General features: G+C 32.4%; 6 protein-coding genes across 7 annotated transcripts in view; 3 read left to right on the top strand and 3 right to left on the bottom strand.

Annotated features, from left to right (window-relative positions):
- Positions 1–742: 742 nt before the first annotated feature.
- Positions 743–14,636, bottom strand: LOC141345387 (calpain-5-like). The gene is made up of 3 exons (XM_073850241.1): positions 14,516–14,636; positions 7,684–7,856; positions 743–988 (listed from the first exon to the last, which is right to left on the bottom strand). The coding sequence occupies exons 2-3, from the start codon at positions 7,846–7,848 to the stop codon at positions 743–745; spliced, it is 411 nt and encodes a 136-aa protein (XP_073706342.1). The 5' UTR covers positions 7,849–7,856; positions 14,516–14,636.
- A 2,134-nt stretch (positions 14,637–16,770) lies between these two features.
- On the top strand, positions 16,771–20,958 carry LOC141346119 (uncharacterized). The gene is made up of 2 exons (XM_073851031.1): positions 16,771–17,004; positions 18,603–20,958. The coding sequence occupies exons 1-2, from the start codon at positions 16,893–16,895 to the stop codon at positions 19,526–19,528; spliced, it is 1,038 nt and encodes a 345-aa protein (XP_073707132.1). The 5' UTR covers positions 16,771–16,892; the 3' UTR covers positions 19,529–20,958.
- Positions 20,959–21,752: 794 nt separating this feature from the next.
- Positions 21,753–30,229, bottom strand: LOC141345153 (DCN1-like protein 5). 2 transcript variants are annotated; one of them, XM_073850024.1, is made up of 11 exons: positions 30,098–30,229; positions 29,310–29,372; positions 27,232–27,266; positions 27,017–27,119; positions 26,841–26,932; positions 25,556–25,626; positions 25,376–25,467; positions 25,183–25,291; positions 24,526–24,630; positions 22,275–22,377; positions 21,753–22,201 (listed from the first exon to the last, which is right to left on the bottom strand). In XM_073850024.1, exons 3-11 carry the CDS (start codon positions 27,248–27,250, stop codon positions 22,146–22,148), a joined length of 750 nt encoding a protein of 249 aa, XP_073706125.1. In that variant the 5' UTR covers positions 27,251–27,266; positions 29,310–29,372; positions 30,098–30,229; the 3' UTR covers positions 21,753–22,145. The 2 variants fall into 2 exon arrangements, with proteins under 2 accessions (XP_073706125.1, XP_073706126.1); XM_073850025.1 differs by having other exon boundaries at positions 21,754–22,201; positions 27,224–27,266; positions 30,098–30,228.
- Positions 30,230–30,247: 18 nt separating this feature from the next.
- LOC141345151 (eukaryotic translation initiation factor 2A) lies at positions 30,248–45,033 on the bottom strand. Its single transcript, XM_073850023.1, has 14 exons — positions 44,995–45,033; positions 39,500–39,569; positions 39,332–39,403; positions 39,134–39,252; positions 36,817–36,916; positions 36,638–36,720; positions 36,259–36,332; positions 35,832–35,976; positions 35,637–35,753; positions 33,174–33,748; positions 32,986–33,099; positions 32,797–32,910; positions 30,838–30,903; positions 30,248–30,565 (listed from the first exon to the last, which is right to left on the bottom strand). Exons 1-14 carry the CDS (start codon positions 45,020–45,022, stop codon positions 30,500–30,502), a joined length of 1,743 nt encoding a protein of 580 aa, XP_073706124.1. The 5' UTR covers positions 45,023–45,033; the 3' UTR covers positions 30,248–30,499.
- A 1,076-nt stretch (positions 45,034–46,109) lies between these two features.
- LOC141345862 (stress-associated endoplasmic reticulum protein 1-like) lies at positions 46,110–47,768 on the top strand. Its single transcript, XM_073850783.1, has 3 exons — positions 46,110–46,329; positions 46,604–46,679; positions 47,229–47,768. Exons 1-3 carry the CDS (start codon positions 46,246–46,248, stop codon positions 47,267–47,269), a joined length of 201 nt encoding a protein of 66 aa, XP_073706884.1. The 5' UTR covers positions 46,110–46,245; the 3' UTR covers positions 47,270–47,768.
- A 2,568-nt stretch (positions 47,769–50,336) lies between these two features.
- LOC141345776 (DISP complex protein LRCH3-like) overlaps positions 50,337–72,089 on the top strand; it is a 30,997-nt gene continuing 9,244 nt past the window's right edge. Inside the window, exons 1-12 of the mRNA XM_073850673.1 lie at positions 50,337–50,617; positions 65,109–65,253; positions 66,787–66,913; positions 66,993–67,098; positions 67,182–67,318; positions 67,454–67,563; positions 68,958–69,051; positions 69,283–69,409; positions 69,501–69,646; positions 69,748–69,824; positions 71,712–71,757; positions 71,842–71,982. Coding sequence (XP_073706774.1) covers positions 50,362–50,617; positions 65,109–65,253; positions 66,787–66,913; positions 66,993–67,098; positions 67,182–67,318; positions 67,454–67,563; positions 68,958–69,051; positions 69,283–69,409; positions 69,501–69,646; positions 69,748–69,824; positions 71,712–71,757; positions 71,842–71,982 — 1,512 coding nt within the window. The 5' untranslated portion in view covers positions 50,337–50,361. The remainder of the gene's footprint in view (positions 50,618–65,108; positions 65,254–66,786; positions 66,914–66,992; positions 67,099–67,181; positions 67,319–67,453; positions 67,564–68,957; positions 69,052–69,282; positions 69,410–69,500; positions 69,647–69,747; positions 69,825–71,711; positions 71,758–71,841; positions 71,983–72,089) is intronic.

A 72,089-nucleotide genomic window follows, 5' to 3' on the forward strand; every position in this document is an offset into this window, starting at 1 on the left:
TATAATAACCATTTTCTATTTGAATACATTTTAAAATGTAATTTATTCCTGTGAGTCAAATCTGAATTTTTCAGTCTTTATTGTCTCATGATCCTTCAGAAATCATTCTAAATGGTGATTTGCCACTCTAAAATATTTTCTTCCTTAATATTTTTGCTGATTTTGTTATTCCTGTGAGTCTTATTTTATTCACCTCTAAATTGTTTTATTATAATGATAATTTTATATATATTTTTTATTATTATTATTATTATTATTATTATTATTATTATATATTAGTTATATTATAATATATCAAAATAAGAATATTTCTAACAAATGTAAATACCCAAAAGAATATGAAATACACAGAAATATAAAAAATGTATATGTATATGTATATATATATATATATATATATATATATATATATATATATATATATATATATATATAACTATTACATATTTTATTACTATTTATATTAACTCTTTTCTATTTGAAAATATTTTTAAATGTAATTTATTCCCGAGTCAAATCTGAATCTTTCAGTCTTCAGTGTCACATGATCCTTCAGAAATCATTCTAATATGCTGATTTTAAAAAAAATATATATATATTTTTTGAAACACCAAACATTTGTCCAGTAGTGTGTATATAAAGCACCTAGCATTGCATATAAAATAAATTCATATCTACTATTGATCAGTTCATGCATTTCCTAAAAACTGAACCCACGACCTTTGGCGTTGCCGGCGACGTGCTACTGGTTTTTCAGCATCTTATTCCAAATTTTAAGATGCCAAGTCAAGCTACATGAGTTATAAGGAGTGGTAAGAAGGTAGAATTTGTGGTTACCATGATGGCATGAGCTCACCTTCTGCCATAGAGCTTCTCTGGAGGCCAGACTGGAACAGGCCGCCACAAACCAGCAGTTTCCCAGCTGCCCCTGGTTCAGGTCATGAGCGCTGATCCCATTCACAAACAAGTGTGGGTCTTCACACAGATCCTGTTACAACAGACAGACAGACAAAGAGATTCTCATGATTCACAGATGCATTCAACAGAGTCCAGTTACAGAAGGACCGCAGGGCGGTGTGTTTCTGTCACCTGTTATTAATCCGGACATGTTTTCTTGTTCTTGCTTAACCCGTTTAGTGTGTCATTGAGGATTTTAAATGTTCATTAATGTTCTAACTAATTTTTAAGATTACTATAAGGGTTAGTTTTTTCCTAAATTCAACAAACATGTTTTATCTGATTTTTCTGGTTAAAAGTCAACATCAAATTAAAGATATTCATACAGAGACTTGAAGTGATGAGCATCTGCACGTTTCATGCGGCCTAAATGACATCAGCAGAAAATGAAAGTTATTTCAGAGAGTGAGTTCACATTTTGATGGCCGATAACAACTATATTTGCTTTGCAACAGCATGCATTGATGAATCATGCACAATCAGGAATGTGAATCAATAATAGGGTTAGGATTAAAAGGTTGGGATTTAATTAAATACAATGCATTTATGCACATATGGGAATGCAACGTGCGCCATCATTTCATCTGTTTTTAAGAAGAAATGATTATAAAGTTTAAGAGCTTCCTGTGGTTTTCTGAAAAATAAGATTGATGTTAATGTTTGAAAATGAAAAGCTTAAGATATAATATTTGATGTTGTTGTTGTTGTTATAATAAACAAACAAAATTAATTATTGTGTTTTATATGTTAATATTAGTTATATTTTAATATTAGTAAAATTATTATTGTTTTTATTATTATTATTATTATTATTATTATTATTATTATATTTACAAGGAAATTGTTTCATTACAATGGTTTTTAAATAAAATTTTATTTGAATAAAAAAGTCAATATTAAATATTTATATTATAATATATTAAAATATTATTATTACTATTATATTAAATATTTATTATTATTATTATTATTATTATTATTGAAGTTAATAATAGTACCGCAATTATAATTATATTAGGATTTAATATTGGTTATAATATAATATTAGTATACATGCTGTATTATTATAATTTTATTTACCTCTAAATGAAGAAATTATTTTATTATAAAGGTAATTTTATATTTTGCAAAATATTTATTATTGTTATTATTATCATTATCATTATCATTATTATTATTATTATTACTACTACTAATTTTTTTGTTCTTAATAAGTATAATAACAAAACAATAAAAACAAAGCACTATTAATTATATGATTTAAAATTGGTTATAATATTATAGTAAACATACTATATAATTATTATTTTATTTACAGCAAAATGGTTATTATAATTTCAATTTTATATTTTCAAATTGATTATTATTATTATTAATCAATCATCATTATTCTTATTATTTATATTGCTGTTAATAATAATAATAACAACAACAACAACAACAAAAATAATAAAGCAATATTAATTATATTATGATTTAATATTGGTTACATTATAATATTAGTATTATTTTATTTACAGCCAAATTGTTTTATTACAATAGTAATTTTATATTTTGCTAAATATTATTGTTGCTATTATTATTATTAATCATCGTCATCATCACAAAAAAAGTTACATTATTTTATAGCCATATTGATATTACATAATGTATAATTAATATTATATATTAAATAATGAAAAAAAATTAAGGCCAATTTTGGCATTCATACATAGCAAACATTTTTCTTAAGGCTTTAAAAAAAATAAAATAATAATAATAAAAATGTAAAGAGAAAATAAATCAATTTTATTCTATTTTTTTTACCACAAATCCTTCAACCCTAAATGAAACACAACACTACACATGCTTTCTCCATCCCCACCTTTACTCAACACAACATCTAGTATTATTTCAGAAATAAAACAACAGCTGCAGTGAGGAAGAGCTGCTTCATGTGACAATCATGAGTGAATGTCTGATTTGCCACCGGCCCGACTTAACAAAACAGACTTCTGCTTCAGCAAACAGCATAAACGCTGCCGGTTTCTTGTGGGCGGAAGATTGCATTGCACTTGTTCAACTACATTGTGTTCACATGCCTGAACAGAACACCTTCATTCATGATGGACGGCGAAACAGGGAGTGTCCCGAATACATGAAGCAATGCTCCCTAAATACAAACACAATGCTCTTTGTGACCATTCTAGTGGTGTTTACTACTGAGCATACTTAGTATTAAGCTTAGGGGTGTAACGTTTGTGTTTCTGACATGAGTCTGTTGAAGAGATGTGCGCTGGTACTTTACCAAGTGACCAAATGCACTCTTTTTACCTGAAAAAAAAACTGATAATCTAGATAAAATCACTGTGCAAACACTAGATTAAGCAAGCTTTAAGCTTGTCTAACAATGACAGCCCACTCAAGGATTACTTAAAATCTCATGCATATTTAACTAGTTAATGGATTGCCAAAAGATTTTTTTCCCAGAGCCTTTAATGCAGTGGATTCAAGAGGTTTTGGACTTGTTTTGTGTAATGAGCTCTAGCTAAATGCTGCTGGAAAGACTCTGAAAACAACACATTTCATACTGTACAAATTAGATTAAATTGACATTTAGATGGATTTTTTATTTATTATTTATTGGTTATAATATATCACAATTATCATTATTGTTATTATTATCATCATCATCATATAACATTATTATGATTATATTGTTCATAAAAATAAATATTGTTGTATAAAATGTATAAAATATTATTGTTGTTAATTAATAATAATTATTATTAATAATAATTAAGATTATTTATTATTGTTATTATGTTATTTATTGTTATGATAATAATAATAATAATAAAGAACGATAAACATTACATTTTTTATATATTTTAATTATATATTTCAGTTCAATTTTAATATTAGTGAAATAATAATAATAATAATTATTATTATTATTATTATTATTATTATTATTATATTTTATTATTATTACTACTACTATTTATTAGTTATATTATAATACTACATTATTATTATATGTTATTATTATTATTATTATTATTTGTTTATAATAATAATAATAATAATAATAATAATAATAATAATATAATAACAGTTTTATTTAATTTATATTTTAATTGTGTCTTTAACTTTAATATTAAAATTATTATCATTATTATTATTAAAATTATTATTATTATTATTATTATTATATTTTATTATTAGTACTACTATTATTTATTATTTATATTATAATATACTACAATTATTATTATAATTTATTATTATTATTATTATTATTATTACTTATTAGCTACATTACATTTATTATTTTTATTTTTATTATTTGTTGTTGATAATAATAATAATAATAATAATAAATAATATGCTTTTATTATTTATTATTTATAATACGTTACAATTATTATTATTATTATTATTAGATTATTTATAGTTGTTAATAAAAATAAAACGAACAACATTTTTATTTTTATTTTATATTTTAATATTAGTGAGATTATCATTATTCTATTTTAGTATTATTTATTACTATAATTTATTAGTTATATTACGCTATTATTATTATTATTATTATTATTATTATTATATTGCTATTAATAATAATCCAATATTAATTATAGCTCATAATTTTTCATTTAAACGACCTTGTGCTCTAAAGGCTTGTGCTTAAATTGTGCTTATTAATTTCTGAAGATGTGCCATACATTGTGGTCTGTAAGATATTTTATTTAGCAAGGATGTATTAAATTGATCAAAAGTGACAATAAAAGGCATTTATAACGTTACAAAAGATTTCTATTTCAAATAAATGCTGTACATTTGAACTTTCTATTCATCAAAAAAAAACTTTCAAACAAAACTTTTTCATGGTTTCTGCAAAAATTAAGCAACAAAACTTTTTTTAACATTGATAACCATAAGAAATGTTTCTTTAAGAGCAAATCAACATCTTCGAATGATTTCTGAAGGACCATGTGACTCTGAAGACTGCAGTTGTAATGCTGAAAATTCAGCTTTGATCACAGAAATAAATTTAGATTTAAAATATATTCAAAAAGTAAACAGTTATTTTAAATTGTAATAATATTTCACATTATCACCGATTATACTGTATATTTGATCAAATAACTGCAGCCTTAGTGAGCATAAAAACAGTTATATTGTGAAATATTACTGCAATTTATTTATTTTATTTATTTTAAATACAGTTTAAAATGTAATTTATTCCCGTGATGCAAAGCTGAATTTTCAGAATCATTACTCCAGTCTTCAGAAATCATTTTAAAATCATTCTGATTTATCATCAATGTTGGAAAGAGTTGTGCTGCTTAATATTTTAATATAGTCATTTTAATATAGGATTCTTTCATGAATAAAACTTTAAAATAAACAGAATTTATTTAAAATAGAAATCTTTTGTACTGCTGTGTGCATCCTGGCTCAGGTTTATTTATATGCTACAAAAACATATTTATTTATCAAACACAAGACTCCAGTTATGACAGCTTCAGGAAACCATTCCTGTACACAAACCTTTACTCCTGCACATTTCTAAACAATAACCATTATAATCTTTGGCCAAGCATAATATCAAGCATGTGACTGTTTGAAGAGGTTATTGTTTTAACTATAAACACATTTATCAGGCATCAGCTTAAACACAGAGGTAACACGTGGTGTCCAGTTACACAAGATCTACGGCCAGAAGAGCCACACCTTTCATACACACAGATCAGATATGATTAATGACCATATGCAGGCTGTTTGGTGATGGCTTCAACCTTAGAAACCATAAAATCAAACGATTAAAGTGCATTATTGGTTACGAAAGGGCACTAATTATCAAGTCTTTGCATGAATCAGTGATGTTTGGTAACTACTGCTTTTGCTCATACTTTAAGTTCATATTTTAAATTAAGTTTAAGTATTAAATAATCAGATTCATGAAATGGATGATAAAATAATTTATGTTGTATTATTACTTATTTAATAATTCATCAGGAAAAATAATATGCAATAAAAAGTTTCATACTTTAATCCTGAACTTTGAGTGAAAAATTATTAAATTTATTAAATAAACCTGATTCTAAAACAATTTGTTTAATAATAAAATAGGGAAAATATACAAATATCAAGTTTCATACTTCAATTTTGAATTTTATGTGTTAAATTATCAGATTTATTAAATAAACCTGATTCTAAAACAATTTATTTAATAATAAAATATACAAAAAAAATAAAGTTTCATACGTTAATCTTGAAGTTTAAGTGTTAAATTATCAGATTTATTAAATAAACCTGATTCTAAAACAATTTATTTAATAATAAAATATACAAAAAAATAAAGTTTCATACTTTAATCTTGAAGTTTAAGTGTTAAATTATCAGATTTATTAAATAAACCTGATTCTAAAACAATTTATTTAATAATAAAATATACAAAAAAATTAAGTTTCATACTTTAATCTTGAAGTTTAAGTGTTAAATTATCAGATTTATTAAATAAACCTGACTCCAAAACAATTTGTTTAATAATAATATACAAAAAATAAAGTTTCATACTTTAATCTTGAATTATAAGTGTTAAATTATCAGATTTATTATATAAACCTGACTCCAAAACAATTTGTTTAATAATAAAATAGTAAGAAAAATATACAAATATCAAGTTTCATACTTCAATCTTAAATTAAGTGTTAAATTATCACATTTTTAAATAAACCTGACTCTAAAACAATTTATTTAATAATAAAATATACAAATATCAAGTTTCATACTTCAATCTTAAATGTTATATTTTAAATTATTCGATTATATAAACCTGATTCTAAAACAATTTGTTTAATAAAAAAATAGGGAAAATATATACAGTACATATCAAGTTTCATACCTCAATCTTGAAATTTAAATGTTAAATGATCAGATTCATTATATAAACCAGATTATAAAATAATTAGTTTAATAATAAAACAGGGAAAATATACAAATATCAAGTTTCTTACTTCAATCCTAGATTAAGTATTAAAAAAAATCTGATTTATGAGATAAATCTGATTATAAAAAAATTTGATGTAATAATAAAATAGAGAAAACAGACCAAAATAAATCTTCAAGCTGCAATCCTGAACTTCAGATGCTGAATTATTAGATTTATGAAATAAATCAAATTATAATTGTATAAAATGGAAAAAGTCTACTATTTAAAAATAAGTATAATAAAGCAAGTTTCACACTTTAATCTGGAACTTTAAGTATTAAATTATCAGATTTTTTTTTTAACAAATCTAATTAAATATTTAGATTTATGTAATACAATAGGGAAAATAGACCAATATTATGTTTCATACTTTCTGAACTTTAAGTGCTAAATGGTCAAGCTTATGAAATAATAAATTGTATAAACCAATTTATGTTTCAATGCGGAAGTAAGCCGTTTTCTGTGAATGTGCAAGACTTGCGGTTCATTATCCGCAATAAGGAAATAATGAGAAGAATAACAAAGTGCAGTAAACGGTAAAACAATTTGCACTAGTGTGTTCATAATTAAAATGACACATTAAAATAATACAGTAAGACACAGCAGTTGATCTTACGGGAAAAGTAAGGTGGATAAAATAATTAGGTATATTTAATAATACAGTATGAAAAACACAAATGCAACAACGGAGTCACGTCATTTGCATGAGCAGAGTTTGCATCTACAAATCTGTGATTTTTTCTTACCTTTGGTCTCTTCCAGGTGACTCTTCCAATGCGGTTTCCGTGATAGAAGAGCGACTTGTCCACAGCGGGGAAGACGGGGTCTTCAAACAGAGTCTTGTTCTGCTGGCACTGTTTCCTCAGGGCTGAAAACTGCTGCCCTTCAAACGGCTTCACTGACGAGAACATCCTGCAGTCTGGAAAGACACAAAGAGAAGATCGTAATGCAGAACCCTTCTGTGGGTTATTGACCTCGCTGATGGGATCGGTTTACTGCAACATCCCTCGCACTCGCCTGATCTGTTCCAGTGAGATTTCAGAGGAAAACGGATGTGATTCAGAACAAGAACTGAGTAATAGCTGTCATTTAAATAATAGAGCAAAAAGGATAATGTTTCAGATGTGTTTCTCTGGTTTGAATAACATCCAACACAGTTTGAAATTAAAGGAATAGCTCACCCAAAAATGAAAATGTCCTCACCCTATAGCCATCTGAGATTTAGATGAGTTTGTTTCTCCATTAGATTAAGAGAAATGCAGGATTACATCACTTGCTCACAAATGGAGCTTCTGAAGTGAATGGGTGCCGTCAGAATGAGAGTCCAAACAGCTGATGAAAACATCACAATAATCCACACCGCTCCAGTCCATCAGTTAACATTTTGTGAAGACAAAAGCTGTTTGTTTGTAAGAAACAAATCCATCAAGACATTTTTTCAAACCATCGCTTTTGACCAGTTCATAATCCATAACGTTTCCTTCAGTGAAAAATTCAATCTCCTGCTGTCCTCTTACATCAAAATCTCATGTTGTTTTGTTGATTTTGATGTTTATAGAGTTTTTTTGGCTTGTAAATGGTGCTTGATCTGTGCATATTTCTCTCCTGATTCAGACCAGATGACTTTTTCACTGGACAAATCAATATTACGCAAAAAGGACTTGGAAAACATTGAATTATTAATTTATTTATTACAAACACACAGCTTTTGTCTTCACCAGATGTTAATTGATAGACTGGAGTGGTGTGGATTTCTTGTGGATTATTGTGATGCTTTTATCAGCTCTTTGGACTCTCATCCTGACGGCACCCATTCACTGCAGAGGAACAAAGAAACAAATCCATCATTAAGACGTTTTTAACTTTAAACCATCGCTTTTGACTAGAATATGAGTTCAAAATCCATTAAAATGAAAAACTCCATCTCCTGTTGTCCTTACCTCTCTAAAATCCGCCCACTTATTTCTTTAGAACGGTTTTTGGCTTGTGAATGGAGATTGATCTGTGCATATTTCTGTCATGATTCAGGTAAGATTACTTTTTTCACTAAAGAAAGCAATATTATGGATAAAGGACTCTGAAAACATTGAACAATGAATTTATCACTTACAAACACGCAGCTTTTGGCTTCACAAGATGTTAACTGATGGACTGGAGTGGTATGGATTACTTGGATTATTTTGATGCTTTTATTAACTCTTTGGACTGACAGCACCCATTCACTCCATTACGATGGCACCCATTCACCACAGAAGATCTATTGGTGCGAAAGTGATGGAATGCTACATTTCTCCAAATCTGACGAAGAAACAAACTCATGTATATCTTGTATGACCTAAGCGTGAGTGCATTTTAAGCAAATTTAGATTTTTAGGTGAACTATTCCTTTAAGAACACAAAAATAAAAACCTAAAATCCAGAAGCTCTGACGTTCTGCCTAACTTCTAGTTTTGTGTAAAATAAAATAATAAAGTGTTTATAGCAAGGCACTACAGGTTTTTTTTCCACTAGTCTAAAAAAAACACGTCATTTGAAATAGTTCAAATGTAGAATCACTTGCTCACCAAGAGATCCTCTGAAGTGAATGGGTGCCGTCAGAATGAGAGTCCAAACAGCTGATAAAAACATCACAATAATCCACAAGTAATCCACACTGCTCCAGTCCATCAGTTAACATGATGGATTTGTTTCTTACAAACAAGCAACATTTGTCTTCATTAGACGTTAATTGATGGACTGGAGTGGTGTGGATTATTGTGATGTTTTATCAGCTGTTTAGACTCTCATTCTGACGGCACCTATTCAAATCTTTTAAAACAAACAGAAAAATGAAAACCTAAAATCCAGAAGCTTTTCACAATAATCCACAATTGCTGATTCAGACCAGATGACTTCGGAAAACACTGAATTATGGATTTATTTCTTAGAAACAAACTGCTTTTGGCTGCTCAAGATGCTAACTGACAGACTGGAGTGGTGTGGACTACTGGATTATTGTGATGTTTTTATCAGCTCAATTTAGGCTCTCATTCTGATGGCACCCATCCACCACAAAGGATCCAACGGTGAGCAAGTGATGTAATGCTACATTTCTCCAAATTTTATAAAGAAACAAACTCATCTACATCTTGGATGGCCTGAGGGTGAGTACATTTTCAGCTAATTTTCATTTTAAATTTTTGGGTGAATAGAACACATTATGAAAGAAAAATAGGCCAAAAACGACCAATCTCTGAAAAGCAATGCTTTTTCCTGTTGTGTCTTGCCTTGTAATACAGGTTTGAAACGACATGGTGGGGCTATTTCTTATGTACATTCATGCAAAACACATCTGAAAGCCACACAAGCAGTGAGACATGAGTCAGTATCACGCCGTCAAACCAGAACATCCAAAAAGAGGAAAAAAATGCAGAAATCGTCTCTAAGCATCTGCTAAACACCGACCAGCCCCTCCTTTAGTTTACTGTGCGCTTCTGCTTTTTGCTCTGGTGTTTATCACTCTTGACGGAGCACCGTGGGTCGTCCTGCAGAATTTATAAATGGAAGACGAACCACGTTCACATCTGCATGAGCCATAAAAGCATTACACGCGACTGTGAGGGAGAAAAGATCGATAAGGAGCTCAAATGAATCTGCTTAAGACACCATACACCCATCCAGACCGGAATTACTGAACCACACCAGCACAGAAGACCCTGCTTTCTGAAGACTAACACAATAAACCCTTTCACAACACATGGATCTTCATTCTGGACAATCAGGATCATGAGAATGAGTCAGCGATGGCATAGTGTTTTTACAGAGGGTGCGTCTTTAATTGGTGACATTTTGAAAGGACTCAGAAAGTCTCTGGACATTTAAAATGTGTAATTGTCAGTGCAAAAAAATAAAAAATAAAAACATGCGTCATCTGTGTACGAATCACTTAATAGTTTGAGATGAACACTTACTGGACTGACGCAACTAAGGTTTACTTTTTTTCACATGAGTATCAAATGTGATGTAGAATCCATCAGGCTGTATTGAACTGCATTACACATTGAAAATATTATAGTTATAAATATTACATAACTGATAATTGTGTCATTTTAGGCAAGCAATAATATAGTGTTAGAAAGAGTTACATTAAATCGTTAAATAAATAAGATAAAATAAAAATTATATATGTATATATACAAATACATATAGCACATTTTAAACACATTTAGATGTTTGGGTGAACTATTCCATTTAGAATACAGTGCAAATCTTTTTTAAACAAACAACACAAATGCAAATATAAATAAAATATGAATATATAATAATATATATAATAAAATATATCGTATATATATTTCTAAATCATATACACACACACACACACACACACACATATATCATATTTTTTCTTATATAAATAAATATCAGAATCCCTACCAAATTGCTTTTTTTTGCTCAGTTTAAGCCTTTAAATAAAATTGGGCTGTTTTTCCTTCTTGGGTTTAAGCTCTGGTCTAACTATATAATACTATACATGTTATAAAAGCCTTAAATATTTAAAATGATACATGCAATTTCTCACTTTTCTTCTTTTCTGCTCTATGTCTTTTTAACCAGTCAGTAAAACACCAGGGGCCCGTTTCAATAAGAAGGGTTCAACTCTGAATTGACTTCCCCTAGTTAGGAAACGCTGAGTTTTTGGTTTCAGAACAGCTGAACTGAGTTAGTTCAATCCACTCTGAGTAGGCTGACTCTGTCAAAAAGTGAAACCAATAAGCCTAAGACTGAAGGAAAAGTAAATCCACTTCTGTACAGTAGAACTGTAGGAAAAGGAAGTTCACCACTCTTTAGCAATGAGAAAAATGGAACACAAATGTTAGTTAATCTAAAGTAAGTTTTTCTTATTATTATGGTTGAATTGGACCAACAAAGGTCAGCAGCAAAGACATTGGTATAAAATTGGATTAAATACACAAAGGAAACAAAAAATAATGCGTAACTTTACTAATTACTTGATAAACGTAATCTAATTAGGTAACTTGTGTGACTTGTAATGCATTACCCCAACACTGTATATAATAAAATAATTCTATGTATAAAAGGATATGCTGTTTTTGTCACTTTGACAGTGTCTGCATGATGAAAATATGTGCAATATATGAATGCATCTAAAAAATGCTTTTCTTATTTAGTACTAATAACCTTTTTCCAATCACAAAATTCTAAAGATTCTTAAATCAAAATGCATTTTGTCCATAAGAAAAATTACATTAAGGCCCATTTGATTTCCATTTGCATTTAGGTTATTTTTCATGTTTTAAGTAAAATGCACTTCATTTACATTCCAAATACTTACTAAAAAAAACGATGAGGTATTTAAACAGTGCTTACGCTTTAAAAAAAAAGGGAGGAGACTAAAAGAAACTCTCGAAAGTTACCTTTCTTTCAGAAACAGGTTTGACTTACCCTGCTTTCTAGGGTTTGGCAAACCTCCCATTTTGAAACGGAAAACCTAGAGTCTCCCTCATTTATACTTTTCACTTAACATTTTTTCTAAAACAGGCCCCAGGTGATAAAATGACAACTAAATCAACATGAAGTGATTTTAATGGACGTATGAAGCCAAGCTGACGTGGTTCAATTAAGCATCCAAACCCAATCCCGTTGAAACTTCATGCTTTTGTGAATGACTGAACAAAACAGTTATGCGACCATAAACAAGTTTGGTTGTGTGCAGATAAACACGCCTTTTTGTTAGAAGGACAATACGTTTTGGTTAAAAAAAATGTTTGGAATGTAAAATGTTCATTACAGAAAACTGAAAACAATGTACACTGTATCAAATGGACTAAATAAAGGTTTTCACAGTTTTTGCAAATGTTTGTGATAACAGGATAAGAATTTGAAAAACTATTTTATAGAGATTGCACTCACAAGATTTCATTCAAGTGCTTTCCAGGGTTAAACAACAGCAACCACAACTTAAACAATTTTTCATATTCAAATATGGGACCCTGGACCACAAAACCAGTCATAAGTAGCACTATATATCTTTAGCAATAGACAAAAAACACATTGTATGGGTCAAAATGACAGATTTTTCTTTTATGCCAAAAATCATTTGGATATTAAATAAAAATCACGTTCCATGAAGACATTTTATAAATCTCCTTACCGTAAATATAGCAAAACTTAATTTTTGATTTGTAATATGCATTGCTAAGAACTTTATTTGGACAACTTTAACAGTGATTTTCTCAATATTTTATTGCATCCTCAGATTCCAGATTTTTTAAAAAGTTGTATCTCAGCCAAATATTGTCTTATTCTAACAAACCATACATCAATGGAAATCTTATTTATTCAGCATTTTTTTTAAACATTGACCATTATGACTGGTTTTGTTGTCCAGGGTCACGTTTTTGTTAAAATATGTTTGGAATGTAAAATGTTTAGTGCAGAAAACTGAAAACATTTACAATGTATCAAGGACACTTAATCAAGGTTCTCACAGTTTTTCCAACCGTTTGTGAAAAGTGGATGAGAATTTTGAAAACTATTTTATAGACAAATCTTGTGCATTCACAAGATTTCACTCAAGTGCTTTCCAGGCTTAGAAACCACAACTTAAACAATTCTTCATATTCAAATATGTGATCCTGGACCACAAAATCAGTCATAAGTGGCACAGGTATATTTGTAGCAATAGCCAAAAAATACATGGGTTAAAATAACAGATTTTTCTTTTATGCCAAAAATCATTTGGATATTAAGTAAAGATCACGCTGCTTGAAAATATTTTATAAATTTTCTACCAGAAATATATCAAAACTTAATTTTTGATTGATAATATGCATTGCTAAGAACTTCATTTGGACAACTTTAAAGGTGATTTTCTCAATATTTAGATTTTGTTGCACCCTCAAATTCCATTTTTTTAATAATTGCATCCTAGCCAAATATTGTTCTACCCTAACAAACAACACATCAATAGAAATCGTATTTATTCAGCTTTCAGATGATGTAATAAATAAAAATAATTCTAAAAATGGACCATTTTGACTGGTTTTGTGGTCCAGGGTCACACATGTTTTCGTTCAAAAAAATGTTTGGAATGTAAAATGTTTAGTGCAGAACACTGAAAACATTTACATTGTATCAAGGTTACTTAATCAAGGTTCCCATAGTTTTTTTTTCAAATGTTTGTGATAACTGGATAAGAATTTTAAAACTATTTTATAGAGATTGCACTCACAAGATTTCACTCAAGTGCTTTCCAGGCTTGGAAACCACAACTTAAACAATTGCTCAAATCTCAATTTGTCAAGAAAATAGAATTCTATCAAATGTATGAATGTATCAAGTTAATCACAGACTGTTACAATGTAACTCCTCCCTTTTGAACATTCCACACAGGCAAACAAACGCAAATCATGTCACAACAAAAACAATAAACACATTCAAAACAGGTGAAAACATCGCGAATGGATGTGTTTTGGTGTCCTTTTTAAATTAAGCCACATAAACACTCCAAAAAACGTCCAAACATTTAAAAAACACCCAATAAATGTTGCAAGAACCCTAACTGCCGTCGTTTACCTGCAAAACTCTTCCTGCTTGAGGATATTCAAATGAGGTATGAACAGATGCTTGGCTCAGTATTATGATTTACAGCTCCATATGCACACAAGCACGTCCACAGGTTTCTCCTCAATCCACCAGAGACGTTATCCAGCGGACTGTGTTTGTGTCTATTTCCTCGTGTGTTTAATGTTCAGTGTGTTCTGAGAGGGAGGGGCCTTCGCTGCTCGCACTCGTGTGTGTTTCTGCAAGTTGACTGCAACTCATCCGAATAACATTTATCAGAAGGGAAACACAAGGGCTATCGAGACACAGAATCTAACTTTTCTAAGAAACAGGATGGCCTTTTACTCGCTGTTTAGAGTTAGATCCAGTTTTCTATAGCCAACTAGCAAAAGCAAGACAAGGCAAAAATTACAGAAAAACAGGTAATTTGACAAACCATGGTGATGTTTAAGTTTCCTGCTGCCACCGTGTGGCAAAACACTGTTTTAATGAGGATCGCTGCAGAAACAGGCAGAATTTGCGATGACTATGAAATGCAATTAAAAACAGCCGTGGTAGACATAAAGTTGTTTCTGTTCGGTTAATAATAACAGTAAAATAACAGTAATAAATAAAAATGTAAAAAATATTGTTTACACCGCGGTTTAAGTAGGGCGGGGTTGTCACATGATATGTGTTCCTTTTTGCAGCGCTGATCACGATCGACCAATCAAATTTCACTTCAGTTAATCAAATGCTGAGGCGAATTTACGTTTGCGTTTTTGTTTAAATCTTTGTAAATTGTTTGGGGAGCGTGATCTGCGACATCCTTACAAGATCAGCAACTAATGAACTTTGGAAATAATTTGGAATCTGTGAGATCAATGGACTAAAACACTTTTTTTGTCTTTCGTTTTTCCATAAAAACGCTAACGAAAATTAACCATAGTTTTACTACAAATGAAACCAAACAACACTGTTACTATAGTTAAACCATGGTAACTTCAAATTAGCCATTGTTTTGCTACACTGACTATAATTTAACAATGGTATTTTGTAGTAAACTGTGGTTATACAAAGGGTTGTCAATATGCCAAAAAAAAAACAAAAAAAAACATGGTTACTACAATTTTACAATAATTTTCGTAAGGGAAGAAAGAAAGAATCGCAAGACAAAATATACAAATCTAAATCTGTGCTTCTCAACTGGTTTTGCTTCAGGACCCAAATCATTTTTAATAATATCCTTAAAATACATAAATTCTGATGCATTCAAATGCATAAAACACTGGTCCAAATGATTAGTAGCAATGTTAGTAACAAATTTGTTCCGAAATATGATTAGATAGCCTTTGACATTAACAACAAAAGTGAAAACCTTCTTTGTACCATTTTCGTACCCATTTGGATGGCGATGCTCCACTGACAGAAATGTATGAGCAATAAATGATCATGTTTTTATATGATTGGACAATATATGGCAGAGATACAACTGTTTGAAAATCTGAAATCTGAGGGTGCAAAAAAATCACAATATTGAGAAAATCACCTTTAAAGTTGTCCAAATGAAGTTCTTAGCAATGCATTACGTTTTAATATATTTATGGTATTAATTTTACAACATATCTCCATGGAGCATGATCTTAATATCTTACTGATTTTTGGCATAAAACAAAAATGGATAATTTTGACCCACACAATGTTTTGTTGGCTATTGCTACAAATAGACCAATGCTATTTAAGAATGGTTTTGTCGTCCAGGGTCACAAATAAGAAAATACTTGATTAACTGTCAATTTCTCATGTGTTCCTCTGCATAAATTTATCATAGTGGCAACGAATGTTACTAATTACCTAAAACTCATATTGTGCAACCATAAACTGACTCTGTTATGTTATAAACTCAAACATTTGGAAAACATCCGCTGGCATTTTCATTCACATGACATCCTGTCTATTACTGAAGAGAAAAAAATGTTAATCTTTAAACATAGAGCACCAGATGAAAAGACTTGTCATGTGAGGACTGTACTTTACTCCTCTCATAGAGAAAACTACAGCTGCGACACTCATTCTGTAAGTATTGGACTGATGATATATCTGCATGATTTTCAATGTTTTTTTTTATTCTTTAAATGATAGCAGTCAGACATTTGACATACTGTGAACAGTGGTACTCATTTGTGGCTTGCTCAAGTTGACCAATTGAAAATGCAATAATATTGGTAGTAGCAGTCAAGTTTACTGAACACACACTGAAGTTAATGAACATTTTCTTCTAGATGCCATGGAGTTGAGAAACGGTTCTCTGTTGGCTTTGATTCTCCTGTGGGATTCTCTGTGTGTCAGTGGTTCTATCTCTAAAACTGCAGCACACAGTGACATTTACCAGAGAAACTCTCAACAGTCGATGGAGACTCTGATGGGTCAAACAAACCGTCTGCAGGTCAGACCTGAAAACTCAGTTCACATTCATCCAGGACAAACACTGACGCTTCAGTGCGGAGATGAAGGAGATAAAGGTGAGCGGCACACAAACACATGCATTTTCATCTACAGCTTAAACATTCAAGATTCAACATTTAAACATTAAACTCCGAAATTTATTTTGCTTTGTTTTTAAACCTAGAGTTGAAGTCAAAAGTTTACATACACCTTGCAGAATCTGCAAAATGTTAATTATTTTACCAAAATTAGAGGGGTCATTTTAAAATGCATGTTATTTTTCATTTAGCACTGACCTGAATAAGATATTTCACATATGAGATGTTTACATATAGTCCAAAAGAGAAAAGAATAGTTAAAAATATATAAAACTTTATAGACAGATAAACAAAAGCTATTAAAAAAATTACTAAAACTACTAAACTAAACTAAAAAATATATATAAATATACACTTATTCAAAATAAAAACAATAATACTATATACACTATAATACTATACAGGTAACAACACAGTATTAAGAATCAAGTGTATGTAAACTTCTGAGCAGAGTCATTTTTATGAATTCGTCTATTATTTTCTCTTGTGGAAATTTCTTATTCAGGTCAGTACTAAAAAAAATAACATGCATTTCATATGATTCCTCTTATTTTGCTAAAATGATTAACATTTTGTAGGTGTATGCACTTTTGACCTGCAACTGTATTTATAGAAAATTTTGAAATCTGACTATATAAAATAAGTTATATAAAATAAACAGCTCATTTAGTAAATCACAAAGATAGTATTATTGTTTTAATTTGAATTAGTGTATATTTATATATATATTTTAGTTTAGATTAGTAGTTTTAGTAATTTTATTGTGTGTTTTGGTCATTTTTAATAGCCTTTGTTTATCTGTCCATATAGTTATATTTATTTTTTACTGTAGTTTTAGTTTTAGTTGAAAATGATTCATTGTATTCCAAGTAACAAACTTTTTTTGTTTATTTTTTAGTTTTGGATGAATGTTATCTGAAGGTTAAAGGGATGATTCACCGAAAAATTAATATTTTAAGTTTATCTGTTTACCCCCAGATGTAGGTGACTTTGTTTCTTCAGCAGAACACAAATGAAGATTTTTAACTCAAACCGTTGCAGTCTGTCATCATATAATGGCAGTCAGTGGGCATCAAATCTTTAGTAAAAAACCTACACAGACAAAACCAAATTAAACCCTGCGTCTTGTGAAGATACATTGAGGTGTTAAGACACAAAACAATCAGCCTCCATACAGTTGAATGTTCCGGTGGATCAGAGGTAAATAATGATATAAATACTGTTCAGTTTCTTGCACAGACTGATCGTTTTGTGCCTTAACACCTCAATGTATTGTCAAGAGCTGCAGGGTTTAATCTGGGTTTGTCTGTGTATGTCTTTTTACTCTTAAATCACCATTGACTGCCATTATATGACTGACAGACTGCAACGGTTTGAGTTAAAAATCTTCGTTTGTGTTCTGCTGAAGAAACAAAGCCATCTACATCTTGGATGCCCTGGTAAGCAGATAAACATAACATTTTCATCAAATGATCCCTTTAAAGGCCTCCTTTCAATGACCTTTACTAAAAAAATAACAAAGATTTATTACATTTTTTAAGCATCAGTTTAGTTGTGATGATTGTATCTCTCCACAGTGCTTGCACATTGGTGGCAGACGCCTTTCGGCCTGTTTGACGGCTGTAAACACCCAAACACCAAAGTAGACCCAGTTGAAACATGCAATGGCACTTTGAGGATTTCAAGAGCCACATCCAGCCATGATGGACTCTATTTCTGTGTCTGTCAAGACGAATTGAGCAGAACAATTGTGCCTTATAGAGTTAACATAGAGGCTGTTAAGAAACTGAGGAAGACTAGGGAGGCAGAGGTTTACAGCGACACAGTGTCAGAAAGCCATTTCGCTGCGGCTGTGACGTCATCAGTAATCGTGAGCTTTCTAGTGGCCTTCACACTCGGTGCATTCAGTAGGTCCTACGTGTTAAAGTGCCTACGAACGATAAGGGCCCGTTTGCCTTGTGGAAAGGACCAACACAGTCACATCAATGGACAGAGGAACTTACAAACCACCAGAACGCAAAATGAAACCGTGTTCTTCCATAAAAACCAAGACACTGGAGAAGATACCGTGGACATTGGTTTGGCTGATCAGGAACACATTGATAACACTGATGCTAATGGAAATGAAAATGATGAGTCAGCTGAGCCTCAGAGTTGTGAAGGAGAAGAACAAACCCAAGAGTTGAGATCAGTGGTCAGCCCACATCCAAAGAAGAAGATCCGCGTCATTAAACTCTACAATTACGATGAAGAAGGGAATCCATACAGCCACATCAAAGATACGGATGATACTCAAAAGATGGAGGTTGAAAACGAGGTTAGGCCTAGATTGAGGACCATGTCGCTGACGCGACTCAATGCCATCATGAAACAGGCTGAATCTCTAGAGTTCAACCCAGCTAGAGAGTCAACCGAAGGTCAGACGGTTCAACCAGATGCTCCTTCTCATGAAAACAGTGTTTCAGCAACAGAAGGAGAGACTGGAGACTCACAATCAGGCTGAGAAAAACATTTATGACATGGAGGAAGTGATCACTTGAAAAGACCTTTGACCATTTTGTGGTTAGACCAGCTGACCTGTTTGGACAGTTAACTGAAGTAACATTCTGACTTTTTTTTTTGTGTGTGTGTGAAAATCTACTAAAACCTACTACTCTAAATCTCATTTACTTGAATTTGAACCTTTTCCAAACAATGACTGTATGATTTTGAGATCCATTTTTCACACTGAGGACAACTGAGAGACTCATATGCAACTATTACAGAAGGTTCAAATGCTCACTGATGCTCCAGAAAGGAAAACTATGCATTAAGAGGTGAGGGTGAAAACTTTTGGACACAATGAAAATATGTAAAATATATATATATTTTTTGCCTAAATATGCATTTTTTTACTGTCCTTTAGAAGATACTAACATGTTTCCAAGAAGACAGAATATGTTCAATTTACCCTGACCTTTGATCAATTTCAAAAAGTTTTCACCTCTTAAAGAGTCCCTCAGTTGTCTTAAGTGTAAAAAGATGGATCTCAAAATCATACAGTCATTGTTGGAAAAGGTTCAAATACACAAAAATGCTGAAAAACTAAAGAATCTGGGGGAGCTGAAGGATTTTTCTGAAGTACAGCAGGCAGTTTAACTGTTCAGGACAAATATGGGACTCATAAATAACTACTAACTAACAAAAAACCTGGATCATTCAGGTAACTACACAGTTTTAAGAATCAAGTGTATGCAAACATTTGAACAGGGTCATTTTATTAATTCAACAATTTTTTCTCTTGTGTATATGTTTTATGTGAAATATCTTATTCAGGTCAGTACTAAATAATTTTTGATGCATATATCAGCATATATAGATTAAAAGTTTGTGGTAAAACTTGAAAGAAATTACTAGTTTTATTACAGTATGCACTGAATTGATCAAAGGTGACAGTAAAAACATTTATAATGTTACAAAAGGTTTCTATTTCTAATAAATGCTGTTCTCTTTTAATGTTCTATAAAAATGCATCAAGGTTTTTACAAAAATCAGAAAAAGCACAAACCAGAAATGTTTCTTGAGCAACAAATCAGTATATTAGAATGATTTCTGAAGGATCATCACTGAAGACTGGAGTAATGACGCTGAAAATTCAACTTTGATCATATGATTAAATTCAAATTAAAAATATATTGAATTAGAAAACAGCTATTTTAAATTGTAATAATATTTCACAATTGTATCGTATTTTTAATCAAATATTTAACTCTTGGTAAGAGACTTTTTTTTTAAACATTAACATTCTTACTGACTTTTGTGAAAATCTACTAACAGGTCAGTGCTAAAAAGAAAAAAAAAAAAAAAAACATGCATTTTGTATGATCCCTCTTATTTTGGTAAAATAATGCAGAATTTTGCAGATCCGGCATAAAATGTGCCAAATTGGCGGTGCGGATCACTCTGCTGCGGATACCCCCGATTGAAGGGAGCAAGCCAAGAGAGAAAGAATGCTGAATTTTGCAGATTCTGCAAGGTGTATGTAAACTTTTGACCTCAACTGTATCACCTGCCCTTTCAAAACTAATAATTTTGATGCATATATCCCACCAAAAGTTTGGGGTTAGTAAGATTTGGTTGAAAGAAATTAGTTTTATTCAGTTAGTATGCACTGAATTGATCAAAAGTGACAGTAAAAACATTTATAATGTTACAAAAGGTTTCTATTTTTAAAAATTGTAATGTTCTATAAAACATAATGGTTGTCACAAAGATCTGAAGGAGCACAAATCAGAAATGTTTCTTGAGCAGCATATCAGCATATTAGAATGATGTCTGAAGGATCATGTGACACTGAAGACTGGAGTAATGATGCTGAAAATTCAGCTTTCATCACAGAAATAAATTCAAATGTAAAATACACTGAATTTGAAAACGGCTATTATAAATTGTAATAATATTTCACAATTGTATCATATTTTTTATTAAACATTTAACTCTTGGTAAGAGACTTTTTTTGAACATTCAAATTCTTACTGACATCTGGCTTTTTTTAGTGAAAATCTACTAACAGGTCAAAGAAGAGTGCTTAAAAGAAAAAAAAAAAACATAGCCTCTTATTTTAGTAAAATAACACTGAATTTTCCTCACCTGCATCACCGGCTCTAACCATTTGTGTTTTTGTGTGTGTAAAGTAAATCTTTTTATTCATGCTTCATTTACACTTAATTGAAAAATGCTTTATCGCTCCAACAGCGCTGTACGCCAAAGTCCACCAAAGTCCAGAAGAAAAAGTAATTTACAACTGCTTTATTTATTTCCTTTTCAAAACACTATAAACAAAGTAAAACTTTGAGGAAAAAAAAAAAAAGAGAAAGGAAATTACAAACAGACCGTTTCCCTCAGAAAATTCATATAACACTGGCAATAGAATTGTTGCAACAAATTCAATACATATGAAAAATATTTCCCCTTTTGTCATGTGATTCCACGGTGCTGTTTCCTTTTTAAAGTAACACTGTAAGAGTCTCTGGGTAGTGATGTAGGACATGTTGAAGCGGTCCTCGAGAGGTATGCCATTGTCGGGGGCACACCGGAAACATCAAAAACTCTGATGTGCTTTAATTCAATGTCTGCTTGTGCTATAATGCAATTTTGGCTTTATGCCACTCCACGAACTCATCCAGCATCACTGGCCCTGAAACCAAAGACAGAGATTAGAGACTGTTCAACCCAGAGCCATCTTATGAGAAGAAAAGCGTCCCACTTACAGGCTCCGTCTTCATCATAGTTGCTCAGGTCTGAATTAACCGTACGGCTGAACTCTAGGACATTGTACCACTGGTCCTTATTCATGACTTTATACTTTGATTGCTGGAGGAGAGAGGATTCTGTTAGTCACAGTACTTCACTGAATCATATTTAAGACCAAGTACTACTGAATTCAGTGTTTTAAAATGCATAGGCCACCAGAAAAAAGTCATATGGTTCAGTTTGGCTTTAAATTGACTAATTCAGAAGTACATGTGTGAGTAAAAAAACTAATTCATGGGGTTTTATTTCAAATGTGTGACCCTAGATCACAAACCGCTCATAAGTAGCACTGGTATATTTGTAGCAATAGCCAAAAATACACTGTATGGGTCAAAATGATTGATTTTTCTTTTATACCAAAAATCATTAGGAGATTAAATAAAGACCATATTCCATGAAGATATTTTGTAAATTTCCTACTATGAATAAATTAAAACTTAATTTTTGATTAGTAATATGCATTGCTTAAAAGTTCATATGGACAACTTTAAAGGCGATTTTCTCAATATTTTGATGTTTTTGAGAATCACATAGTTGTATATCGGATCAAATATTGTCCTATTCTAACAAACCATACATCAATGGAAAGTTTTTTTTATTTAGCTTTCAGATAATGCATAAATCTAAATTATTATTTTTTTTTAATTGACCCTTATGACTGGTTTTGTGGTCCAGGGTCACAATTGTAAAAACAAACATGGAGGTCTTAAATTTAGGGCAGTAAATACAGGAATCAACAACTTAATGTGATTATTAAACTTCATCTTCAACTTCATGATTTAATGAAATAAATACGAGAGCTGCATGTTTCAAAGGACAAAAAAAATTGCACATTTTACAGGCTTGTAGTTTCAAAGCAGTTCACAATCAGTGAATACTGACATTTTGTACAGTGTTTTTGTTTTAGACAGTTGTAAGAGTGCATTTTTTTTACCTCCCGATTGAGAAGCTGGAAGTAGTAAAGTCATTTCAAAATAAAAGTCTTAGTATATTTTATTCTTGTTTAATTAAAAGTCCCATATGTGACTCTGGACCACAAAACCAGTCTTAGGTAGCATGGGTATATTTGTAGCAATAGCTAAAAAAAACATTGTATGGGTTAAAATTATCGATTTTTCTTTTATACCAAAAATCATTAGGATATAAAAAAAAAAAATCATGTTCCATGAAGATTTAGTTAATTTCCTACCAAAAATATATCAAGACTTAATTTTTGATTAGTAATATGCATTGCTTCATTTGGATCATTTAGAAAACTTTAGTGATTTTCTCAATATTTTAACTTTTTTGCACCCTCAGATTCCAGATTTTGAAATAGTTGTATCTTGGGCCAAATATTGTCCTATCCAAACAAATCATACATTATCTGAAAGCAGATAAATAAGCTTTCAGTTGATGTATAAATCTCAATTTCAAAAAATTAACCCTTATGACTGGTTTTGTGGTCTAGAGTCACACATTATTCAGACTGGTTATTATTGGTGTTTAAGCTGCACAAACATATCTGGCATTTAATTCAACATTCAAAATCTAAGTAATTCCATAATTATTACATAAAGCCAGTATGAAGCAGATTTTTTTGTTTGTTTAAAACCTAGAGTACTTTTTGTATTCAAATAAACAAAGAGTACATGGAAATGTCTCTCTTTATTAACGAAAAAAAACTAATCATTTGATCAATATCAACTGCAACTCTAAAGGTCAAATGTGACCCTGGACCACAAAACCAGTCATAAGGTTAAATTTGACAAAACTGAGCTTTCTAATGATGTATGGTTTGTTAGGATAGGACAATATTTGGCTGAGATGCATCTATTTGAAATCAGAAATCTGAGGATGCAAAAAAATCAAAAAGACTGAGAAAATCACCTTTAAAGTTGTCCAAATTAGGTTCTTAATGCATATTACAAATCAAAAATTACATTTTGATATGTTTACAGAAGGAATTTTACAGAAGGAATTTTACAATTACTTAATTTATTTACTTAATTTCTCAATGATTTTTGGCATAAAAGAAAAATCAAAAATTTTGACCCATGCAATGTATTTTTGGCTATTGCTACAAATAAACCCCAGCGACTTAATACTGGTTTTGTGGTCCAGGGTCACAAATTAGGAGTCCTAGTTTTATGGTGCTTTTCTTGCTTTTGTCTGTTTTGAGCTTGACAGCCAATCTGACAGTCTGGTTTAAAGAAAAACACGACAAACCTCAAGAAACTGGTGGAAAACTGGGAACAGAGGCCACGTCCTTCCAAGGAGAAGCGCTAACATGGATTTTGTAGTGTCCATATCAAGACTGCGCTGATCTTTATCCTGCATGGATAAAAATGAAAGATGAAAAAAACATCCATAAGCAGACACAAATTAACTGCAACTTATTTATAGATAAAATCAAGCGATTTTTATCCTAAAATAGCCATATCCACAAAACCAGTCGTAAGTAGCATGGGTATATCTGTAGCAATAGCCAAAAATAAATTGCATGGGTCGAAATTATAAATCTTTCTTTTATGCCAAAAATCATAAAGACATTAAGTAAAGATCAGGTTCCATGAATATATTTAGTAAATTTCCTTCTGTAAATTTATCAAAACTTTTGATTATTAATATGCATTGCTAACAACTTCAAAGGCATTTTTTTTAATATTTTGATTTTTTTGCACCCTCAGATTTCCGAATATTGTCCTATCCTAACAGACCATACATCAACAGAAATCTGAAAAAAATAAGCTTTCTGTTGATGTATGAATCTCAGTTTCTAAAAAATTGACACTTACGACTGGTTTTGTGGTCCAGGGTCACAATTGATCTTAAAATCGAGAAACACAAGTGCATTTCTTCGTCCTACAAAAGAAATCATCTCACCCTGGCAAAGTCGAAGGCATATCTGTAAATGTTCTTGAACACAACCGTGTCATTCAGCTGAGAGCGCATATAGTCCAGTTTGCCTTGTAATCTCTCTGTGCAGTCGCAACTGTAGACAGATCAGAGAAGTTAAATGCTAAAATAATAAAAGACTTCTGATATTCAAGGCATGTGACATGAAGGACAATCTTACTGTAGTGACGTCATTCCTTTCAGCCACTCTTCTTTTGTGAAAAATCCCATATTTGTTGCTTCAAGTTTCCAGGCTAAAACTAACATTACAATCTGAGGAGGCACAGAAACACAGTGTGCATTATTTCAAGTGATTTCTTATATTTTGTGTACTGTTTCTGTATAGATGAATTTTGCTAACATTTTCAGGCTCTACTCCGATGTCCTCACAGAACTTCTCCATGCTCTCTGGTCCGACAATGTCATCTGAACCTACACATTTAAAGCCGAAACAACAAATATATCAGCTCAAGCCTGCTCGAGGTACAATTCACCCAAAACTGCTGAAAACATAGCATTCCATCACTTAGCGAATGGGTGCCGTCAGAATGAGAGCTGATAAAAACATCACAACAATCCACACCACTCCAGACCATCATTTAACATATTGAGAATCCAAAAGCCATGTTCATAAGAAACAAATCCATCATTAAGATGTTTTTAACTTCAATCCTTTGCTTTCAGCTAAAATTGGACTTCATAATTCATAACAACACTTCAGTGAAAAAGTCCATCTTCTGTTATATCTCTCATCAAAATCCAAACACATATGTGACCCTGGACCACAAAACCAGTCTTAAGTCGCTGGGGTATATTTGTAGCAATAGCCAAAAATACATTGCATGGGTCAAAATTTTTGATTTTTCTTTTATGCCAAAAATCATTAAGAAATTAAGTAAAGTTCATGTTCCATGAAGATTTTTTGTAAAATTCCTACTGTAAACATATCAAAATGTAATTTTTGATTTGTAATATGCATTGTTAAGAACCTAATTTGGACACCTTTAAAGGTGATTTTCTCAGTCTTTTTGATTTTTTTGCATCCTCAGATTTCTGATTTCAAATAGATGTATCTCAGCCAAATATTGTCCTATCCTAACAAACCATACATCAATAGAAAGCTTATTTATTGAGCTTTCATATGATGTATAAATCTCAGTTTTGTCAAATTTAACCTTATGACTGGTTTTGTGGTCCAGGGTCACATATTTGTTCAGACTTGTTTTGTCTGGTAAACAGTGCTTGATCTCTCCAGATTCAGACTAGATGGGAGCTTCCACTGGAAGAAGCGTTATTATCAATTATAAACTCATATTTTGGCCAGAAGTTACAGTTTGAAGATAAAACCTCCTGATGATGGATTTGTTTCTTACAAACACACAGGTTTTGGCTTCGCAAGATGTTAAGTGATGGACTGGAGTGGTGTGGATTATTGTGATGTTTTTGGACTCTCGTTCTGACGGCACCCATTCACTGCAGATGATACATTGTTGAGCAAGCTTTGGAACGTTATATTTCTAACCTACATTTTGGAAAGCCTGAGGGTGAGTACATTTTCAGCAAACTTTCATTCTTGGGTGAAATGTGGTAATACATCACATTATCAAATTAAAGAGTTTCATGTGAGTAAGGAAAGATTTCCGTACCTGCATATTCGTAAAACCAGGCGAGACATTTCTTGCTTGAGAAATGATCATCTGGGTTTACCAGCCGTGCTGGAGTTTGTGTCCTACAGTAACTGGATTTGAAAGAGGTGATGATACAGTGACTGATGTATATATATACAAAAGAGAGTGACTCAAAAACTCACAAATATTTTTACCTGGTGATTTTGCACTTTCTAATGCTGGGGTCTTCTGAACCGGATGACTTTCTTTTCTTTTTCACAGGCATAATGGAGGTTCGGGTGAGTTGGTTCGCTCTTACTAAAAAAATCACAAATGAACAAAACAAATTGAAGCTGACAGCTGATTTCCTTCCTGTCCAATTCAATATTTCAGGGTCAATGAAGAGCAGAAAGCAGCTCTACCTGTGTACCTTTGGGCACCGTGTCCATTCAAGTGTAGCAAACTCTGAAAACAGGGAGGAAAACAAAATGACACCTTGAACTCATATTTAAAGGATTACTCCACTTCCAAAATAAAAATTCCCCGATAATTTACTCAGCCCATGTCATCCAAGATGTTCATGCCTTTCTTTCCTTCAGTCAATAAGAAATGTTTCTTGAAGTAGGTATTATCTCCATATAGTGGACTTCTACGGTGTCCAGGAAACTGAACTTCCAAAATGCAGCTTAAATTCAGCATCAACGGGTTCTAAATGATTCCAGATGAGGTAGAAGGGTCTTATCTAGCAAAACAACAGGTCATTTTCTAAACAAATTGACAATTTTTATTCTTTTTAACTTCAAGCGCTCATCTTGTCTAGCTCTGCGTGAACTCGTTTTTTCTCCCAACTTCAAAATCATCCTACATCGCTGCAGAAGTACCAACCTAGTGTTTACAAAGTGAACATACCATGAAGATCAAATGCCCTTTGCCAAAAAATTCAAAACAGCATTGTAGGATGATTTTGAAGTTGAAGAAACAAAAAAACAGATGGGAGTTTTTCGACATACCCTAACTATATTGACCAAGATTACACAAACTATGCATGCACATCGCTGAGACGAGACAAGAAGAGCATTTGAGGTAAAAAAGTATATAAATTGTCAATTTGTTTTTGAAAATAACCAATCACTTCGCTAGATAAGACTCTTCTTCCCCGGCAGTTTAGAGCCCTTTGAACCAGCATTTAAACTGCATTTCAGAAGCTTAAACTTGGGGGCACCATACATATTCATTATGATAAAATGCAGCTTCACTGAATCCCATCCAAAGAACAAGGGTCTTTTCTAGCAAAACGATCAGCCATTTTCTCAAAAAAAAAAAAAAAAAAAAAAAAAAAAAAATACAACTTATATATTTTTCAACTTCTAATGCACTCTGTGTGTATTCCTTGCACTCCGGTTCAAGACAGTTACGGTACGTCAAAAAAACTCATCTTATTTTCAGCTCCAACTTCAAAGAAAAAAAAAAAAAAATTATATATATATATATATATATATATATATATATATATATATATATATATCATTTAGAGCCCTCTGAAGCTGCATTTAAACTGCATTTTGAAAACTCAAACTTGGGGCCACCATACATATCCAATACATGGAGAGAAATCCTAAAAAATTTTCATAAAAAACTATTTCTTTACAACTGAAGAAAGACAGACATGGACATCCTGGCTCACAAGGGGGTGAGTAAATTATCTGTAAATTTTTGTTCTGGAAGTGAACTAATCCTTTAAGTTTTTTTTTTTTGGAAGAACATATAGTGGAGTTCAATGGTGCTCAACAGATTAAAGGTTAAAAATGCAGTGTCAATGCAGCTTCAGAGAAGAGCCAAGAAACATGGGTCTTATCTAGAGAAACGATCTGCCATTTTCTTAAAAAAATAAAATAAAATAAATAAAAATGGACAAGTTCTATACTTTTTAACTTCTAATGCCCGTCTTGTCAAGCTCTACGTGTACTCTGTGTATTCCAGTTCAAGACAGGGGACACTGAAAAACTCCCACCTCATTTTCAGCTCCAAATTCAAAATCATACGACAGAAGTACTGACCCAGCGTTTACAAAGTGAACGTGCAAAAAAGATCAAACACCCTTGTATCTACATCAATGTAGGACTATTTTAAAGTTGGAGGTGAAAATGAGATAGGAATTTTTCAACATACTCTAATTGTCTTGAATCGCAGAGCTAGACAAGACAAGCATTTGTGGTAAGAAAAAAAAAAAGTGTATAAATTTTAACTTATTTAAGAAAATGACCAATTTCCCTTGACCTTTATTGCTCAGCTGGGATCATTTAGAGCCCTTTGAAGCTGCATTTTCAACCTTCTATACATTGAGCACCACTGAAGTCCACTATATGTAAAAAAAAAAAAATCCTGGAATGTTTTCCTCATAAAACGCCATTTCTTTCCGACTGAAAGAGGACACATGAATATCTTGGATGACATGGGGGAAGTCATGCTTTTGATGCTCAAATTGAAATGTATGCTTTCAAGACTTACAAGTTACAAGACAAAGATTTGCCACAGGTATCTCTTTCCCTCTAAATGCCTCTGCATCCAGACCTTTACAAAAGGGGGAAAAAACATTTATAGAACACTTACAATTAAAATGCATTATATATTTACATGGCATTACTGGGTGTCTTAGTCTTTATGTAAATTGATGACAAAAAAAAATACAAATATGAACAACGTCACACAATCGTTTTAATTTTCAAAGCAAATTCTGATGTTTGACAATAAACAGATGCATAAATGTTTACAGTATCACTTGAGCTTTAACTTCGTGTCGAATACATAAAGGATTGTATTTTGTATCTTATTTTGAATAACAACGAATACGATTGCTTATTAAAATATGATGAACGCAATTAGATCCAATAATTATAAAATACTAAAGACTAAATTTCTCATTTGGTTCACACAGATAGCATTTAAAGATAACGTTTAATTTTAAAACAAACAACTATTAGATAAATCTGTTAAATAACAAAACTGACGAGCTGTTGAGCACAAATGAATCGCCTTTGTGGATCCTGAAATGGCTGAACTGCCTAATGCCAAAAGACTGGAAGTCATCTAAGCGTGTGAAATGAATAAAAAACACATAAGGAATAAACTGTTACAAAGAACTTGTGATTTGAGTAAAAATGAACACAAACACGCATGTGATATACGAACATATATGAACACCACCTCACCGGCTCATCTAAATATCACCAAGAAACACTCGATAAAACACTCTACAGAGACGAAACTTAGTATAATGAAGTGCGCTCTCATCAAACCTGAAATATCAGCTGGTTTGGGTTCGTCCCGTTGAGTTTATTTGTTCACAATTTCAGCTGCGTTTGTGCTGAAATCTGCGACTGCTTTAGTTTCACACTGGAGGAATGAACACTTCCGGCTCGCCAACAGACAAAATAAAAGTCACGCAGTTTGAATTTCAACATTTTAATTTCGCATTTCATGGATGTTCTCTTGTGCTGCGCGCGTCACATTGCATAGCAATATTGCTTTTGACAATTTAGTCCTTATTATATTAGCCATGTTCAAAGAAGCAAAACAGCCTCTTGTTTATTGATCATGAGTAGGTCGTGAAAAAAAAAATCATCTCAATACATATTTATGACAATATGACAAAGCAGTTTGAAAACTGATGACCAAAGTGAAAAACTGGTAATGTGAGTTTACAATCCTAATTCAAGATCTTCTATCTCCTTCAACAGCTGGGCCTCCTTCTGCATCTTCTCAAGCTGTAAAAAAGGGGAAATATTATAGTTAATATAACAATATAATTATTATATAATATATAACTATTACAAATAATAGTATTTTTTTATTTAAAAAAAATAATGATTTTATACAAATATTATACATTTTAAAATTATGCATTACAAAAAAATTGAGGAACAAATACTTTAAATTTAATGTTTTTTTATGATTTGAACCAAGTGATTAAAAAAGCTTTTATTTTAATTAATTAAGAGGTGCTGATAAGATGATAAATATAGCTTTGCTATATTACCTGATTTTTTTGCATGACTTTGCCAGCCGCCTGCTGCTCCTTCAGTTCATCAATGGCTTTGAGTTTCTGTCGGAGAAGCATAAAAATCCCATTGATTAATGGAAAACAATAAGTAACAATAATGGCGAGTTCTGAGCATGTGAAGAAATTATAGATTTTTATGGATACCTAAACTATATCCGGATCACATTTGGCACTTCTATGTAAAAATGTTGCAATTTTTAAGATGGTCATAAATGATAAATGTACAGTTATTAAATTAAAAAAAATTACTTGGCATAATTTATGCAAAATTAAGGCTATTTTCGGCAAAATAAAATAAAATAATAAAATTTATATAAAAATTAAATTCACTCAAAATGAAAGTTGTTTCCATGCCAGCAGGTTGCTGAGGCTATCCTAATGACATGAGCTAAAAAATGAAATAAAAATATAAAATAAAATAAAAGTAGGTCAATATTACTTTCCGGTCTATTACAAGTCAATAAATGAAATCCATTCTGTCATGAAAAAAAAACACACACACAAAAAAAACACTAGTATTTACTAGTATAAATGAGAACTTTACATTATTATTCTTTTTTTTATTTTTTTATTTAATTCTCAGATAATCTACTTTAAATTCCCATGCCAGCATTTGAGGCTACTCTCATGACAAGAGCTAAACAAAACAAAACAAAACAAAATAAAATAAAATAAAAGTCTATTTTACTTTGTGGTCTATTACAAGAGTAAATAAAATACATTTTGACATAAATGAGAACTTTACAGTATTATTCAATTAAAAAAAAATTAATTCTCACATAATTTACTCAAAATAAAGGTTGTTTCCATGCCAGCACCTGAGGCTATTCTCATGACAAGAGCATAAAAAAGCAAAAAAAATAAATAAAGCAATATAAAATAAAAAAGTAGTCTTTTACTCTACTAAGGTCTTTTACTCTGTGGTCTATTACAAGTCAAGAGTAAATAAAAAAACATTTTGCCATGGATTTTTAAACATTTTTAACTAGTATAAATGAGAATTTTACAGTATTATTTAATTTTAAAAATTAAAATTTCACATAATTTACTCAAAATAAAGGTTGTTTCCATGCCAGCAACTAAGGCTATTCTAATGACAAGAGCATAAAATAAAATAAAGTAAAATAATATAAAAATAAATAAAACTTATTTTATAATAAAATAATCAAATACATTTTGACATGTTTTTTTTTAAACTGGTACAAATGAGAACTTTACAGTATTATTTAGCTAAAAAAATTACATTTTCACATAATTTACTTAAAATAAAGGTTGTTTCCATGCCAGCACCTGAGGCTATTCTCATGACAAGAGCATAAAATAAAATAAAGTAAAATAATAAATAAAACTTATTTTATAATAAAATACATTTTGACTGGTTCAAATGAGAACTTTACAGTATTATTCAATTCAAAAAATAAAATTCTCACATAATTTACTTAAAATTTCCATGCCAGCAGCTGATCTACATAAAAAATAAAATAAAAGTAGGTTACTATGTGGTCTATTACAAGAGTAAATTAACATGGACATTTTTACATGGAAGTAAAAAAATGTTTTTTACTGGTATAAATGAGAACTTTACAGCATTATTGAATTCAACAATTCACATAATTTACTCAAAATTATTATTAAAACTAATACAAATAAAATAAAATAAATTTAAAACTAAAATAAAACTATATTGTATTTTATACTAGTTAAATTCATATGTCAAAATGTATTTTATTTACTCTTGACCTGTAATATTATTTTATTTTATTCAAATAAAATAAAAATCAAGCAAAAATAAAATTAAATAAAAAATGTAGGACCATTTTACCTTGTGGTCTAAATAATAAATGACAGCATTTATCTTAAACAGCTGACAGTTTGTCTCACTGCATGTATATATGCTGATCTCATTTGACTGTAAACCCATTCCAACCATTTCACCTTTTTTAAATTCTTGATCTTTTTGTCAGTTTCAGGGTCTCCACAGCTAGAAGTCACATGACTGGCAGGGGCGGAGTCTTCCACTGGAGGCGGAGCATCGTCACTCTTGTTTTCCTGAATCAACACAAAGCATCACTTACTTCTCTTTACGGTTTATCGAACAAATGCGAATACCAACAGCACCAATACCTGTTTAGCAGCTTTCTTTGCTTCTCGCCTTTTCTGGTTTTTCATAGCAGCTTTAGACATTTGCTTCTCTCCTGCAGCACCGGGTTTCATGTTCTGCGGCGGCTCCTCTTCATGCTTGGATAGACAAATCAATATCACGGGACATTCATAACGTGGACATAAACAGAATCAGCATTGTACAAACTCACTAGTTTGGAGCTGGCGGTCTGGGGTTTGTTGCGGAGAGCGGGCGGACGGTACGCCTGCGCCGGTTTGGCTTCGGTGCTGCCGAGCTCGCTTGGCGACGCCTGGTATTTCACCGCCTTCTCCGGGAACGTTCCAGTCGGGAAGGGCTGCCACAACACTTCCCACAGCTCTTTATTTGACGGCGTTTCATGCTTGTACAACACAGTCCCCGTGTAATGCCAGATCTTGTATCCATTGCTGACCCTGAGCCTGGGGGAGCAGGTGGCCGTCACTACGTGTTCCCCGTCAGGACACCAGAAGAAATGTGTGGTATCTTCAGCCTGGGGTTTAGACACCTGCTTGTATTTCTTCATATCCCAGACTTCCATCTGCCCTCTCAGGTTTCCAAACCCGGCGAGGACGAGGATGTGACCCTGGGGGCTGTAGAAAGCTGCGTTTCGGGGGCCAGTGCCGAAGTCGAACACAGACTCACACTTGTGGTTAAAGACAGTCGCCTTGGCCGGCATAAAACCATAAACCACGCAAAACTCGGATGAGTTGGGGTTCCAGGATACATCATATATGGGGCCGTTCTTTGCTGCGCGGGACAAAAAGCAAAATAAGAGGGATCACACAAAATGCATGTTATTGCTTATTTAGAACTGACTTAAAGATATTTTACATAAAAGATGTTTACATATAGTCCACAAGTTTCAGCATTTTTGTGTAATTGAACCATTTCCAGCAATGACTGTGTGATTTTGAGATCTATCTTTTCACATTGAGGACAACTGAGGGTCTCATATGCAACTATAACAGAAGGTTCAAACACTCACTGATACTCCAGAAGGAAAAGCCATGCATTTAGAGCTGGGGGTGAAAACTTTTGAACAGAATTGGAATGTGTACATTTTTCTTATTTTGCCTAAATATCATCTTTTTTTTATTTAGTATTGCCCTTCAGAGGCTACAGAAGATAGTTACATGTTTCCCAGAAGACAAAATAAGTTAAGTTTACCCTAATTTTTTTACATTTAAAAAGTTTCACCCCTCCCCTCTTAATGCATGTTTTTTATTTCTGGAGCATCAGTGAGTGTTTGAACCTTCTGTTGTCCTCAGTGTCAAAAGATGGATCTCAAAATCATACAGTCATTGTTGGAAAGGGTTCAAATACACAAAAATGCTGGAAAACCAAAGAATTTGTAGGACCTGAACAGTGTTGTTTTTGACAACCATCTTAGATTTAGTCTTAGTCTTAGTCTTTTGGACTAAAATGCTTATTAGTTTTAGTCAAATTTTAGTCACTTCTATATGTGACAAGTTTTAGTCCAATTTTAGTCGACGAAAAGTCAAAAAGGTTTTAGTCTAGTTTTAGTCAAAAAAGGGGAAAAAGTAGTCTTTTAACAAATTAATGTAGGTCAGTAAGTATTTTGCTGTTGGGTAGTGTCACTTAAGTTCTGAAAATAGCAGATCTATAGTTCAACACAATGTGAGCTTCCGGATCGACTATTTTCACCAATAATTACAATAATGAAGGAATGGTTTAGAACATAAAAGACAAACAAGGATGGAATGCTAAAACGGCTTGCCATACTAGTATGGCAAAGAGTATTTAATGCTAAAACGGCTTGCCATAGTGGCAGATACGTTTTAGGTTTTAATTGGCATGCACAATAAGCAGAAATGTCATGCATTTTAAACGTCTGACGGACCACCCACTAACATTTTCGTCTATTCTCGTCTCGTCAACGAAAACTCACACTCGTCTCGTCATGTTTTAGTCATCAACGAGCCATTTTTATCTCGTCATCGTCTCGTTATCGTCATGAAAAAAAGTGGCGTCAACGAAATGATTTCGTCATCGTCATCGTTGACGAAAACAACACTGGTGAAAACCCAAAATGAGTTTCATTTATATGGACTCTGAATGAGCCAAGTGGAATGGATTTGAGGAAACAGCAGCGTGTAATTTAAGGCTGTAGCTAAATGGAATGTAATTTATTAGGGCAAAAAAAAAACAAAAAAAAAAACACAGCTGTAGATCATTCAGGTAACAACACAGACAGTATTAAAAAAAATCAAACTTTTGTAAAATTTTGAACTGGTAACATTTTTTATGTGAAATATCTCATTCAGGTCAGTACTAAATAAACAACAATAACATGCATTTTGTATGATCCTTGTTATTTGGGTAAAATAATTAACATTTTGCAGATTCTGAAAGGAGGATGTAAACTTTTGACCTTAACTGTACTGTAAAATGTTATTTATTCCTGTGATTAAAGCTGAATTTTCAGCATCATTACTCTTTAGTGTCACATGATCCTTCAGAAATTATTTGAATATGCTGATTTGCTGTTCAAGAAACATTACTGATTATGATAATGAACTTTTTTCATTTTAAATACTAAGTTAAAGTACTTAAATACTAAAAAACAACCAAAAAAAAAAAAAAAAAAACCCTCAAAAGGCAGAGCTGTACTTACGTAGCTGAACTACTGCGCTTTCTCCATTGGTGGCGACATAATGTAACGTCTGTTCTCCATAGTAAGAGGCTCCTGTTTTATCAACCTCTGTGCTGGCTGTCACTAGAACTGCAGTGGCTTTAGGAAAGACCAGAAAACATTGTTACACACATGAAAGAGAAATATAATGTTGAGAAACGGATCATTTGCTAAAACCTTTTTTGTTCCACAGCATCATCACTTTATCAGCTTTGAAAAAGCTTTTGTTTGCCAGAGCAGATGTCGGACCTCCGAAATTGGGATACTGATACAGCCGTACAAAAGACGGAGCTCCTTTGCTTCCAGGAACATAAACGGCAATCTGAAGCAAAACGTCAACAATTAATATGTGTGATTTGTGATGATATTTGTAACAATAGCCAAAATACATTGTATGGGTCAAAATTATCAATTTTTCTTTTATGCCAAAAATCATTAGGGTTTTAAGTAAAGATCATGCTCCATGAATATATTTAGTAAATTTCCTACCATAAACATATCAAAACTTAATTTTATTAGTAATATGCATCGCTAACACATACATTTATGTGAGTAAAACTGCATGTGGAGCAATAAAAGGAAATTTCTGAAAGTGTTCTGATACCTTGCTCGGCTGTGATCCAGGAGACAAAGCAAACTCAGACACCTTCTGAAGGTGAAGCTTGTTGGCAATAGTTTCTACACAATAAACAGATAGCAAACTCAATGGCTGTTAAAAGTATTTGTTATCACATTCGAGATTTGCTAAAAATCTATATTTTTATCACAATTGCAAGCTACATTGAATAGCTGTACTTATATAATTCATTTATTACATCATGCAGGATTCATTAAAAGAATAGCTCACCCAAAAATGACAATTTACTGACCCTCAGGTGGAGATATTTAGTATTCTTTACACATTCATACAAATTGAAAAATGTTCATTTATGAATCAAGTTGAATTATAACTTAATTAAGAAAACATAAGAACACTGTGTTACCAAATTTGTTGTTCTCAAAGAAGTGAAGCTCATTATTGACATTTCTAACGCTAACACTTTCATCATCCGCCCAGCTCGGACACCTAAAAATAAAGACAAAGACCATGAATAAACTGACAGCAATAAAACTAATAGTTCTGTATTCATCAACATTGTTATGAACAATAATAGTTGCTCACCATCCCGTAATCTTCTTCTGATAGAACGCTTTAATGCAGGCACCAGTCTGCAAGTCCCAAAGCTGCAGGTTTGCCTCTCCCTGAGGGTTATCCTGCGTTTCTAAAAAATAAAAACTGTTGCTGATGGTTTCCAGGCATTATAGTGCATTTGCATTGAGTTCTGAGTGGTTTTAGCTCATTACTATACACTTGTTAAAGGATTGGTTCACTTTCAGAACTAAAAGGGTAACGCATTACAAGTAACGCAAGTTACGTAATAATATGACTTTTTCCAAGTAACTAGTAAAGTAACACATTACTTTTTAGTTGACAAGAAAATATCTGAGTTACTATTTCAATTAAGTAACGCCCCCCATTTATTGATTAAAAGCTCTCTTGTCCCCATGTTGAGAGAAATTGTGAGTAAGATGTTACTTTAGTTCTAGAATAAATGTCAACATGCATTAATTCATATCACTCACTAAAAAAAACAGATACAGTATACCTCAAAATGAATAAAAACAGTGAAATTCAACGCAAACCCGCAATAATTAAATGTGACCCTGGACCACAAAACCAGTCTTAAGTCGCTGGGGTATATTTGTAGCAATAGCCAAAAATACATTGCATGGGTCAAAATTATTGATTTTTCTTTTATGTCAAAAATCATTAGGAAATTAAGTAAAGATCATGCTACATTAAGATTTTTTGTAAAATTCCTACTGTAAACCTATCAAAATGTAATTTTTGATTAGTAATATGCATTGTTAAGGACTTAATTTGGACAACTTTAAAGGTGATTTTCTCAGTATTTTGATTTTTTTGCCCCCTTAGATTCCAGATTTTCAAATAGATGTATTTCGGCCAAATATTGTCCTATCCTAACAAACCATACATCAATAGAAAGCTTATTTATTGAGCTTTCATATGATGTATATATCTCAGTTTTGTAAAATTTAACCTTATGACTGGTTTTGTGGTCCAGGGTCACAAATATGTTAAATAATACAAATATCCTTTATGTGTTTAATCCCATTTTATTAACCGATGTCTTTGCTGCTGACCTTCGATGATCCAATTCATCCAAACTAATAAGCTAAAATGACTCAAGATAATCTAACATTTGTTTCCTTTTTTTTTATCGCTGTAGAGTTGACATTTTTTCTTCTGCGGTCTACTGTACAGACGTCAATTTACTTTTCTCTAAGCCTGAGGCTTTTGGTGTAAAAAGGCTTTTACATTTGCCAAAAATAGACCTTTTTATATTAAAAACAAACAAGCAAGTTCTGCCCAGATTTAAAAAGTATCGCAAAAGTTACGTAAAAGCAACGTGAAAGCAACGTAATACTAATTAGTTACTTTTTTAGGGAGTAACTCAATATTGTAATGCATTGCTTTTCAAAGAACTTTCCCCAACACTAGCACTCACCCTCTTGTCATCCAAGATGTTCATGTCTTTCTTTCTTCAGTTGTAAAGAAATTATGTTTTTTGTGGAAAACATTTTAGAATTTCTCTCCAAATAATAGATATGTATGGTGCCCATGAGTTTGAGCTTCCAAAATGCAGTTTAAACACAGCTTCAAAGGACTCTAAATGATCCCAGCCGAGAAAGAACAGTGTTAACTGACAATTGATATACTTTTTAACCTCAATAATGTTCTTATTAACCTCAAATAATGCTCAAATAAAGCTTATCTTGCCTCGTTTCTGCAATATCCATTCGTAGGCTGCGTAATCTGGGTCAGTATATTTAGGGTATGTCGAAAAACTCCCATCTCGTTTTCGTCTTCAACTTAGAAATCATCCTATATCAATGTTTTACCTCTTTTTGTAAAGGCTGTTTGATCTTCTATGCATGTTCACTTTGCAAACATTTTCTTTTAAACTCTCACCGGGTCGATACTTTTGCAGCGATGTAGGATGATTTTGACGTTGGAGAAGGAGTTTTTTGACATACCCTAACTGTCTTGACCCAGATCACACAGACATTTGAGGTTAAAAAGTATATAAATTTTCAATTTGTTTAGAAAATATCCAATCGTTTCGCTAGATAAGCCCCCTCTTCCCCGGCTGGGATTGTTTAGAGCCCTTTGAAGCTGCATTTTGGAAGTTCAAACTTGGGGGCACCATAGAAGTCCACCATATGGAGAGAAATCCTGAAATGTTTTCCTCAATAAACACAAGACATGAACATCTCGGATGCAAAGGGGGTGAGTAAATTATCTGTAAATTTATGTCCTGAAAGTGAACTACTCCTTTAAGGTGTTGTGGCTGGTTGCTTTCTTAGATGACATTTTGTCATAGAAAAACATTCAATCATATATCAAAAGCTCTTACTGGTATATTGCTGCCAGGTGGCCAGAACTCTATTCAGAGGTGAGAATTCCAGTGCGGCTGCTTTGGGCAAATCAAAAGACTTCACCAAATCTCCAGTGGAAGTTTTGATCACACTGACCCTATCAAACACACACAGGACAGATATTAGGTCAAACGTCAATTGGAACTACTACTAACTATACAGTGCTGAATACGTACTGCGAGCCATTGCACCAACCAAACAGGGATCCGTCACTGCTGAACGTCATGTATTTGCCTTGCCGTTCATCTCTGAAACAAAATAAATAAACAGTTGTTGTTAATAAAAACTACTTTTTGTGTTGTTTTAGCTAAAAAATGTCTTTGTGCAGCAAATGCAGTTTTGACCTCTGAAAAGAAGGGCTTTCCTGACAGCTCGGAGGTCCACGCAACAGAGACGTGCCTTCTGACCCTCTGACTGTTTGAAACGAAACAGAAAAGGAAAGACAAAGACTGAATGCTGGCTTGACAAAACTTCAAAGTTCAGTCTTGAAAATTTAAGGTTTTAATTCTTGTATAGATTTAATATTTGGGCAATTCGAAAAGAGATATGAAGTTTGTGTTGTACCGATACGCTGCAAAAAATGCTTTTCTTACTTAGATTTTTTGTCTTGTTTCCAGCTAAAATATCAAAAAATTCTTGAATCAGGAAGGATTTTCTAGACAAGTAAAAATGTGTGTTTTGTTTTTAGTAAAAACAAGTCAAAATTAGGTGAGTGTTTGCTTAAAACAAGCAAAATAATCTGCCAATGGGGTAAGAAAAATAATCTAGTTGTCTGCTTGAAATAAGATTTTTTTTTCTTACCCCATTGGCAGATTATTTTGCTTGTTTTAAGTAAAAACTCACTTAATTTTGACTCGTTTTTACTAAAAACAAGATAATAATTTTTACTTGTCTAGAAAATCCTTCCTGATTCAAGATTTTTTTAGATATTTTGGCTGGAAACAAGACAAAAAAATCTAAGTAAGAAAAGCATTTTTTGCAGTGTAGAGTGATGGATAGATGAACAGATTTTGTCAATATATGTAGGTCCATTGGACTTTTAGGGGATTTTTGATTGTCAAAAAATGGGAAATATTAAGTCTACAAAGCTGAGAGATTTTCTCATCAATAGGGATGGGTATTGTTAAGGTTTTAACGATATTACTACTTCTATCGATACCACTTATCGATTCGGTACTTTAACGGTACTCTTATCGGTACTTTTTGTTGTGTTTTTAATTAAAAAACTGAAACAGAAGAAACAGAGAACAGAAATAACACTTTATTTTTTAAATGTAAAATAATTATCTATAGCTTAGTAAACACCAATGAGCAAATATCTGTTACACAAACAAAACCAATGATTGTAAAACAAATAAATAAGCACAATTTTCTTGTAAATGAATATACAATGATTTAACTACAAATAAATTATTAGGTAAGCTCTGCTCTATAATTTCTTAGCATAGTTTATTATTATTTATCTATTTGTAGAAGCAGTAACGTTACTATAAAGGCATTTTAATGTTTAATATTTATTTAGGCTACTGCTAGGGCTGGGCAATTTGGCCTAGAATCAAAATCTCGATTAATTGAACATTTTAACCCGATTACAATTAATGAACGATTATTTTATTTATTAATAAAATTATATTTAATTATATTTATATAATATTTATTTTTTTGCCCTCATAGTTCACTGACAAGTTTTGTACAGTAAATATGTTCACATATTACAAGCGAGAGATTTTTGGATGAAGGGTGCATTACTTGATTTTAAAATAATTGAAGGAAACACACTATCTTAGTGCTGGGCGATATGACGATATATATCGTGGGGACGATAGAAAAGTGTCTATCGTCCTATTTCTCTTCTATCGTTTCTATCGTCTCTAACCTAATTTTATCAATTACTAAAGAAAATATTGCATTAAATAGGCTATGACAAATGTATTATAGTGTCTTGTTGCTGTGCAATGCATACTCTACCCTATAAGTGATAATCAAGAATAAAAACGAACTTTTTCACAAAGAAACTCCGTCTTGTGCGACATGCTTTAACTCGTGAGTGACTAAAGATGGAGACGCAAGAGGTTGAAGATGAATGCCCGGATCGAGTCGCAACAAACTGAAACTGCTACGCAGGCAGCAGACAAGAAGTACTTTTACCGACACGTGGGGGTACGTCAGTGATTTTGTTGCATTTTGAGAGCTTCAAGAGCTCCGACACGGAGCAGAAGACAGTCATGTGCAAACTCTGCCAAAAGAGTGTTTCCGCGCCCGACGCTGACGCCTGTTTCACGCCTGTCAATTCGTCTGCAGTGCGTATGCATTGCGTATTTTTTTCCGCACCCATGTTAACGGATCAGATCGTTCACACTGCACGCGGTTGCTGTCCGGTAGTGCGTTCCAGAAGCGGTGCGTTTGTAGCAGTGGAGCGATCCTTTCGGGACGGAGTCTGTTTTTGCTGCGCTGCATGCGCTGAATTAAAGTGACAGCGCATTGTTCGCTGTAAAAATGAACATGGATTGACACGGAAATGTACCATAAATGCATATAAATGCAGTCTACTGTGTTTCACAGTCAACACGTGGCTTTTTGGCTAGGTTTAAAATAGTGCAGTTTTAAATAAACAAGGCAACATAATAGATGCACTTGTCCAGGTAGAAAAGTTCTTTAAAATATGGTTTTTAATAAAGATTTAATACGAAAGAAAGGCACAGAGAGCCGACTGCTTGTCTGTGGTAAGTTTTAATTTAAAATATTTGTGATAGCCCAATTTCAATATGAAAAGGAAGCTATAGCCTACCTATGCTGTGTTTAAATGTGTTGCAACTTGCTTGAGAAACTTAATATACAAATCTAGAAGTCAAGTGCATTGAATAATAGCCTACGTTGTTTATAATACATTGAGTTTAAACGTGAATATGTCTAGTATTATTGTATTAGTCAATTAGTGTACTGTGATAAAAGAGTATCCCAATGCTGAAAAAGCACGTTTGGATTTGAAATTAAAATAACGGATAAATGGTGTGTTTGTGGTAAACACCCACGGATCAGGAACGGACTGCAAACGCGTTCTGTGTGGAAGCAAAACGAGTCCGTGCTGCCTCTGCACCGCATACGTAACGCACACGGACTGTATACACACTGCAGACGGAGTATGTGTGAAACAGGCGTGATACTTTATTTTGGTTTGCAAACTTTGCACTACAAGGTTGAAAAATGTTTTGTTTATTTTTTATAATTGAGCGCTTTTCTGCTCAGAAACTTGAAATGGCTGTGCACTTTAATAAAAAAATAGTTTATTTTGATAATACTATTTAACTATGATGTGGATAAAAAATGTGAAGGCTACTGTAGCTCTACCTCCACCACATCTGTTGTCATTTGATACATTTATATTGCTGCACTAAAATGTATTTTTCTCATTTGTGACAGTTCAGTTAAATGTCACTTCAAATAACGAATAAAAATAAAGTTGCAAAAAAATTATGCAATGATATTTTTGTCAAACTTTTCAGAGAATAACTGAAAACGTACTTTATTTTGGTATATCGTGATATATATCGTTATCGTGATATAAAATAATCCATATCGTGATACATGATTTTTCCATATCGCCCAGCACTACTCTACTATCTATGATTATTAATTGAACATCAGTGTTGAACAACTGAAATTAAAGCACGCATTGCTTAAAACGAAAAGTCACATTTTTCTTAAATTAGTGAAAATAAATAACTTGCACTATTGGAAACAAAATAAATAATTTTCAATGTTTTTCATAGTAAAAGTAGAAAATAAGCAGTATCTCCTCTAAATAAAATAACCCTTGTATATCCTGTAAATACTTTTTACTGTATAAATACTGTTTAAGCTCTCCATCGACATGTCGGCGGAATAACGGAACGGAGCGCTTGTGTTTTTTAAAGGGAAAGTAATTGAAATAATCGTCCTGGAAAAATTTGATCGATTATAGGTTCTGAATGTCGATTTCGATTATTTTTCGATTAATCGCCCAGCCCTAGCTACTGCATAAAAAAATATTCTAAATATTTAGCCTATATGTAGGCTATATGTATCTGAATGTGTGTTTATTAAATTATTAACATTATAATACTGATATAAAGAGACCTTATGTGATGTTTATGTCGTTATTTTAACATAGCATGCATACCTGAGGAGACGAATGATGAAGTAGAAGCTAGGCAGTCGAAAACTTTGCATTTCTGCACATAATGCACTTTGGCTAGATGTTTTGATAAATTGCTTGTGTTTCCGCCTTTACAAGCAAAAATCTTTTGCATTGTCCGTGTTCACACGGGTGAAGTGTAACCATACTTTGGATCGTTCGGCGCTCTCCGCCATCGTCACTCCATAAGCGCGCGCTCTCTCGTGTTGTGTGCGCGCGAGCTCTGTGTACTGCGGAACAGACTATATTTCGTGCGTGAGATAGCAAATAACGGCAGTGCAGGCGAATAACGAATATTATCGCAAATTACAAAAGGCTGGTCAGGTAAAACATGCTAGGTAATGTTTATTTAGCAATAATAAATAGGACATTTATTTTTTAAATTTCTCCAGTACCGACAGCAGAACCGTTAATGTCAGAGCTTATCGATACTTCGGTCTTTTATAATTTGGCACCGGGACCGATAAAGTACCGGGTTTCGGTACCCATCCCTACTCATCAAGCCTGCATTTATTTGATCCGAAGTACAGCAAAAACTGTAAAATACTGAAACTTTTTTTATTATTTAAAATAACGGCTTTCTATTTGAATATATTTTAAAATGTAATTTATTCCTGTGATTTCCAAGCAGAATTTTTAGCCTCAATACTCCAGTCACATGATCCTTCAGAAATCTTTCTAATATGCTGCTCAAAATACTAATAAAAAAAATATTATAATGTTGAAAACGGCTGAGTAGAATTTTTTCAGGTTTATTTGATGAATAGAAAGCTCAGAAGAACAGCATTTATCTGAAATTGAAATCTTTTGCCCCCCAAAATAAAAAAATATACTGACTGCAAGCTTTTGAATGGTATAATGTTACAAAAGCTTTTTATTTCAGATAAATGCTGATCTTTGGATCTTTCTATTCATCAAAGGATCCTGTTTTTTTTTTTTTTTTTTAAATATTGATATTCATAGTAATAAAAATATTTCTTGAACAGTAATTCAGCATATTAGAATGATTTTTGGAGGATAATGTGAGACTGAAGACTGGAGTAATGATGTTGAAAATTCAGCTTTGAAATCACAGGAATAAATTACATTTTACAATATATTTAAATAGAAAACAGTTTTAAATAGTAAAAATATTTCAACATTTTATTGTATTTCCTGTACTTTGGATCAAATAAATGCAGGCTTTGTGAGCAAAAGATACTTCTTTAAAAATCTTGACAAAATCTAGAGCTTAAAAACTACATCACAGTTTTAATAATCTGTCTAAAGTTAACAAAATAGGATTTTGTTGGAAACCCTGACCGAAGTTTCAATACTTTGGCTTTCTCAAGCCTGCTTATAAACGATTTATTCTGAATTTAAGACATGCATGCTTTTAAATCATTGATCAGCTGAGCATCAGCTAAATATTAGATATTTCTTAATATGTCATATTTGCCTATGCGCGCACATGTTGGTACTCTTTGAACGAATACTCTGATTTCCATTCCATTTTTTTGCGCATTTGACATGCTTATGAATGAGTTTGTGCGATAATATGTCTGAAGACCTTCAGAAAAAATGCCATGTGAATTATTTCATAACACGCTCTCCATCTCACGTTGATTATTTATGTTCACGCCACTGAAACTAGCATGAAATATACATTTTAGAGCAACAACTCACCTGCTAAATGAGGTATGGGGGGCGCCATTTTGAAACGGAAGTACTACAGCGTGCCACGTCACAGGTTTCCGCGCAGACGTCACGTAACTATAGGGCGTGTCGGTTGCGCCAGAGTTTGACGTGTAAAATGTCGTGTAAAAAAAAAAAAAAAAGGTTAAAAATTAGGTTTTATATGTAATATCGTTCCGCTTCGTTACAATTTTCAAATGAGGTGTTCTCGTAATTATTGATGTGTGTGCCTCAATAACAAATCGTATTACAAATTGATAAACTAACGTAAGATTTGAGTTGGTGTGGTTTCATTGTCTTTTTTTTCATTACATTTAGTTCAATATTCTATGTGTTTTGACAAGTGTTTTTCATATCAATATCATAAATCATAATAAAAAATGTGTAGTAATAATTTCATTTTTAAAAACTAGACGCACGACGAATTTTAATGGCATCGTTTTACTCAACAATCAAAAAAAAAGTTTCCCTGATTGACTAATGCACTGATTAATTTCGCCGAAAAAAGAATGACGTTTATCCTGAATGGACATTTTTAAAAAGAGAATGTGTGAGTTTTAAGATGGACATTAAGTTTTGTTAATAAATGTTTTAATTTTAAACACAATCATCCTTCAGGGGGCGATCGGCGGTCATACCATCGATTCTCCATTTGGTCGCATTCTAATCTAAAAGGTGTTTTCATCATCTTTTTATACTAAAAACATTTTATTTTAAAGATTTGCCACTTAACACGCACAAATAGATATATATTTACCTCAGCACCCTTTACACAGTTGCTAACTTTTTTTTTTTTCAATTAATCAAAAACAGCAGTAATTAGTCCAGCTTCGCCAGCGGTGATTAAAGTAACGCTTACCACGTGACAACAGCTCTGCGTTTGAAGCGTTCTAGACTAAACTTTATTTATAAATAATAACGACGATTAAATTTAATAGTCGTTGAAAAGACAAATCACAGTGAAAAGACATGAAATAGAAAAAAAAAAAACATTTAGATCTTTCGGCTAATTAGGCCCCGCCCATCGCATATCCTTTTCAGGCGAGTCACCATTCCACTCCTTTATTGGGTTTCGAAGCGTCCACGTATCGTGGGTGGAGTGAGTTTCTTTTATGCACACGTAGACTAAACCAGTACATCAGTCCGAAATCACACGTCAACTGATCACAAGCCTTGTGGATCTCGTTCGGTCCGACTCTTTTTTCTTTTTCTTTATTAACAACAACAAAACCACAGCAAAAGATGGTGGCCAAACAGAGGATTCGCATGGCGAATGAGAAACACAGCAAGAACATCACCCAGAGAGGCAATGTGGCCAAATCTACGGTAAATCACAGCTTTTACTACTCTGACTTTAACTGTAGTCTTAATTCTGATATATATATATGTTATCTAAAATATGATTCACTGCTTTGTCTGCATTGCGGTAAACGCTTACTTGATATATCCATGTAAAATTGTACTGGACAGCTGTTTAATTCACTACATCTATGACTAGGTCAAGCTGGCCAGCTTTAATATGTTCATTTGATCATACTGTCTTTCTTAAGAAGTAATTTAAGTCTCTATTAATGTGCTAATTATAATATTTTCTTCCCAGAGAGGAATTCAAGAAGAGAAGGCAGTGGTGGGACCCTGGCTTCTCGCCTTGTTTGTCTTTGTAGTATGTGGATCAGGTGAGTTTACAACCCAAAAAGCCATTAAATGTATTGTATAATGCATCATTCTTTGAATTCACTGAGTTTACCTTTTAATCAAGTACATCCAAAGCTAAGAATCAGCGTTGCAGAACATGAACTTTATTTCATGACCCCTTGTTTAAAGGGACAAAGTGCATTGCAGACTGGTGTCAAACCAGATCCACACACCAGTTAAAATGACTTATGTATCAAGTCATGCTTTAGCTAGTGTTATAATATTTGATAAATAGTAAAGGGAAATATTTGCACACTTTGATTTATTTAAATTTGGAGTTTTGCACAAGCATGAGCGCTTTATGAGCACAACCTTCATGCACTTTATTGTAAGATGCCATAAAATCTCTTATAATACCCTCATAATGCAATGTTATTTTATGTTTTCTTCTGATGAACATGATAAGAAACAGAACAATCTCTTAAAACAAACATAATATAAGCAGATGTGAGGAATTCTGAGAATTCTTATATATTAAATGAACATCTGATATTTTATTTTAATGTTATTTTTCTCTTTTCTCTCTGCAGCAATATTCCAGATCATTCAGAGCATCAGGATGGGAATGTAAAATGAGCGGTCATCAGTGTTGTACATCAGTTTATTTTCTCCTGGCTCGCCTGAAGATTGCTTGATCATTCCTCTTTGCTTATTTAATCTTTTTATATGTCTTTTTCACCACAACACCACGGTCTCTCGTGCCTTATTCAAAAGCTGGAGGAACGTTATCTTCTGAAACATTCCAATATAGGACTTCCGTCATCATTGCTGCTGAATCCGAGGCAATAACTACAAGACTACAAATGACTCTTTGAACTTTTTCTGTGGAAAAAAACATGTGTTTGTTTAAAAGAAATGCTGCATTGAATTTTCTATGTTGTAGGTTTTGGACTAGTTAATGTTAATTGTTAACATTATTTGGTACTATGCACCTTTATTGGATTTCCTCGACATTTACAGCTGAATGTGTGTTCTTTGACTGTTCGCTCAAAGAAATGAAGGTACACATATTCAGTTGTATGTGTAGAGAACATGAAAATTAATAAAAAAACCGTTTACATCTATAATGTCTCTTTTTTTTTTTTTTTTTTTGTCTTGCCCTAATACTTAGGGATCCGTGGACTGATATAAAACCCATTATTAAACAAATGTAACTCCCTGTTGGCTGTTAGGGTGATGTGGTAATGGTTGTTTTTTTTATTATAAAAATACAGTGAAATAATACAAAAAAAATCCAATATAGTGTGTTTTTATTAAAAAGATTTAAATAAATAGGACACAATTGTCAGTTTTGCAAAATGACCAGTAGGGGGCAGTTGCATATTTATATATTCAAATTACATTATATAGGTCAATGTATTTTTTTCATAACATTTTTTATATGTCATACACTCCCTTCTGCAAGAGTTTACCAATTATAGAACCACAAATCTATAAACATTTTTTTTCTTTCATTCATATAATTTGAATGATATAAACAAACGTTTGAGTCATACATTCAACATTTTAATCATATAAACACTTCTGAATCATATAAACAGTTTAAATCAAGATTTGGATGCACTTGTGCCTTGAATTATTTTTAGGACATTTGTTGACCATGCCATTTTCCTACATACCAAGAAATTATGAACACCTTAATATTAAAATGTATTAAAAATTAATCAAATAATGCATTTGTTTATTCAAATTAAAATAATTTAAACAAAAAAAGTCCATGCATTTATGTATTAAACTATGATAAAATTAGAATATGATAAAATAAAGGTGAAATTTAATGGTGTCAAACTATCACGATTAATCACATCCAATATAAAGGTTTGTGTTCACAATATGTGTATATGATGAGTTCAATATATATAGGATTTCAATAACATTTTCAAAAATATGGATTCCAAAGTAATATTAATCAAACTGCAGCTGGGTTTTTTTGAAATATAGCAATAACTAAAAATAAATAAAAAATACAGCTAACACAATAAAAACATGATAACAATTTATGAAAATTAATAAAAAACTGAATTATTTGTTTTTGCAAATGAACTCTCTCTCTATATAATATACTATATACTACTATATATGTACTGTGTATATTATGCATCTTTAATACACATACATATTTACATGTATATATTTTTATTAATATAATTAATATTACATACAAATATATTATATATTAAATATGTTAACATAACATATTTTCTTAAATATATTCATGCATGAATGTGTGTATTTTAATATATCCATAATAAATATACACAGTACACACACATATTATGTGAACAAAAACTTTTTGCGATTAATCGTTTGACAGCTCTATATATATTTTTTTTTCTTAAATATATACATGCATGTGTATTTATATATGCATAATAAATATACACAGTGCACACACATATATTATGTAAACATTTTTTTTTATTTTGCATGTGATTAATTGCGATTAATCATTTGACAGCACTAATTGTATATATAAATATAACATTTTCTTAAATATATACATACATGTGTTATATATCCATAATAAATATACACAGTGCACACACATATATTATGTAAACAAAAACTTTTATTTTGCATGCGATTAATCGCGATTTGAAAGCCGCATATACAGACCAGACAGGTTGGAGATTTTTTTTTTTTAATTCAATAAACAGAAATGATTCTGTACACCTTCATATACAAAAAAATTACTATGATTTAAAAACAAAAAGTAATAATAAATACACAGAAACATTAATACGCAGATGAAAGAAAAAAAACTCAAATTGTTTTAATAATCGGTCACATTTTTATTACTAGTTAAGCAAAAAGATTTAAGTAGTTAGGCTAGCTCTGGTTGGTTGTTTCAATCCACGCATGCACTAGTGTCCTCACTCGTGTTCCGTTGGATCGGTCTGTTTTAAGGCCCTTTCACACGGGACGCGGCAGCCGCGAGTGTCTAGTTCATTTTCAATGGGAGACATGCGGCAAGCGGCAAACCGCGGGCTGTTGCGCTGGCGACGCGGAGGCGGAGCGCAAGCGGTGCTCGTGCACCCAAAATCATGCCGCTTCCACGGGCACGGCGCTTCGCGGCAGGCGCCGCCAAAGATAAAAATATTTTATCTTTTTGTGAGCGGCAGCGGCAGCCGCGTCGGCTTTAACCAATCAGTGAACAGATTTTTAAAAACCAATCATAGAATATTTAACTGAATTTATAACGGATAGTTGAAAATAGAGGAGAAGATTGTTTTAAGTGTGCTTGATTTCCCAGAACTGTATGAATCATCTAAAATCTCCTATTTAGGGTGAGCACACGGGTTAGTTTGCCAGGTAAAATTACAAATATGTACAAAGTGTCCAAACAATACATTATTATGCCTGATGACAATAATTAATGACAGAATGACACAAACACAATTTTCCGTTTTATTTAGACTTTTAAGCAACTGTAACTATGGCAACGTCCGCCCCCAGACCGCGTCGCGAACACCGCCTCAACTGCACAAAACGCTTCCACTACAAGAGAAGGCGGCAGCCGCGCGGCGATTTTACCGCTTGCCGCGTCCCGTGTGAAAGGGCCTTTAGACCCCTCTCTGCCCTCTGCGCGTCCGCGCATGCGCACTGCCACTGTCCGCGCTCGTGTGGGGCCCGTGAGGATCCAGCGGGAGTGTTAGCTGTGTAATGGCGGCTTCGGTGTTGCTCTCCGCGGAAAGCGCCGTGCCCTCTTTTACCGTCGGCCATCCCGCCGGAGTAGCGGCGGCAGGAACTACTCATCACGGATTATCCAATGCTCCCGGACCCGCGTCCTGGAACCGCTCGCTGGATCGGGCGCTGGACGAGGCGGCGGCCACTGGAGTGCTCAACCTGAGCGGCAGGAAGCTGAAGGAGTTCCCGAGGAGCGCCGCCGGACACGACCTGACCGACACCACCAGGGCCGGTAACGACCTAAATCTTTATATTATCTTCTCCTTGACCCGTTAACTCATCCAAAAGCGAGGTTAAAGCTGCTGTGGTCGAGTTTTACACTAGTTTACACTGTGTTTTACTGGTGTAAACACACGGGTGTGTGCTGGGCTTGAAGCCCATCTGAACTCATGATCAGTCGTTTGTGTCCAATAAATGTAAACGCTTTATCTTCAGAAATGAGCTTTGTCTGAAGTTGAGATTAACTCAAATAAAGAAACTTTCAGGTCATGGTTGTGTTAATGGGACACTTGAAGAACATCTGTCAAATTGAGCTGTGAGACCTAAACATAGGGCTTGTTTTGACAGGTTAAGAGTTTTGATTGTGTGTTTGATCATTGATTTGAATGTGAAAGGCTTAATCATGATGTGAATTGGCTTTTCTTCGTTTCAAGAAGGATGCAATCATTTTGAAGGGTATAACATTTACATAGACAAAGGTTTGAACTTAAGTTGTTTATTTGATGATAATATTGACAGGTCGTTGATCATGCGAATCACGGGATGTATATCAAGGGACCCCTATCCTAAATTTAATGCGGCTTATATACCTTGCAGAATCTGCAAAATGTTAATTATTTTTCCAAAAGTAGAGGGATCATACAAAATGCATGTTATTGTTTATTTAGTACTGACCTGAATGAGATATTTCACATAAAAGATGTTAACATATAGTCCACGAGAGAAAATAATAGTTGAATTTATAAAAAAAATGACCCTGTTCAAAAGTGTACACTGTGTTGTTGCCTGAATAATCCACAGCTTGTTTTTTTGTTTAGTGTTAGTAGTTCATAAGTCCCTTGTTTGTCCTGAACAGACTGCTTTTTTATTTCCAAAAAATCCTTCAGGTCCAACAAATTCTCGGTTTTTCAGCATTTTTGTGTATTTGAACCCTTTCCAACAATGACTGTATGTTTTTTAGATCCATCTTTTCACACTGAGGACAACTGAGGGACTTTTATGCAACTATTACAGAAGGTTCAAACACTCACTGATGCTCCAGGAAAAAAAAAAAAAAACAATGACGCATTAAGAACTTAAAAAAACTTTTGAACAGAATGAAGTTGTGTACATTTCTTTCAGTTTAGTACTTCCCTTCAGATGCTACAGAAGTTAAATTTACCCTCATCTATGAAATTTAAAAAGTTTTAACCTGCTGTAATAGTTGCGTATTGGTCCCTCAGTTGTCTTCAGTGTGAAAAGATGGCTCTCAAAATCCTAGCCATTGTGGGAAAGTGTTCAAATACACAAAAATGCTGAAAAACCAAAGAATCTGTGGGACCTGAAGGATTTTTCTGAAGAACAGCAGAAGAGCTGTTCAGGAAAAACAAGGACTCATGAACTACTATCACTAAACAAACAAAAAAACACAGCTGTGGATAATTCAGGTAAAAAAAGGTGTATGTAAACTTTTGAACAGGGTTTTATAAATTCAACTATTTTCTCTTGTGGACTATATGTAAACTTTTATGTGAAATATCTTATTCAGGTCAGTACTAAATAAAAATAAAAAATAACGTGCATTTTATTTGATCCCTCTAAGTTTGGAAAAATTGTTAACATTCTGCAGATTCTGCAAGGTGTATATATATAAACTTTTGACCTCAACTGTATGTGTTGTATTTTATTATTATAGCAGATGAACAGATTGCAAGCTCTCCAAGACACTTCACTGATTATTCTGATCAATCTATTACTGTTTAAAGCACACGTATGTGTATAGTGACTGAGAAGGACAATATTGGCACTACTACTTGTTTAAAAAAAAATGGTTAAATGCTTCTGTACATCAAAACAGGACCTACAGTAATCAAACCAAACTAGTAAAGTAGCTTGCTTATCAGACACATACAGGTGCAGGCATCACGTTTTAGGAGTTTCTTGACGTGTTCCGACATGTGATTTTCATTTTAGCACAAGAATAACATTTCGAAAAGCTGTGTGACCTGTATGAGAGCTGTATTAAATCCCATATATTTATGTAATATTTTATATTTTAGTTTTTTGCATAGAACCTCTTTAAAGAGTCGTGTGTCCAGTAAAACCAGTCCAGGCTATATAAACGTCTGTCTGAGGGTTTTCGTAGACTAATGTGTCTTTTAAGTGTTTGCATGACTAGAAAATCCCTAATTGACTACCTAATTGATCGGCATGCAGATAGACAGGTTCATTACTCTTCTTAACAGTTATGAAAATGCACAATGACATCTTGGTGTGTACAGTTGCTTTGTGATTGTCAGTTCAGCTTTAAGTAGTATGCACAAATTGCTGATGTTTGAGAAAATTTGAAATACATTTTTTTTTGTTATAATCGAATCTATGATGCATAAAGTCTCAAATCTCATTTGCAATGGGATGGATGCTGCCTTTATTGTAGATATCAGCTATATAACACAAGCTAATATAATTGTGTAAATATTTAGATGCATAACTCACATTAGTAGGGAATAAAGTGGTGTTTCTTAATGGAAGTTTCACTATCACTGCTTATATTTAACAAAGCCGAGGTCTAGTAAGGGTCACCCCAGTTAGCCGCCTCGTATTGTGTTGCACAGTCTGAAAATAGGAAATGGTCATCGTAGCTCTGGACTACAGCTCTGATCCTGAGCACACTTGACTTGGCGTCTCGTGTCTGTGTCAATATTGATCGTCTGTGAAGTGCATGCTGGGATCCACGCAAAAATCTCTGATTTCGTTGTCATCCAAAGCCGGTTCACAAAAATGCAGACTGTAGGAATGAACGGGAACAAAAATAAAGGGACGCTTTCAATGCTGTAACCCCAAAAATAGTTCTATTGCTTTGCTGTGAGTTTGTTATGGTTTGCTAATGACAGATTGCGAGTGCCATAGCTTTGTTTCTGCCAGATAGTTTATGGGTCTTTTTTTAGTGAGGTCATTTTCGGGTGATTATAGTAGTTTAGCGTTGCCTCTTGATTCTGACTGACAGGTTTATCAATAATGACATTTTGCATTTTTTGTTGTTCTGTAAAGGCTTTTTGTTCAATTTATGAGAATACAATCACAGCTGTGATTGCCAGAGATTAAGTAAACAATTTTTCTGACATTACAACATGCATTTAAAGGTTTAACTGGTATATTTGCCCCTATTGTAACGTCTTAAATCTTAGTATGCTTAAGTCAAAGTATATGGTTATTATTTATTTGTAAATGTATTTATGCCACCTCTGAGCAGCATTAAACAGCCTATGTAAAGACACATGCATGCCACTTCTGTGCCACCTTTGCAGAATAAATTTGTCATTGATAATGCCATCTCTGATGCACCTCAGCCCATTTTATCAAGATATATGGTTATCATTGCTGTGTAAATGCATTCATGCCACCTCTGAGCAGCTTTAAAAAGTCTGTGTAATGACACCTGAATGCCCCTTGAGAAACCCTTCTGTGCCACCTTTACAATGTTAATTTGCCGTAAGATTAGTTGTAGTGTATTTCCAAAACAACAACAAAACATGTAACTTAAGATGTCTTTACACAGGTGAGTTAAGGCTGCTCTAAATTTAGTGTAAAGCTGCAATGCTGCATAAAAGCCAGACTTAATTATGCCAGCATTGACCCACCTCAGTAGGTCTTATCATTGCTGTATAAATGCATTTATGCCACCTCTGAGCAGCTTTAAACAGTCTGTGCAAAGACATCTGAATGCCACTTCAGAAGCACTTCTGTGTCACATTTGTAGTGTAAATTTGGCATGAGATTACTGTTAGTGTATCTCTAAAACAACAGCAAACATGTAACTTAAGATGTCTTTACAAAGCTGAGTTAAGGCTGCTCTGTTCCTGCTTAAAATTGAGTGTAAAGATGCAGTGCTGCATAAAAGCCTGACTAAATTATGCCAGCACTGACCCACCTCAACCCTTAGTATTAAAGTATACAGTTGTGATTGCTGTGTAAATGCATGTATGCCACCTCTAAGCTGCATTAAACTGTGTAAAGACACATACATTACACTTCAGAAGCGCTTTTGTGCCGTCTTTGCAGTGTAAGTTTGCCATTAATAATGAAAGATTTGATCCACAGCCCCTCCTATCAAAGAGTCCTATCGTTGCTTTGTAAATGCATTTATGCCACCTCTGAGCAGCTTTTAACAGTCTGTGTAAAGACAGCTGAATGCCACTTTAGAAGCGCTTCTGTGCCACTTTTGCAGTATAAATTTGCTATTAATAATCCCAGCTCTGACACAACTCAGTCCCTCGTATCAAAGTATATGGTTATCATTGCTTTATAAATGCATTTATGCCACCTTTGAGCAGCATTAACCTGTGTAAAAACGCCTGAATGCCACTTTAGAAGCGCTTCTGTGCCACTATTGCAGTGTAAATTTGCCATAAGATAACTAGTGTGTTTCTTAAACAACCATAAAACATAACATAAGTTGTCTTTTCACAGTTAAGGCATTAAACAGAGTTAAGACACCTACTTCAGAAGTGCTTCTGTGCCACCTTTGCAATGTAAATTTGCCATTAATAATGCAAGCTTTGATCCACAGCCCCTCGTATTAAACTATGTTTTCATTGCTGTGTAAATGCATCTATGCCACCTCTGAGCAGCTTTAAACAGTCTGTGAAGACTTAAATGCCACTCCAGAAGTGCTTCTGTACCACCTGTGTAGTGTACATTTGGCATATAACTACTAATAGTGTATCTCTAAAACATGCAACTTAAGGTGTCTTACAGGCGAGTTAAGACTGCTCTGTTCCTGCTCAATATTCAGTGTGGATCTAAAGTCAGTCTAAATTATTCCAGCTCTGACCCACCTCAACCCTAGGTATTGAAGTATACAGTTGTGATTGCTGTGTAAATTAATTTGTGCCACCTCTGAGCAGCTTTAAACAGTCTGTGAAGACTTAAATGCCACTCCAGAAGTGCTTCTGTACCACCTGTGTAGTGTACATTTGGCATATAACTACTAATAGTGTATCTCTAAAACATGCAACTTAAGGTGTCTTACAGGCGAGTTAAGACTGCTCTGTTCATGCTCAATATTCAGTGTGGATCTAAAGTCAGTCTAAATTATTCCAGCTCTGACCCACCTCAACCCTAGGTATTGAAGTATACAGTTGTGATTGCTGTGTAAATTAATTTGTGCCACCTCTGAGCAGCTTTAAACACTCAGTGTAAGGACATTAAAATGCCACTTTGAAAGTGCTTCTGTGCCACCTTTGCAGTCTAAATGAGGCATAACAGAGTTACTTGTTAAATAAGCAACAACAGGTTTTTCAGGAAGTATTTTAACCTAGTTTTCTCATTAAAGGTAGTAACATTTCTAACAGTGTGTGAATGCAAAGTAATTTTAATGAGTCCCAGATCTGAATGCTCCACCTGTGTTGTAATGTAAAATATGTGTCATTGTAATGATCTGTTGGCTGTTCGTATTGAATAATTCATAGTCGAGCAGCTAGTGTTGAGAGTGTTTGTAAGTCTCTGCTGACTTGATGCGATATTTGACCTCAGATATTTCCTCGTCTGATTGCTTTGGCTGTGTTGTCCTGTGAACTGTGCCAAATGTACTGGTCTCCTGCATAGGAACGCTGTCTTCCCTCGGCTCAGAAGCCTCAGAACAGGTGTCCTCCCTTGGAAAGCCATTACAAGGCCTTTTGGACCGCTGACAATTCAATGACTCCAGCAGTGCAGACAACACTATTGTCCCTCTGTTTAAGTAACTTCAGACTCTCATTTAGAAATGAGTGCTGTATTCAGAACTGGTTGCTGTTGTCATGTCAGTCAGTTGATTAAGTTTTCTTCAAGATGATGTAAGGAAATATTTAGGTCGTTCAGTCTTGGCCCGGTTGTGAATTTTAGGCTCAGTTTATAGTGTTTATGACCGATCTGGTTAATTAGCACTCTCTAAATATTATTTTGATTATTTTATTGTGATGGTTTCAACTCCTACAGGAGTCTTGTGGAGCTCTTGTAGAATGGGCATGTTTATTTAGTTATTTATTTTTTTTTGTTATTATTGTATTGGATTTTTATTTATTCGTTATTATTTGGGTATTTTGCCATGCATGTTTTAGGACCATTTTATTTTATTTTAGCATTCAAATATCGAATACTATGTTTATTAATGTTTTTTTTTTAATTTGCTGGTTGGTTATTTATTTGTTGGTTATTAATGTATTGTATTTTTATTTATTAGTTATTTTTTGGATCTTTAATTATTGCCTGTTTATTTATTTTCTTTTGGATATTATTTTTATTTTGTCTTTTAGGACCATTTAATTTAACTTTTTTAATTTAATTTTATTATGTATATCTTATAAATAATTTAATTTTTATTTTGCATTGCAAATTTTCTCCTTAATACCTCTAAAAATCTTGCAAATATTTATGCAAAGTTTCTATTGTAGTTCTCAATAATGTCAAAGAGGGAAACTCTTTAAGGTTAAAAAGAAATACATTTATTATACTTCAGTCACTATTTCCAGTACTATATGTACCTGTTTTTGTATGTTACTGTAATGACAGTATGGGAACAAAATGTGCTAAATTGTCATGCCAATAATGTCATAAGTTCATTTTTTCTTTGATTTTGGTGTGAAACGTATCTGGACTGATCCTTTCTAAAACTTCAGCTGTGCCCCAGTGGTTTGAGGAGCACTACAGAGTGCTGTGGACTGTGGTCATGTCAGTTTACTTGCATTGGAAATGTTGAAGACATTTCAATTACCCACTTTCCCACGCCATGCTTTGTTGTGAACAGAAGTTCTTGGCCTCATAAGCAGGCATGTGAAGTTCACCGCAGAGGAGCGCTTGGTTGCAACATGATGAGCACTTTAACATACGCTGGCGTGTCTCCTGTGTTCTGCTCTCAAACACATCACAGACACGGACAAAGAAAGAAGTGCTTGTCTTCAGTTTGCAGTTGTCTTCAGTTGTGTCGCATGGTCACTTGATGCGTCCATGACAGAAAAGTGCAACTGCAAAAGCAGGAAATTACATTAGACATAATAAAAGGATTGTTCTTTAAATATCTTTGAGCTAATTATTGTTAAACTTATAGGTTTTCCTTAATGCATTGTTCGTGAAATTTGTTGAAATTGTGGCCTTGTTAATTTATTTTAGTGTAGATTAATTCTTTAATAAACTGATTCAAAACTGAATTCAACAATTCACTAAATTTATAAAACAATACAATATTTAAAAAAAAAATCACTATTTTAATTCTTGCATTTAACATTTTGAATCAACTTGCCATCAGTAGCTGTTTAGTCCGAAAGTTGAATGTCAAAAATCTTTTTTATATATAAAACACAGAAATAAATATATATATATATTTGGTATAAATATTTATTAAAATGTAATCATATATAAATATTACTATATTGTAGTATACAAACATACTTTAATTATTGTAATATTTTTGTTATTGTTTTTTTATTATTTAATTCTAGCATTTAACATTTTGAATCTTGGCAACTTGGCATTTGTAGCCGATTAGTAAAATAGACGAAAAATAAAATATATATTTTATATATAAAATACAAAAAATATAGACAAATAATAGATATTTATTAAAATGTGATATAAATATTAATATTATTAAACTGTATTTTTAACATTTAATATTTTGAATCAACTTGGGGTCAGTAGCTGTTATGTCAAAAAAATAAAATATATGTTTTATATGTTAAATATAGAAAAATAAATATTTATTCAAATGTGATAATATATAAATAGTACTTTTTATATATAAATATATAAATAGTTTTTTCTTTGGTAAATGCTGATTAAAATGCAGTAAAAATAGTTACAAATAACAATAATTATAAAAAAATGAAATGTATATATTTTTATAATTGTTATTTTAACCATTTTTACTGCATTTTAATCTGCATTTACCCCCCCAAAAAATACTTTAATTATTTTAACAAATATTTTACAGTATTTTAGTTCTTGGATTTAACATTTTGAATCAACTTGGCATCAGTAGCTGTTTAGTCAAAAAGATGAAAAAATAAAATATATATTTCAAATATATAAAATACAGAAAAAATATAGAAAAATAAATATTTACTAAAATTACTGTATTGCAGTATGCAGACATACTTTATTTAAAAATTAACTTTATCTGAATTTTTGCATTTAACGTTTTGAATCAACTTGGCAGCATTTTAGTCAAACAGATGCAAAAATAAAATGTATATTTTATGTATAAAAATACAGGGAAAAATACTGAAAATATTTATATTAAAAATAAATATTAAATATTTATAAAATGTGATAATATAAAAATATTGCTGTATTGCAGATATACTTTATTATTTTTTTTAAATAACTTTTTGAATTAACTTGGCATTTGTAGCTAAAAAGATTGGTTGTTCTAACTAGAAAAAATATACATAAATATATCAGACTATATTGAAAGTAGTCAAAAAGGCTGAGAAAATACTGAGATGTTTTTTATTAAGATCATAAATATGAATAGTGTTTTTTTTTTATTTTAGATGCAAAATATAGTGCTTGGGTTTGGTGTGTTACTTGCAGAGTTTTATTAGAACATTTTATGAAAGAGATATTTGATCTAGAAGGAATCCTTTGAGGGAGATGCAGGATTGAAGATTATTGCAGCGAGTCTGTCTGCCGTTGTCTCGCCTCGAGGCCAGAACTGATGACTGTTGTGTACAAGCATGGAGGAAGTGAAGTCAACTGGATATTACTGTCTGTATTTGACAGAGGCCGTGAGTCAGGCTGAAATGCCGTCCGGTGTTTGACACTCAGAAAGGAAACATAAATGAGAAACGAGAAGCTTACATGCACACTAATGTTGGTTGTTTTCAGAATTGCAGTGTGGTTTGTAAACAGATCGTCGTAGGGATCAGGGACTGTTAAGGACAAGTGTTTTGGATCCTGTCTGATATAATCTGATCCCATTTTGCTTGTTTAGTGGGTGTTTCCAATAACAGTGTATGTTTCTAATGTTTGGATGAGCGTCTAAAAACTAAGGGTAAATCCCAAAACTCCTTGCTCCTAAAAATAAACTTTATTGTCTTGAAATTAGAATTTGAAGTATGATCTGGAATCTCCCTCACATTTTAGTTGCTCATGCTCGTCCCAAACATCTGTTCACTTTATTGTTAAAGTGCGTGTGTGTTTTGAGTTCTCCGTAGTGCATCTGAACTGAGTGTGTGAGTGTGTGTGCTGGTTTTAGGTAGCAGTCCGTGTAGGAAGCAGACGTTACAGTCAGCAGCACTTCCTGTCTTCCCCATCCCGGATCTCCGCACAGCTGCACATTACAAATATAGATCCAGTGTGGATTGGAAAGCCATCAGTACATCCACACACCTCCATGACACTGACAAACAACATATACTGGCTGGAGATCCACATACTGGCCATGAAGACATGGTTACACTGATTTTGTGTTGCTAAGTCAGATCCAGGCTTGTGAGATGGCAGAGTTTTAAGAAACTTTTTGTGTGATTTGGAAACCTGTCGTCTTAAGCCGGGTGAAAAAGTAAAAAGTAAAAAAAAAAAAAAAAAAAAAAAAATTGTCTTTTGACAAAAATGATTGTGCATATCAATATTTCTTTAAATATAAATATTTGCCCTCTTTTTTATTTTTCAGTTATTCCGAAAAAAGTCAATTTTAAAAATACCAACAGAATCTTTAAAAAAACACATGCTTTTAGTGTTTGTTATATTGGTGTTTTTTCTTTTGTAAATATAATTAGAAAATGTAAATTCTTTCCGAAAATACAGATATTTTTAAAAGTAAAAAAAATCGTAATATTATATTTAAGAAATGATAATGTATTCATAAAATACCAAAAAAAGAACATTTTAAAAATTTTCTTTTTGAATGTAAATGAATTTAAAAAATACTGACAAAATATTTTTAAAAGTAAAAAAATGCTATTATTATATTAAAAAAAGTTAATGTATTCATAAAATACCAAAAAAAAGAACATTTTAAAAAGGTATGTCTTTTTGAATGTAAATGAATTTAAAATATACAAACAAAATATTTTTAAAAGTAACAAAAATATATATTATATTGGTGTTTTTGCTTTTATTATATTCAAAAAAAGTTAATGCATTCATAAAATACCAAAATAAGGAACACAAAATGTTATGTCTTTTTGAAAGCCAGTGCATTCAGAAAATACAGATAAAAAGTTTTTTTGTGTATTCAGGAAAAGCAGACAAAATCTTTTTGTTTTTCTTATTTTTGCTATTATATTCATATATATCCAATCCAATCCAGTCTTTTTGAAATGGATTCAGAAAATACAGACAAATGTATTTAGGAAAATAAAAAAAGACTTGTTTTTATTTTTCTTATATTGGGTATATTGGGTTTTTGCTATTAGTATATTCAGAAAATGTTAACGTATTCATAAAATACCAACAAAAAAGAACATTGAAACATTTTTAAATCTTTTTTGAATGTAAAGAATTCAGAAAATACAGACAAAATATTTTCAAATGTATTTAGGAATGTTTTTGTTTTATTATATTGGTGTTTTTGATATTAGTTTATTCAGAATACGTTAATGTGTTCATAAAATACAAAAAAAGAGAACCTTTAAAAAATTGAAAAATTTAAATGTAAATGAATTCAGAAAAAAATAGACAAAATATTTGTATTATTAAGTAAAATTATTCAGAAAAAAATTACCTGTTTTAGGTTTTTATAGTGTAATGTTTACTATATTGAGAAAGCAGATAAAAACTTGTTTTTCATTTTTTTATAGTCATTTTTGCTGTTGAAGCTTGCATATTTTTTGTCATTTTTGCTATTAATATAATCATAAAATGTAAATGTATTTAATAAATACCACCAAAATCTTTTTAGATGTAAACATATTCAGAAAATACAGACAGAATCTTTTTAAAATACTTAAAATATATATTTTTTATTTTTATGTTGTCGTTTTTACTATTAATATATCCAGAAAATGTAAATGTATTCAGAAGGTGCAGACAAAATCTTTTAGAACATTTTTAAAAAACATTTTCATTGCATTTATATTGTGATATTTTTGTATTGAAGTTTACATCAGAAGCTGTTGAAAGTAAATGCAAAACATATCTATTGGCAATCCCTTTATGGCCAAATAAAAGCACTGTAGAGTAGGGCTGGGCCGATAAACGATATCATATCGAATCGCGATAAAATTTATGTTAATAACGATGATAGGCTCTAGACATTTTTTGCTCGATATGGATTAATCTAAGAGCCAATCACACAGTAGAAATATGCGACAACAGCCAATCAGCGTACAGCGTGCGTGTGTACGTCAAAGTACAAAGTTCATTTCCTACCGCACTTTGCGAAGCAAACTTAACACCAGGACGACAAAAAAAAAGAGAGAGGAAGCAGCGACGAAAGTGAAACTAACTTCGAGTTATTATCCAAAGATGTTGAAATTGTCGACAAAAAAGGTAGCACGAATTCCGTTATATAAGTGGTTTGGCTACCTGAAAAGTGACTCTTAGCTCAGCTGAGAGTTTGGCGCGATTGTTAAAACTGAAACCGAAAGCAAAAAACGCACGCGCATTCAAAAGCAATTTTAATCCCCCCAATGCACGCAAGTTAGGCTACATGACATATCTAGGCTGTTATTTGTATGTAGGCTATGATAGGTTGTGTATGTCTATAGCTCTGTATCATGCTTGAAATATTCGTCTCTATTTGCACTTTGAATATTTAGAGAGTAGCCTACTTTGATTATGGCTGAATTATCTGCACTTAATACGATTAAGAAAGAACCGTGTCGTAATTTTTTGTTATTTATACTGTAGATTGTTTCAAAATACAGTGGTTGCCTCTAATTTAAATAGCTCAACCTATAATAGAGAAAATAAACAATTGTGTTAATAATAATAATAATAAATAAATAAATAAATAAATAAATAAATAATTGTGTTACAAATTATGTTTTTACAATAATTTTATGTTTACATTTTGTACATTTACTCTCATTTACCATACTCTGTCACAACTTTTATTTTTTTAATTTATTTTAGTAAGTTGTTTTAATTTTTAAGGCCAAATCTGTTTTTGTTAATAAACTATACTTTAAATGTAATTTAATGAACCCTTTCATTTTTGTGGCTTTAGTCATTGTTGGGATACTATTTTAAAGCTGGCAACATCAACAGCTTATATCGAAATATATATCGTTATCGTTCAATATGGGGAAAAAAATATCGAGATTACATTTTTGCCATATCGCCCAGCCCTACTGTAGAGTCATAGTGATATACATGATTTCTAGTTAATTTTGTATTGTCTTAATAATATTAATGTATTATAAACATTTACCATCCAATGCTTAACCCTAGTTCATGATGTAAGTGAAAGCAGAATAGCTAGTATTAAATGCGTTATGTTCTTCCACAAAAATACTAAACCAACCCTAAGTTTGAGTAAGGTCCAAACCAGTGAAGATTTTCAACATTAGGTGGTTCATGACGAACTTTGTCTCTTCATCAGGTGAGGCGTAATGCAAACCACGCACTATCACAGCTGCCTTGTGTTGTTTGAAACGTCTGTAAGATCTTCATCATCTCCTGCGTGACGATTGTCTGACGTCTCTCCACGCTTTGCTATTATTAGAGCCAGAATCTGGTCTGATGTGGAAATGAGTGTTTGAGCAGCAGTGAGGATATACTGGCCTCATTCATGTATCCAGAACAGAAAAATGGACACTTATCTCGCTCAAGTCTGCCAGCTATTTTTGGTGGTCATGGGGTGCTGCTCCAAAGTGTTTGTACTCTGGGTTTGAAGTCTGAGTGTGTGTGTTTGTGCTTGCAAATATGTGAAGAGTTAAGGCTCTTAAAGGCTTTTTACTAAAGTGCCTTGGAGTATTTCATCTTCCCAGTTTGATATTTACCTCCAGATATCTAAAGAGCACAGTTGGCTATGTGAAGAGACCAGTGCAGCATTGTTGGCCCTTGTTGAGTTACTTGAATTTCTGATGCAATCAAGCTAGACTTCTGGATTAGTTCTGAAACACAGCTTAAATCTTGATGCAGGAGGCATTTGTTTACACCTAAACATGTACTAAACTTTTAAACATGCTCAATTGAGATTATGAATTTAACTTTGTGGGTTTGAAAATGGTCTGGAGCAAGTGAGAATTAAGCATCAAAATAGCAGCCAAACATGTTATGTGTAAGCACCAATGGTGCTCTTACTGTACTGTTACTTATCTAATACAGATTTCAGATGCAGCTCGGGTGCTTTAAGTTTCTAGAAGCTTTTTTGATTTGTAATTTTTAGTTAAAATGGAAAAAAAAAAATGATTATGCAAAAAGCATGTCTAATTTAAAGGTTTAACACAAGTATATCAATTTTAGGGCACAATAAAAACTTAATTTCTCATTATATTTTTCCCAAATTCCATTTTTTTTCTAGACTCCTTTTTAATAGTTACATTTTAGTAAACTTTTTTTTTAAATATATTTAAATATAAATTTTATATATATATCAATTTTAGGGCACTATAAATCTTTTAATTTCTCATTTAATTTTTTTTTTCCAAATTCCATTTTTTTCTAGACTCTTTTTTTTAATGGTTAAATTTTATATTTTTTTATATTTAAATATATATACTTAATTAGTTCCATTTATTTGATCAAAAATACAGTAAAAAGTATATTATGAAATATTACTGCAATTCAAAGTAACAGTTTTTTATTTTAATATACTTTAAAATATTATAATTAATTTCTTTGTAAAGCTGAATTTTCATCAGCGTTACTCCAGTCTTCAGTGTCACATGATCCTTCAGAAATCATTCTATACTGATTTATTACTTTTATTATCAATGTTGGAAACAGTTATGCTGCTTAATATTTTTTGGGGATCCTGTGATGAATAAAAAGTTAAGAAGAACAGCATTTATTCAAAATAGAAATCTTTTCTAAAGTCTTCTATCACTTTTGATCAATTTAAAGATTTAAAAAAGATTTCTTTTTTAAATAAATGCTGTTCAAAAAGTATCACAGGTTCCAAAAAAAAAAAAAAGATTAGAACTATTTGAAGGATCATGAGACCCTGAAGACTGGAGTAATGATGCTGAAAATTCAGCTTTGCATCATGGGAATAAATTATGTTTTAAAGTGTAATGAAATATAAAACCACTATTTTAAATTGCAAAAATATTTCACAATATTACATTTTTTTTCTGTGTTTTTAATCAAATAAACGCAGCCTTGATGAGCAGAAAAGTTCATTTAAAAAAGTATTTAAAAATCTTACTGATTCCAAACTTTTGATGCTGTTCTACTTGTATCATTTCCTTGACTTGCAGACAAGTAAAACTAAGTTTTCAGACGCTGTGTTTCCAGCACATTGGTCCAGGAATGGACAGCCAAGAGCTCATCAAACACGCTTTTACATGAGCGAAACCAAAGACAGGTGTGCAGCAGTCCTGGATGCCAGACATGCGTTTCTCATTGTCTCCTTCTCTCTCCATTATCTGTCCTCTCAGATCTATCAAGAAACAGGTTGACGGAGCTGCCGGTGGAGGTGTGCATGTTTGTGTCGCTGGAGAATTTGAACCTGTACCAGAACTGCCTACGTTCACTACCAGAGAGTCTGATCCACCTACAGTCCCTCACCTACCTAAACATCAGGTCAGGTCCAAAAATACAACTGAGAGTCTTATAATTCCATCTATTAAACCATCTATTATTATGCATTTCCAAAACCATCTGACAAGCAGCTCATTGTAAATTACTTAGTAACTCACCAAAACCATATTTTACTGACAGTTGCTTCATAGCAAGTGTTAATTATTAGTGTTTACTAATACAAGCATCACTAGTACTGTTTGAGCAATCTCCTACCCATTTTCAGCTTCAGCGGGTCCTTTGCTGTTTGTGTTTCAGACATAATGACACCTCATATTGTTTGGCTTTTTTTTTTTTTTTGTGTGAGGTGTGTTGTTACTGTAAGTGGTCCGACTCACGAAAATCGCTTTGAAAATCATAAAATGAGGGGAGAAAAACGCACAGGCTGACATTGAAGGCCATATTTAGAGACCAGAATCTAATAAAATAATTTAATAAAATAAAAAATATATTAAATATGAAATAAAAAATGTAGTATAAAATAAAACAAAAAATATTAAATCTAAAATAAAATAAAAAAATAGAAAACGTATAATAAAATAAAAATATTAAATATAAATTAAAACAACAAAAAATAAATCTAAAATAAAAAACAAAAAAGATCTAAAATAAAAAATTAAACAAAATAAAATACAAATATTAAAACAAAAATTGTGAAATTATAATAAAAACAATTAATTATAAAATAATAAATTGAACAAATTGAACAAAATAAAAATATTTAATATAAAATAAAATATTAAATATAAACCAAAAATAGTAAATATAAAGTAAAATGAAAATAGTAAACATAAAAGAATAATAAATATAAAATATAAAAAATTAAATTAAATAAAAAAAATGTTATAGTAAATGTCAAATAAACTAGAAAAATAGTAACCATTAAATAAAATCTAAAATGAAAAAAATCAGTAAACTTAAAATATAAAATAAAACAAAAATAGTAAATAAAATATTGTAAACAAAACTAAATAGTTCACAAAATATAAAATAAAACAAATATAGTAAATATAGAAAAAGTAAACATCAAAATATATATAAAAACAAATAGTACATGTAAAATAAAAAAAATTGTAAACTTAAAATAAAATAAATATTATATAAATGTATATTATTATAAATAAAATATAAAAATATTGAATATAAAATAATATATATTATAAAATAAAACAAAAATAGTCATTATAAAATAAAATAAACAGTAAACATAAAATAAAAAATATTAAACTTAACAAAATAAAATAAAAATATAAAATAACAAAGTAAAATAAAGTAAAAATAATACATATAAAATAAAACGTTAAATATAAGATATAATATATTTTCAAAAATATATTTTCATCTAAGTTTTTTTATTTCAATTAATTTTTTTATAATTTTAGTTAGCAATATTAAAAATCGTTCAGAACTCGTTAGTAACTACATTGTCATTTGCAACCAGTTTTTTTTTATTAATCAACCAAGTCACATTTTCTTAAATCTTGTCATTGGAACTTGCGCTTTCTGATTCCCATTTTTCTAATTTTCTCTCCTCAGTCGGAACCAGTTGTCCACTCTCCCTTCTCATCTGTGCCGACTGCCACTTAAAGTTTTGATCGCCTGCAATAACAAGCTGGTATCGCTGCCGGAGGACCTAGGCAAACTCAGACAGCTCACCGAACTGGTGTGTGGAAGTGTTCATTTTCACATTTCCTCTCACTCATGCACATTACTCATCAATTCTCTTTCACTCTCTCTTCAAGGACGTCAGCTGTAATGAGATCCAGACGCTTCCTCCGCAGATCGGTCAGCTGGAGGCTCTGCGTGACCTTAACATCCGCAGAAACCACCTTGTTCGACTGCCTCCAGGTCAGAAACGCACCTGCACCTGTATAAAATGAGTGATGTTTTTATGTCGATGTGCTGTGTCATTTCTGTCTTTGGGTTTGCAGAGTTGGCTGAGCTGCCGTTGGTCCGGCTCGATTTTTCTTGTAACAAGGTAACGACAATCCCAGTATGCTATCGCAATCTCAGACACCTCCAGAGCATCATTCTCGACAACAATCCTCTCCAGAGTCCACCTGCACAGGTAACATTAAAGAAATGTCACTTTATAAAAGTAAAAACCTTTTGAATGCTATTTTGATGCCTGTTAGGAGCAAATCTATGAGGTTGCACATCCTCAGGACCATGTTTACTGATGTGTTTTTTCATCTACTTCCAGATATGTATAAAGGGAAAGATCCATATATTTAAATATCTCAACATGGAGGCATGTAAAGCAGCTTCAGACCTTCCAGATTATGACAGAAGACCACTGCCCTTTGGATCCTGGTAAGAACTCACTGGGTTTTGTGAGGATAATGTCTTTTGCTTTCACCCATATTTATTTGAGGCGGTGTTTATCGGCTGTGTCTCTCAAGAGGACGCGCAGAGCAGGGTGATTCTGCAGATAAGAAGGGAGGGAAAGGAAAAAACACAGACAGAATGAAAGTTTGGATTGATTGGAATGAAGGTATGAAGACAGGAGAGATTGCAGCGAAACCGGATGGCGGTAGATGATATGATGAAGAGATCAGACTTTGCAAGAATTTTAAAAGAAGCTGATATACAGAACTTGGATACAAGCAGAGTGTACAAATAACAATATGAAATCTTGTTGAGGAGAGGTTGCTATTACTTTACTGAGTAACTGGATTATTTTTTGTGGTGGTGAATAAAATAAATTCTAAAAAAATGAATTAAATTAAAATTAATTGAATTGAATTGACCAGAAAATCAGTAAAGTAAAATAAATATTAAATAATTAATAATGTTAATTAAATTCAAAATAACAAAATAAATAACAATAAATTTAAATTAAATGCAATAAAAATTAAATTAAATTATATATATCAATAAAATAAAATCTGAGAAAATACCACAGACTTGCATTGAAGAGGCCATATCTAAAGACCAGAAAATAAAAACAAAAACAAAAACTTGAAGTAAAACAAAATGTAAAATGTAGAATATAAAATACAATAACATTTTAATAAAATTTAAAAAAAAAAGTAAACTAAAATAAAAATAAATTCCAAGCCACCTGGAGAACAATAAATCAAAAGCCATGGTGTAAAGTAAAACAAAATATAAAAGCATCTTAATAAAAATAAATAAAAAATAATATAAAATAGGTGACAAAATACCACAGACTTGCATTGAAAGAACAATCTAAGCCATCTAGAGTCCAGAAATTTGGCCTAAAGTAAAATTAATACAAAATATAGAATATAAGATGAAGTAACATTTAAATTGTCAATAAAATACCAATAAAATAAATAGGTAAAAAAGTACCACAGACTTGCACTGAAAAAATATAGAATATAAAATAAAGTAACTTTTAATAAAAACTAAATTAATAATAAAAAAAATAAAACAGGGAAAAAATACTACGTACTTGCATTGAAGAAGGGACCCAAGCCATATCTAGAGACCCAAAAATCAAAAAGTCTAGAGATAAACTAAACTAACATACAGAATATAAAATACATTAAAAATGAAAAACACCCTAGCATTGTGGAGACTTTTCACAGGCAAATCATTCATGTATTTTTACAAAAACGGCAAAAAATCTTTTTTAATTGATGTGTGTTAGAAATGAATTAATTTGCAAACCATTTCTATGTGTTTGGTTCTCATGAAACCTCAGATGATGTAATGTTCTCTCTGGTCTATCTGTCTCTCAGTGCAGAGGATTTGTATTCGGGCCGGCCGTATGGAGCTCTGGACTCTGGCTTTAACAGTGTGGACAGCGGAGACAAGAGATGGTCAGGAAATGAGGCAAGTGCTTTTCAGATCACTCAGTCAGAAATCTGTTTTTCTCCATTATACATCACTCATCACTCATCATCCAAGTGGATGCTGCACACTGGTGATGGTTTGAGGAGAGATCCCCCATATGATTGTAAAGCGCTTTGGGTGTACGGCAATACACAATGAAAGCGCTATATAAATGCATCATTCATTCATTCATTCATTCATTTTATTGTTCTGTTCTTCCTTTTTCCCCAGCCTTCAGATGAGTTGTCAGACTTGCCTTTGAGAGTGGCGGAAATCACCAAAGAGCAAAGACAGCGACGAGATCGAGACAGAGAACGCGAGGATCATCGGACGGGGTCTCACGTGACTAACGGCACATGTGAGAGCCTTATGAAGCACTGTCGCTCAGAATCTAGTAATAAGCCATGAGAAGTTTTCATTTTTAAGCACTTTATTGTCTCTTTCTGTAGTGGATGCAGAGCTTGAACAGATAGACTTCATTGACAGCTGTACGGGGGATGATGATGATGAGGATGGGCGGAGCCGTAGAGGGGCGGAGCCTATCAGCCTTAGCTCACAGTTTATGGCCTACATTGAAAGACGGATCACCAGAGAGGTACGCACTAACGCTTACTGTTTGATCACATCAGTTCTAGTCAACAACTGTCGGATTATGTTGTTAACATAGCGCTAATGATAGATTTGCTATGTTTATAGGGTTCACCTGTGAAGACCAGCCCATCCAGAGACATGAGAACTGATGATCCGAGACGCCAGAACTCCTTAAATAACCGGTACTGAACATGTATATATATTAGGGGTGTGACGAGATCTCGCGAGACTCCGATGTGTCCCGCGAGATCTGACTGGTCTCGCGAGAACGTGGCGATATCATGGCAAAACATTTTGCAGTGTTTACATTAGGGCTGCATGACTAATAGTTATATAAATATCACGATCTCTATTCAAACACCCATGCGATCTTATTCATGAATGACAACGATTCAGCATTGTCTATTACAACTGTTTCACGCTCCACTGACGCCGATGTGAAAGTTATTGAAGACATTCAAATCTGCATTCTTACTGCTATGGTTTCAGAAAGCAACACAAACAGTCTTTTTAACCACATAATCATCATCATATCTTTGTTACAGACATTTAAATAACATAAGTACTGGGATAAAAGCTTATAGTTTGGATATAAACACTTATTGTCTACAGTAGCGATCAAAAACGAAAGTATAACAGGTATGTAGAGAAACGTTTATTCTCTTCACCAGGAGAGGGCGACAACTGCACGTTTAAAAAAAAGTATTTTTCATTGAATTAAACATTCAAGAGATTCCAATAGTGAAAGTCTTTATTAATTGAGACACGGGCTCCTTCATTTTTTTTTTTTTTCAGACTTAAGCAATGAACATTATTTCAGAACCACTAGTAAATTATGTAATTTAGTTTAATTTTCTAATCCTTTTTTTCTTCAGAATCGTGATCTCCAGTTTATAAAAGACAATTGTTTTTCAGTTTACCCAGAATCATGCAGCATTTTTATTACTGCATATAATTCATTAAAATATAAGTTTATTTTCATCAAAATGCACCTACATTTATTTATTTATTTATTTTTTTTTGCATTTTGTGTTTTTTGTTGAATAAAATACTATTGTCCCCTATATATTTCATCATTGAGGATTTATTTTAAAAAGTTAAATCTCATCTCGTCTCGTTCTCGTGAACCCAAAATCTCGTCTCGTCTCGTCTCGTGAGATAAGTGTCTCGTCACACCCCTAATATATATATATATATATATATATATATATTATATATATTATATACAGGTGCAATCAAAATTATTTAACCCCCCAGAGAGACTGCAGTGTTTTACAAATACACAGGGTGTCCGCAGGTCCTTAAAATGTCTTAAATTCTTAAATATTTTTGGTCACATTACAGCTAAAATATTTTCAGTCTGGTGGACCTCATGACTGTTTACAGTCATTGGACAGAACGAAGATTCCCCCAAACATTTCTTGTTTGTAAATTAATAAATGAATTTAAAACATTAATCTTATAACATTATATATTATTAATTGCACTTGTTATTTTGCAAAGTAAATTACTTAATCTGCCTGGTAACAGCCCTTTAGAATTTATTGTTGAATTGTAATAATTTGAAATGAAAGGTGATGCATACGTTTAAAAAGAGTACGCGTTATTTTCATGTGGAATATTGTCTGCTGATATGAAAATTTTACTGTATATTGTAGTAATAAATATTAATGACATTTTAGATTTTTTTACATTACATATTACATATACTGTATGTATTTAATATGATGTGTATTTCTATTACAGGGTTAGGTGGTATTAAAAAGGTCTTAAAAAGTCTTAAATTTCACTTGTTCATATCAGTAGAAACCCTGAATACAAGCTTTTCTGAAGATTCAGGACTTAAAAGTAAAAGTAGTTTTTAATCTACAACTCTTTACTGGCAAACCCTTTTGGGGGTTGAATAGTTTTGAACATGAACATGAACATTTAGATTTTTTTTTTCATTATTTATCAACTTACGTTCTCAGAATTACTCAAATGTGCAATAATAAACTTTCTACAATAGTGTATGGATGCCTTGTTATAAATATGAATGAAGTCTAACCAACAGTTGTTGTTGTTTCTAGTGGTGGGTCAGATACAGCAGTCACATCTTCATACGCTCATAACCAGGTGAGAGTCCCTATACATGAACATCTCATTAAGCAGTCAGTGTAAACAATAACAAAGGCTAACGTCTGGTTGTGTTTGTGTCAGCGGTCCACTGGTGTGGCGTCAGGATCCGGCGGCGGTGTGGAGAGAGTGAGACGAGAAGCTCAGCTGGCGGCACTGCGGTACGAGGAAGAGAGACAGAAAACAAGATCAGTGCAAAGAGACGCTGTTATGAATTTCGTCAAGGTACTCACATAATTTATTGTGAATGCATTAGACAAATAGTACTGCAGTGATGACGTGTTGTTTGTAGGTCAGCTTGGAAATTAGCATTAACCTGGTTCCATCGACTA

Source organism: Garra rufa, chromosome 11 (genome assembly GCF_049309525.1).
Source record: "Garra rufa chromosome 11, GarRuf1.0, whole genome shotgun sequence".
NCBI classification, from domain to species: domain Eukaryota; kingdom Metazoa; phylum Chordata; class Actinopteri; order Cypriniformes; family Cyprinidae; genus Garra; species Garra rufa.

Bases quoted from the DNA above. Each gene is read 5' to 3' on its own strand.
- LOC141345387 (XM_073850241.1), bottom strand. From the start codon at position 7,848: ATGTTCTCGTCAGTGAAGCCGTTTGAAGGGCAGCAGTTTTCAGCCCTG. The intron at 989-7,683 runs GTAAGAAAAAAT...CTGTTGTAACAG, and splicing joins TCACCTGGAAGAGACCAAAG to GATCTGTGTGAAGACCCACA.
- LOC141345151 (XM_073850023.1), bottom strand. From the start codon at position 45,022: ATGGCGCCCCCCATACCTCATTTAGCAG. The intron at 32,911-32,985 runs GTATTGGTGCTG...GTGTTGATTCAG, and splicing joins CAAAGAAAGCTGCTAAACAG to GAAAACAAGAGTGACGATGC. The intron at 30,904-32,796 runs GTGAAATGGTTG...CTTCTCCGACAG, and splicing joins AGATCAAGAATTTAAAAAAG to AAACTCAAAGCCATTGATGA.
- LOC141346119 (XM_073851031.1), top strand. From the start codon at position 16,893: ATGGAGACTCTGATGGGTCAAACAAACCGTCTGCAGGTCAGACCTGAA. The intron at 17,005-18,602 runs GTGAGCGGCACA...ATCTCTCCACAG, and splicing joins CGGAGATGAAGGAGATAAAG to TGCTTGCACATTGGTGGCAG.
- LOC141345153 (XM_073850024.1), bottom strand. The intron at 22,378-24,525 runs GTTTGTCGTGTT...TCTCTCCTCCAG, and splicing joins TTTTCCACCAGTTTCTTGAG to CAATCAAAGTATAAAGTCAT. The intron at 22,202-22,274 runs GTAAGTGGGACG...CTTTGGTTTCAG, and splicing joins CTATGATGAAGACGGAGCCT to GGCCAGTGATGCTGGATGAG.
- LOC141345862 (XM_073850783.1), top strand. From the start codon at position 46,246: ATGGTGGCCAAACAGAGGATTCGCATGGCGAATGAGAAACACAGCAAG. The intron at 46,330-46,603 runs GTAAATCACAGC...TTTTCTTCCCAG, and splicing joins GCAATGTGGCCAAATCTACG to AGAGGAATTCAAGAAGAGAA. The intron at 46,680-47,228 runs GTGAGTTTACAA...TTCTCTCTGCAG, and splicing joins CTTTGTAGTATGTGGATCAG to CAATATTCCAGATCATTCAG.